Here is a 60,986-nt window from a genome sequence, read left to right as displayed (position 1 = left end):
GAGGACATGTGATTAGTGTATGGGCGTGGCACATAGAGGACATGTGATTAGCATGTGTGTGGCACATAAGAGGACATGTGATTAGTGTGTGGGCGTGGCACATAAGAGGACATGTGATTAGTGTGTGTGTGGCACATAAGAGGACATGTGATTAGTGTGTGTGTGGCACATAAGAGGACATGTGATTAGTGTGTGTGTGGCACATAAGAGGACATGTGATTAGTGTGTGTGTGTGGCACATAAGAGGACATGTGATTAGTGTGTGGGCGTGGCACATAAGAGGACATGTGATTAGTGTGTGTGTGGCACATAAGAGGACATGTGATTAGTGTATGGGCGTGGCACATAGAGGACATGTGATTAGCATGTGTGTGGCACATAAGAGGACATGTGATTAGTGTGTGGGCGTGGCACATAAGAGGACATGTGATTAGTGTATGGGCGTGGCACATAGAGGACATGTGATTAGCATGTGTGTGGCACATAAGAGGACATGTGATTAGTGTGTGGGCGTGGCACATAAGAGGACATGTGATTAGTGTGTGTGTGGCACATAAGAGGACATGTGATTAGTGTGTGTGTGGCACATAAGAGGACATGTGATTAGTGTGTGTGTGGCACATAAGAGGACATGTGATTAGTGTGTGTGTGTGGCACATAAGAGGACATGTGATTAGTGTGTGGGCGTGGCACATAAGAGGACATGTGATTAGTGTGTGTGTGGCACATAAGAGGACATGTGATTAGTGTGTGTGTGTGGCACATAAGAGGACATGTGATTAGTGTATGGGCGTGGCACATAGAGGACATGTGATTAGCATGTGTGTGGCACATAAGAGGTCATGTGATTAGTGTGTGTGTGTGGCACATAAGAGGACATGTGATTAGTGTATGGGCGTGGCACATAGAGGACATGTGATTAGCATGTGTGTGGCACATAAGAGGTCATGTGATTAGTGTGTGTGTGTGGCACATAAGAGGACATGTGATTAGTGTATGGGCGTGGCACATAAGAGAACATGTGATTAGCATGTGTGTGGCACATAAGAGGACATGTGATTAGTGTGTGGGCGTGGCACATAAGAGGACATGTCATTAGTGTGTGTGTGGCACATAAGAGGACATGTGATTAGTGTGTGGGTGTGGCACATAAGAGGACATGTCATTAGTGTGTGTGTGGCACATAAGAGGACATGTGATTAGAATGTGTGTGGCACATAAGAGGACATGTGATTAGAATGTGTGGCACATAAGAGGACAGCAACGATGTCACCAATACCCTAGAACAAAGAACAGACTGAAAGCCGCACTGATTCCCAGAGAAGTCTGCTGGGAGATCACAGCTTCTGGGACGCTGGAGGAAGCCGAAGGTAGTCAGTACCTGAAGAAGCTGGTCCACTCCCTTCTGGGAAAACAGGCTTCGTCAGAAACTCCGCTCTTATGCCCTTATGCTTATTCAACGTAGCTATGTTCTTCTGAACCCCAAACTCAATCAAGTATCTGTATTTTTATTTACCAAATCTGGCAACCTCAACTTCAAAGACAAACACACTGTGTGGACAACTGACTTCAGGCAGGCACTGCAGCACTCAACTCCAGGCCAGAAGCACGCAGAAGCTGCTGTGACCACACACACACTGTCCCTAAAGATGAAGCCTGCTTCCTTGGAGCTCTGGGAAAGAAATCTGATCTTCGGAGCAGAGCATTCCTAGGGTGGTTGCACAAGGTGGCAGCCTGGAGGGCAGGGATGGAGGGAGGAAACAGGGCAACTTGAGGAAAGTGAGGTTAAGTACTGACAATGGCCACCATTATGTCAAGCTTGGTTCCCACACTCATAACTGCTATGACCCTGAGAATCTGTCTAACCCTGAGCCTCTGACATGCTCAAGGTTGGCAGGCAGCATCAATGAGGGGAGGCACCTACAATGGGACTGTGACAAAGGATCACATAACAAATTGGAAAGATCAGGCACAATGGGCGTGGTGGCCCATGTCTGGAGGCAGAGGCAGGTGGATTGCTGTGAGTTTGAGGCCAGCCTGGTCTACAGAGGGAGTTCCAGGATAGCCAAGGCTACACAGAGAAACCCTGACTCGAAAAACAAAACAAAACAAGAAAAGGTTGGGTACACTAGCTATCAACAAGGCAAAGTTTAGGAATTCCCCACAGAATGTGTACAAGGTTTCATGTGAGTTAACGCTGTGTGAATGAAGAAAATGTAACGATCCAAGTCGGACTTACTCAATGAAAATATTTTCACAGCTGGACAAAGATGTCTCTCTAAGCTATATGAAAAACCTCAAAGACAATAAAAAGAAACTGGACAGCTCTGACCACGAACTCTCACAATAAAAGACTTCATAAATAACATTTAAACATAGAGAAACTAGAAGGAAGTGCCTGAAACACATGAGATAAATGTTCAGACCTCCAATACTTGAGGCGAGAAGCCAGGGTGAGGACACGGCTCAGTGGCGGAGCACTTTGCCTACCAGGCAGGGGACTCTAAGTTCAGGTCCCAGCAGAGCACACACAGAAAAGGGTGCGGTCTCCAAGTTCACGGACAAGGAACAAAGGCCAGGAAACATTAAAGCATACTCACAAAAGTCAGAAAATGAAAATCAAAAACAATTTAATATACCACTTCTCTCTTTGCAGACAGGCAACTTGAAAATATTAACCAACTCTGAATTCTTGGGAGTATGAGAAAATATACACATCCATGTTGATGCATATGGTGGCATCTATGATGGTATATATGGTGATATGTGCGGTCAGGTATATGGGGATATATATGGTAATACATGAGGTGATGCATATGGTGGCATCTATGATGGTATATATGGTGATATGTGCGGTCAGGTATATGGGGATATATATGGTAATACATGAGGTGATGCATATGGTGGCATCTATGATGGTATATATGGTGATATGTGCGGTCAGGGATATGGGGATATATATGGTAATACATGAGGTGATGCATATGGTGGCATCTATGATGGTATATATGGTGATATGTGTGGTCAGGTATATGAGGATATATATGGTAATACATGAGGTGATGCATATGGTGGCATCTATGATGGTATATATGGTGATATGTGCGGTCAGGTATATGGGGATATATATGGTAATACATGAGGTGATGCATATGGTGGCATCTATGATGGTATATATGGTGATATGTGCGGTCAGGTATATGGGGATATATATGGTAATACATGAGGTGATGCATATGGTGGCATCTATGATGGTATATATGGTGATATGTGCGGTCAGGTATATGGGGATATATATGGTAATACATGAGGTGATGTATATGGTGGCATCTATGATGGTATATATGGTGATATGTGCGGTCAGGTATATGGGGATATATATGGTAATACATGAGGTGATGCATATGGTGGCATCTATGATGGTATATATGGTGATATGTGCGGTCAGGTATATGGGGATATATATGGTAATACATGAGGTGATGCATATGGTGGAGGTGATGGTTAGTGTTGACATCAGCTTGAGATTTTCCACAATCACCTAGCAAACAAGCTTCTATGCATACCTGGGCAGGGTTATGTAGGGCTGGATAAAGTCTGGGCATGCGTAGGAGGGATTATCCTAATTAGTTTAACTGAGAATGCGAAGACCTACCCAGAAAGCAGGCAGAACCATCCCCTGGGCTGAGCACCCTTTGAAAACCTGGGCTTGGGCCCCCGACTGCACAGGAAGGAGCTGTCAAGCAGGCTGAGCACCAGCGCTCACTGCTCTCTTCCCCAGCTGTGGACATTGAGCTGCTTTAAGCGCCGGGCCTTGACTGGCCAGCCATAACAGGCTCTGCCTCAAACTATGAACCAAAATAAACGCTTCCTTCCTCCAACTGCTTTGTTTGGGGTGTTGTGGACATGACACAAGAAGCCAGGATGGTGAACATGAGAAGTATTAAGTTCAAGTGGCGCAAACCCCACGACCCAGAAACTGTACTAAAAAGCTTCAACCAACGGAAGACACCTGAGTGTTCTCATGAGCTGCATTTGCAGCACACTGACCACAGAACAGCACCTAGGCAAGTACATAAACCTGTGTCGTGTAGTACTCCCGCGCGTGTCCCTGTGTGTGTGTGTGTGTGTGTGTGTGTGTGTGTGTGTTGTGGTAGTTGCTATGTGCATCTGAGTGTTTGTATGATGCAGAAGTCCTAAGCTGATGCCTGGTGTCCTCCCGTAACCTCTCGCACTTGGTTTTCTGCGGCAGACTCCCTTGTTGAGCCCAGAGCTCCAGGATTTGGCTACTCTAGCTTTCCAGCTTGCCCCAGGGATCCTGGCTCTGCTTCGTTTTTGTTGTTGTTTGTTTGAAACAAACTCAGTTACATGGGCCTGGCTTCAAACGCACAAAATATGCCAGCCTCTGCATCCCCAGTACTGGGATAAAGGTGTACACTGCCAAGCTCGGCGCATCTTTGCCTCTTGAAGGCTGGGGCAACAGGTGGCTTTTACCGGAACTCTTAGACCTACCAGTGCAATAAGCACTTCCTCCCCACACTATCACCTCCAGGCCCTCTCATTACACCTTGCGGCAGTTTGGAAGTGTGGCAGGGGCCGAGCTGCCCACACAGAAGATTCCCTAAGGCACACTGAGACACTGCAAACAGGCTCAGAGGCAAGACAAACAGACCAGTCTCCTGGAGTATCAAAGCCTACACACAGAGCGTATGTGAGCACATCCTTACATGAACGCATTTGAAGACGTGAGGAGCCTCAACAAAGCCAGCGGAGGGAGACTGCCTCCTGCCAGGGAACGTGAACACAATGTGGAGTGTTTAGGAATGGCGCACATTCACTAACAACTTGTTAAACTAGAGTGACTGAGTAGAATTCTAAAAGCAGCTGTAGTGCCAGAAGTGGGTCCAGGCCAGAGTATCTTCCCATCTTTCCCAACACACCCAAAGCCACCTGGACAAGAGGCAGTGTCACAGGTGAGCAGGGGCTAGGCTCTCCCTTGTCCTCCGTCTTCATCGCTGGGACGCTCAGGGACATGTGTGCAAGGTGAGGAGTGCAGAGTCTTCACTCAGAAACATGGGCTTGCAGACCCTAATCTCGTTAGAAGACCCTCTCCCACCACAGAGCAACAAAACATCAAGCTGGGAAGCCAGTCAGGACAGAACCCAGGCAGAAGGCCTCAAAGGGTCCGGGAGCAGGTGCGGATGAGTGCACAGTGACAGCAGATGCACAGGGATAGCAGAAAATGATACGGGATGAAGATGCTGCTGCTAGACCATGGCTTTGGCCACTGTGCGAGTGCAGGCCGTGGGTACCAGAAAGGACCAAGCTCTGGCATGTCTAGGGGCTCCTGGCTCAAACCTCCCTAAACACCAGCAGCACTATCCAATATTATTTGACCTTCACCTTCAAACAAAACAATTTCCACAAACCAGGACATCGGCCAGGACAACAGGGTGCCAAAAGGAAGGTATCCAGGGTCAGCCAGAGCTGCTCAGACCCAGGCATCACCCATCCCTGCGCTCCTGGTACACAGAACTTCACACCGACAGAGGGAGCCGGTATCGGTGGCATACTGACTGTTGCCACAGAAACCACTGCTGCTACCTCCAGCTTCCCTTCTCAGTCCAGCCAGAACATCCAAACTACTTCCCTCATGCTTGAAATGTGAGACTCCCTGCCCTGTTCACTGGTCAACTTGCTGACTCTCTTCGGCAGTACAGGCCCGTAATGCTAGCGCTCAATGTGACATGGGAGCCGACCCCTGTACTTCTATGTCGACATTTTGGAGAAGGGGATGGCCCTGATGTTTCCTCACATGAGAAGGTCCCACCATGCTCCTACCATTTCCCAGTTCAATGCCATGGTGATTCATGTCGCCGGCTCTCAGGAGCTAACAGCACCTAGATTCCTCTCTCTTTAACCCTCGTCTTTTCAATGTGTGTGGGCGCAAACATGCTGCCACAGCAAGGGTGCCAAAGCTGTCAGAGGGACAGCTTGTAGGCATCGGGTCTGGCCTTCCACCGTGTGGGTTACAAGGACCCCGCTCAGGCTTGGTGTCGCGGGCCTTTACGCACTAACCCATCCCACTGGTCCTAACCCCTTTGTAAGTGAGAGGAAGTTAAAAACTTGGCTGTGGCATCAACGGTAAAGATACTCTCCAACTATCAGTCCTTTTGTGAACTGTTGCTATCGATTTACACTGGACTTAACCACGGAAAACTAGGTTGTATTATGAAGCAAGGTATCTGCCATTCTCATCTGGTCTCTGGTGTCCGATTCCTGTGTATATGCAATTTTCTATAGGAGACATGCTCGCAGACCACAGCCCTGAGTTGCCAATTCACACACCACATTTCAATAACCAATTAGGTTATTAAGAGAAACCAGTATTCACGTTAAGCTTGGAACCCAGCTTATTCATGACTACTGAAAGTAATTATTCTAGAGTTAAAGCAAGCACATGAGTAACACCCAGACTTGGCACGTCTTTACAGGAACATATTTGGCAGCTAACAGCCAGCCCAAATGTCTTCCTAATCTGTGAAAATAGTTCTTTCAAGTCAATGGCTTCCCTCTGTAACTAACACAGGATCCTGGGCCGCCTCTCACACTGTATTACTACATTAGCCACACACACAGGACCAAGTAGAGTCCAGAAAGAAGTACTACTTTCTGGTCATATTATTAGTTCCCTTTCAATCTCTCTGGGTTTCTTGTTAGTATTTTGTTTTGTTTTGTTGGAAACAGGGTCTCCCTATGTAGCCCTGGCTGGCCTAGAGCTCACTCTGTAGACCAGGCTGCTCTCAAAAATCACAGAGATCCGCCTGTGTCTGTCTCTCAAACGCTGGGACTAGAGATCTGTGCCACCACTGGCCTGTTAATCTTTTTAATGTGCAGAAATGTATGCAAATTGTATAAGCAAAGCTCTCATGGAAAACCAGCCTCAAATCAAATCCAGCTCATCCTAAGAAATTATTTTAGAAACACTCCCACCCCAAAACCCTAAACTTGCAAATAAAAAGTTAAGAACTTGGAGCAGAGATGAGCACATAACAAAATACTGACCAGCATTCAGAATCCAAACCTAATAAATAATTCAAGTTCCCACACAAACACACATCACCAATTCCTGCAAAAGCTGAGGGACACGGCCTGAGCCATGGCCTTGAGGAGGAAGTGAGGCCAGTCAGGGAAGGAAAGCCTTGCCCTGTCCTAAGCGCTGTGGGGCTTGGGAGAGCTCACCCAGGGTTCTGATGCAGACATAGGGGCTTCTCTGAACACATGGCACCAAGGGACAAAGTGCACATCCAAGCTTTACAGATGTCCCTGCAGCCAAGAGGTGAAGCTGCCTGCTGGGAACAGGCTTTAGGCTCCGCCCAAAGGCTCTAAGCCAATCACAGTGAGTTCCCACCTTTATGTGGTGTGTGTGTGTGTGTATGGTGTGTGTGTGGTGTGTGTGTGTGTGTGTGTGGTGTGTGGTGTGTGTGTGTGGTGTGTGTGTGTGTGTGGTGTGTGTGTGTGTGTGTGGTGTGTGTGTGTGGTGTGTGTGTGGTGTGTGTGTGTGTGGTGTGTGTGTGTGTGTGTGTGTGTGTGTGTGTGTGTGTGTAAGAAACTTAGCTTGGTGATGAAGTTGTTCGTCTAGCATGCACAAACCTCTGAGGTCTGACACGCAGTAAGGCACGCACCTGGCGTGCTGGCGCAAGCCTATAACCCCAGCACTGAGGAGATGAGGCAGGAGAACTAGCTGCTTTACCCACACTTCCTGCTAAGTTCACGGCCAGGGTGACGCTGTCTGAAAACAAGACAAAAAGGATACTTCTTGTTTTGTTTTGTTGTTGCTGTTGTTATTGTTTCTGGGTTTTTTGTTTGTTTGTTTGTCTGTTTATTTGTTCGAGACAGGGTTTTTCTCTGTAGCCCTGGCTGTCCTGGACTCACTCTGTAGACCAGGCTGGCCTCGAACTCACAGCGATCCGCCTGCCTCTGCCTCCCGAGTACTGGGATTACAGGCATGTGCCACCATGCCCAGATCAAAAAGAATACCTTCAGAAAGAAAATTCACACAGTTTTGTATAAAGGAAACAGTGTCTCTGGTACTTAAGAAACCCAAAGAACAACGTTTTTCAGTTGAGCTGCAGAGACAGTTCAGTGTCCAAGAGCGCATGCTGGAGCTCAGAGCCACTCAGCCCAAGAGTCAGGGGATGTCACAGTTTCTGGACTCTATGCGCATCTATGGACAAGCAGGCACACACACTCGTAATTCTTTTAAAGTGTTTTTTTTTTTAAACCTCTTTAAAGAAAAACTCACCTTGGCGCAGCAGTTGCCTGCCTTTGGAGGGCCTCTGGATTAGCTCACTAGGAATCACCTGACTTCCTCACAATGGATGGGGGCAAAATTCAGCTGCTTTGTGTCCTGCTGGGCTGGCGGTGAAGCCAGTCAGTCTCGGCTACTCAGGAGGCTGAGGCAGGAGGATTAAAAGTCTAAGGCCAGCTTGCTCTACAGACTGAGTCCAAGTGGCACTGCGGCTCACTGGGAGAGTGCTGATGTTACAACTGCCAAGGCCACAGGATAGGCCTCCAACACTACAAAAGCAAAGCATTCTTCTTCAGTGGGAAAAAAAGATACAAGGCTTCCCTAAGATCTGACCAAACATCCACATTACAAAATAGTCACTGTTATTAGAACACTGTCAGTAAAACACATAGGTGTACAAACAAAAAAGGGGCTTAAAAGTCCTGAAAGGTCACCGAGGGCAGCCACTGGCTCACCAGGCTTTGAACCATAAGCAGCCAGAAGAATGCAGAAGCACTTTGGCAAAGAGCCTCCCCTCACCACGCACCTGTTGCCCACCCTACCCGAGGTGAGTGACAGGAGCAAAGACATTGGCTGGCAGCACAAGGTCCTGGTACTACAGTCCCTGCAGGGGCTAAGACTCCACATCGCAAGGGGCTCAAGAAACGTCTTCTGTGTCCAGTTTTGGCGCCTCTGTGGGCCTAGGCACAGCAGAGAACCAGGCAGCACACTGCGTAAGCCTAATAATTAGACTCAGTCGGGCCCCTAGGAAGGAAGATGACAGCTGTTTCCGCCTGGCCTCTTCCTCACTGCAGACACAGCACTGGGCTCCTCTGCCCACAAGCACCCAACCTCAAGTGAAAGAACGGTGGCCAACGGCTGCAAGAGCAGAGAGCCCCCTGGTGGTGTGCAGTCACAGTTCACACCTCAAGCTCTGCCTTGTCCTCAGGGCCAAATGCCCACGGCAGCACAACAAAGGCAACACCAAACGCTTAACATTTATTTTAAAACTGGGAAAATTGTGAAAGGTCAAGCCAGGGATCCAGAAACGTTTTCGTGGCTGCCATTTGGAAAGAAACTTGTTCCAATTAACAGTCTCTAAGCTCGCAGGATTACCTGAATCTAAAGAGATTAATTATAACTACACAGACACTCTAAGCTGGTCTTCTACCCAGATGTCTGGCAGTAAGAGTGAAGGAGGAAAGTGTGTGCATATGAGTGTGTATAGTGTGTGTGTGTGTGTGTGTGTGTGTGTGTGTGAGAGAGAGAGAGAGAGTGTGTGTGCGCGCTCACGGATGGGCATGTGTGTGTGTTTGTGTGCAAGAACAAGCACGTGGCATGTGTTTGGTGCATGCTAAATATGTGAGTGTGTCTGCCTGTACAACTATGGCTGTACTCTGCGTTTATGATCTTTACATGTCTGTATTCATGCATGCATTACAATGCATGCATGTTTATGTATTCATATGCATGTGTGCTTGTCTGTACATTAGCTAGTATACACGAGTATTTTGGTGTCTATATGTGCTCTCTTGCATGTATGTGCACATGCATATTTTTGTATATGCATGTGTTTTCCATCTGTCTGGGGTCTCCATGTATAGTGTTCCCATGTCTGTATGACTTATGCATGTTCATGTTTGTGTATATGCACATGTGCAGTGTTCCCATGTCTGTATGACATATGCATGTTCGTGTCTGTGTATATGTACATGTGTTTATTTGTACAGAGTAAGTGTGTATTTGTAGATATATGGTATGCCTGAATATGTGATGTGTACATATGTGCATGCTCATGTTTTTTATATGCATATGTGCCTGTGTATGTGTGTTTTCAGTGTCTATCTGTCTTAGTCACTGTCCTATTGCTGTGAACAGATGCCATGACTACAGCAACACTTGTAAAAGAAAGCATTCAACTGGGCACTTTCTTACAGTCTCAGAGCTTTAGTCCAGTACCATGTGACATGCAGGCACTGTAGCTGAGAGCTACACACCCTGAGCACGAGGAGAGAGAGAGAGAGAGAGAGAGAGAGAGAGAGAGAGAGAGAGAGAGAGAGAGAGGAGGAGGAGGAGAAGGAGGAGGAGGAGGAGGAAGAGGAAGCAGCAGCAGCAGCAGCAGCCTAGAACCCCAGTGACAAGGCCACATGCACTCCATGACCACACCTTCTAATCCTTCTAATCTTTTCAAAAAGTGCCACACTCGCTGATAATGAAGCATTCAAATATATGAGCCTATGGGGGAATTCTTTCAAACCACCACACTATGTACGGCATGTTTCCAGGAATGTGTGTCCCATGTATATATCTGATACACACATGTGTACATGTGCGTTTGTGTATCTGCTTGTACATGAACAAGTATGTATATGTCTCTAGTATTTATATGTAGTGTCTTCTGTGTGCTGCAAAAAGGAGAGACAAGAACAACCCAAAGCATCGGCTACAGCAGTGCCACCTCCAGGACCCACTAGGTGCAGGATGCCCAGCGCAGGCCACTTGGTAATGTACTCAGCCAGAGCCGGAACCAGGCACAAGGGCACAGGAACACCTGAGGATGCATCCTCCGGCAGCACTGCCTGGGTCCACAGCCAGCTGGGCAAAGGGCTACATGGGCTACCTGACCCTGATCCCCCCAGCACACCGACTCACCTGAAGTGGGCTCAGGCACAGCCTCTTCACTGCTCTCATCCACCACCTCTTCAGCCAGGCCAGAGCCCGGCGAGTCAGCGATGGCGCAGGCTGAGCCAGGGCTGCTTGGCTGGGAAGCCGAATCCCCCTCGCTGAGTGAACCACAGCGGACACGCACTGCCCTGTCCCCTTCAGGATCCCTGTCACGGCGCGCACGGCGGTGCACTCGGGAGTGGAGCACCATCTGGTGATAGGTGCGGAAGATCTTGCCGCATTCAAAGCACTCAGAAGACTTGCCCTGGCCGGTGGTGGCCGCGGCCCTGCGGTTGGGGCGTGAGGCTGGCCGGGGGTCTAGGTGGCCAGGAAGCATGGGGTCCCCAGGTACACTGGCCCTCTTCCTGGGGGGGGCCTGGGCAGAAGGGGCATCCTGGTCACGCTTGCGTTTCTCCTGGCTCACCAGTATATATTCACGCTTGTCCTTGTCAAAGGCCACATCCCCCGCCAGCGCCTCATCCCAGGTCCCATACTTGAGGTACTCGGCCGGCTCAGCCACCTTGCCCCTGGTGGCCAGCTGCCAGGCCTGATAGCTGTTGACGGGGTCCAACTCAGCCACCCGCCGTCCAGCCTGCCCACTGGGGGAAACATCACCAGCCACGTACGGTGTCAGGTTCAGGCACTGTAAGAAGAACTGCTTGGTGTCCAGGGGGCCCTCTGCGTCCCCCTCCTCAGCCGGGGCTCGTGTCCGGCTGGCTTCAACCTCGCGGTGTATGGCGTTATGGGCGTTCAAGCTGTCCAGGTTTGTAAACAGGTTCCCACACTTTGTGCAGACCTCATAGAGGGACAGGCCGGCGACGATGACCTCCTCCTGCACCACGTTATTGATGGTGGCGATGGGGTCCAGCTCACTCTTGGGCCTGTTCTTGCTTCCTGACCTGGGTCCATGTGCCTTCATGTGGTTCTTGAGGAACCAAGGCTCTTTGAACCTCCGGCCACAGATGTGGCAGCCATGGTCAAAGGAACCCCGGTGCTTCTTCATGTGAGCCTTCAGGAACCAGGTCTGGCTGAAGGCCTGGCCACACACCTCGCACGGGAACTCCCCGGGGTTTATGTCTGGTTTGCCGTTCTCCACACAGGCCTCACTGCCATTGGGCACCTGTGCAGTGATGTGGTCCCTCTCGATGTGGCTCAGCAGAGACTCCTCCCGCAAGGTGACATAGCTGCACAGCCTGCACTTAAACGGCTTGTGGGTCTGGTGCACGTGCAGCTCCAGGTCCTTCTTGCGTGGAAACCGGCTATTGCAGAAGGAGCACTGCACGGCGGCCTCGGCATCGTCCTGGGCCCCGGCCACCCCCTCCACCTCCTTGCGGCTGCTCCTCAGCAGGATCTTGCTGCCGTCCATCGGCACAGCCCCATTCAGCATGCGGTTGCAGGCCGAAGTGCTCTTGGTAGGGCTGGCACACCCATCCAGGCCCTCAGAGACGCGCATCTCTCCCAGCTGAGCCTCGCCCGCCTCTGGCTCGTGACCCTGAATCAAAGTCCCCGTGCGGTGGCTGCGGATGTGAATCTTCAGGTTGCCCTTCTGGGAAGCCCTGTGATCACAATAGGGGCACTTGTAGGGCTTCTCCCCCGTGTGCTTGCGCATGTGCTGTGACAGGGAGCTCTGGAAGGGAAAGCTCTTGCCGCAGATGCAGCAGCTGTGGCACGCAGCCTTGTCCCCGTCAGCCTCGTGGCTCCTGCCGGCCCTCGGTGGGCTGGGTCCTCTCCTCAGCTCCATCTCGGCCTCTTTGCTGCGGTCCATTAGGACGGCGCGGTGTCACGGCACAGCCTTGTGTCGTGAGGGTCTGAAGCTGAGTCTTATCTCTCCATTTTCAGAGGAGCTCCTGCTGCCCAGAGGGGTGAGGGGTACCGGTGATGGACAGGTGCATATTCTGTGACGTAGCAGATGGCAGCAAACACCTGGAACAGAGATGGAAATGCTGTAAATAAAGCATCCTGTGTATTTGCGTGCACGGTATTGCCTGTGGTCAGTTTCTGCGTAGTCCACCATGAAAATCAACCAGCCTGAACTAAAGGGAAAGATGCTCACGGCAATGCAGGCAGCAGAGTGCAGAGGCATCTGCCCCTTTAAAGGCCTGTAATTAGCAATTTGTGCTAAGACAAGTAACTTCTACCACGCCTCCACCAAAAGAGTAAATCTTTAAGAAAACCTACAGAACCATGTTTCCTCATAGAAGTGTGGAGGAGTGGGCTTCCACACAGGAGGACGTAAGGCAGAAAGCGACAGAGAAGAGTGGAAGAGGATGGGAGGCTGAGTCTGGTTGAATCCAAACCCACAGTCCCTGAGTCTCGGAGGCTAACAGCTGACAGTAGCTAAAAGGTGAGCTGCTGGTTTCAACGCTGGGGAGGCAAACATACAGGGACATAGAGCAGAAACACCCACACCCCTGAGGGCATAGAGCCAGAGTCTAGGCTACGTGTACAGTGCTGTCACAGTGCAAGCACAAACCATGCTACCGCATGGAGCTGGCCCGGCCTACAGTTTCCTTCCCATAAGGACTCCTGGCTCACATGTATTCAGAGGGATCCCAAGCTCCAGCCACAAGCCTGACTCCAGGAAGGACGCCTTCAACCAAAAGCTTGCGTGGTTTCCTTCCTGATCCACTGCGTCCCCGTGGGTCAGATTCAAAGCCCAGCCCTAACAAGGACCAAAAGATGGCATCCAAGCCCTGTTTGGTCCACATATCATCACACAATGTGCTCACTCCACTCCGCACCTAACCATCCCCGAGAGAATGAGAGGGCCCTACCCACTACATGACAGCCACCCAACCCTGATAGCCTATATGCTTACGTCCAGTGCAGAGCAGGGTATGACGTTCAGACAGACAGACACACACACAGAGGGGGGAGAGACAGACAGACAGACACACACACAGAGGGGGGGAGAGAGAGAGACAGACAGACAGAGAGAGAAAGAGAGAGAGAGACACATAAACACACACAGAAGGGGAGGCGACTCACATGTGCAGAATTTTACAAAACACAAAAAGCCACATGCCTAGTTTTTGTTTTATCCAGCAGTGTGGTCACACCTGTCTTAATCAAGAACATCAGGATCTCTTCCCAAACAACCTTAGGTACCAGTTCCTTGCGAGCTCTGAGTATCCCCTGAACCTAGCTGCTGAGCTAAGCCTTAGAGGACCAACCAGCAGAGGAAGCACATGCTGCAAACCACTGGCTATGGCAGGCATTGTCCCAGCATCCTCTCAGGGACTGCGTACTTTGACAGCAGCAGGACCACAAACACTCCACAAGGTAGAACTCTGAGACTGACCCGGATGGAGCTGAGGAGAGAGCTCAGACCACCTAAGGCTTGCAGGAGCCATGAGGTGGACTGGAACAAGGCTGCTTGCCACAGCACAGCTGCTGCATCTGTTGGAAGGGCTTTTCCCTCCAGAGTCAGCTGTTGCAGAACATGTGCAAGCATGCAGGGAGAGCGCCCCTACAGATCTCCAAGGAACCTAAATGAACACAGGCTGGCTAGACTGGACAGCGCCCCCTACAGGTCTCCATGGAACCTAAGTGGACATTGGCAGGCCAGGCTAGGCAGTGCCCCCTACAGATCCCTAGGACAACGAAATGATCAATATGGAGACCAAGATGGGCAGCCTGCCTTCCAGGCTCCTCCAACGACTGCCCAACAGAGCCAAACAGCAGATACAGAGCCCAAAGCTCACTGGCTCCAAAAGTAAAGCAAAATTATAAGCTTCTTGAGGTGGATAAAGGGTGAGATGTTGACCACGTCTCAAGGACAAGCCGGTTTAAGTAACTTTATCAAGGAATCTTATATGGCTGTATAGTTATTTACAATGATGTAATATAAAAGGCAAATGATTCCTAGGACATTACTTTTCTCAGACATTACTTTGCTACCCCTGAAAATGCTGAATAAGAAACATATAAAAATATGAATGAAAATTATGTACACTGAACTTAAAGACAAAATAGGGTATAAAAGTCTTGCACATTTAAAGAATTATATAGCGATAAATTATGGAGAAGAAAAACAGAGTCTTGGAGGTGAGTGGACCTGAAGTGACGTCAGACCCCAGTGTACTAATGCATGTCCATCTGTGGCATCCAGTACCACTCGGCTACCCCAGAGAAGCAAGCAGTCACATGCCAGAACCTTAGACAAGACTCGGAAACACAGCTACAGGCAAGCAGAGACCACAGCGGCAGCCAACAGGGCACCCAGAGTAAAAGTGAACATCTGCAGCATATAGCCCAACACCTGGCCTGTGGGTGCCTGCTCAGCCTCAGCTACGGGTGAGGTGTGGAATCCTACCTCTGTGACCGCACCACCCAGCTAACCTTGTCCTCTGGCCCCTCACCTTCCCCCATACTTCACACCCTTGGTACATCTCCTAGCTGTGGGAGATGTACGGAAAAGACAGGACAGAGCCATGTGGGGCTCTGTGGGGCTCTGCTCGCCCAGTGACACATGCTTGTCCCTCCTTTCCCTATCGCCTCAATGCTTAGTCTGATTCCAACCATCCCAGGCACAGATGGACACCCGCCCTCACCAACCCAGAGATGGTGTGTCCATGCGAGTGCATGTATGCGCAAGTGTGTGTGCGAGTATGTGTGTGTGTGTGTGTGTGTGTGTGTGTGTCAGCTTCAGCTTCCATTTTCTATCCAGCCATCCCCCAAACTAGCTTACAGCCCCCTCCGCCCAAGCTATCAGCTCCTGTACTGAACAGGAAGGCACTCACTCACTCAGAGCCACAGCAGCACAGCCTTCCTCTTCAGTAAGAAGCCCTGAAATAAAGCTCCAGAGAACCACCAAGGCTGAAGTTCAGAGCTCTAATGGCACTGAGGAAAAGACAGCAGCCTTGCAAAAGAGCCCACAGTCAAGCCCGGTTTCCACTAGCTAAGGAACCCTGCGTGGGGACCAAGGCTGGTCCATTGCTCCTCCTAATGCAGGCTGGGACCAAGGCCTTGTTCCACCTCAGATTGCCATGGGGTCACTCAGGGGCCACAAACCAACTATTAATCAATGGTGTCACTTGCAAAGCTGACCACAAATACTGATCGCAGAAGGCTGATGGGTGAAGCAATCACTGTGATGTCCAACCACTCATACAAACCTACTGTCCTTATGTCCTTAAAGGCCAAGGCCACAGCGGCTAGGACCGTCTCCAATGATTCACCCACCACATTCACACCTGATGGGCAACAACTCACACGCGTGTGCTATGCCATGACGAAGTAGGATGTAACCAAACAGTCAACAGCATCTGGCTGACCATAGCTTCCAGAAAGCCCCTCAGCCTGAAAGGAGTCAGCCTCGTACAGCCAACACACGCTAGCCTGCTACCTGAGCCTGGATGGCCACCAGGCCAGAGCCACACAGGGATGCGGAGCTGGCCCGAGAGAGGCGTGTTCTGCTGCTATAAGGACAGCAGGGCTTACGTGAGATACTCTGTGGGTTTTGTATACTGTGTACCAATTGGTTTCCAAGGCTGAAACTCAGAATTACATGGGAGAGGCTCCCATACCTCCCTCTCTCTCTTCCTCTCCCTCTCTCCCCTCTCTCCGTTTCTCCATCCTCAAAATGCAGTGACAGTAATGCTATGAGCCCCGTAATGTTTCCGTGGGTCAAATTTAAAGGCACATGAGCTGCAATGTTCAGTACAGAGGCTTGGCATCGCAGAGACTTTTAGTGACTGACTCCCAAATGACTGAACAAAATGTCAGTGAAGTAGCCGGAGACACCCTGTCACTGACATGGTGTGTTTGACTCAGTAAATTCAAAGGGACAAAATAAATGGCAGCTTTGGACAGTCCTGAGGTGCCCTAGTGACTGGCGCACTTCCAGGGCCCTTGATCCTACTCTTCACCAGGTTAGTCCACACAGTTAGAAGCGCTCACCCAGGGCCATGAACACCATGGTACTCAGCCGACACACTCAACAGCAGGACATTTTACGGAACCCATCTTTTTTTGTTTGTTTGTTTGTTTGTTTCTCGAGACAGGGTTTCTCTGTGTAGCCTTGGCCATCCTGGACTCACTTTGTAGACCAGGCTGGCCTTGAACTCACAGCGATCCGCCTGCCTCTGCCTCCCAAGTGCTGGGATTAAAGGCATGCGCCACCACGCCCGGCTTCCCATCTTTAATACAGGTTCCATTCAAATGCACTCGAGGAACACTGCTGGGTCAGTCACACTTCTAAGTCAAATGTGGTGACCGAGGCACCTAGGCCCCGGACCTCATGGTAGCTGTGTGGAACTGGGAATTTACCTGCAAAGACATTACGCAGGTTTCAAATACCACTCCAGTAAGAAACACAAAGGAAAACAGAGAGGCTCTGGAGCCTGCCTCACTCTCACCCCTTTTCTGGGCCCTTCTCCACCTCACCTTGCTGGCCATCACCCGCTCCATACCAGCTCCAAGAAGCTGGGTGCTCAGGAATACAGTACGGGAAACTACCTTTCCCTAACTCAATTTGAGAAACGCCTCAATACTTAAGAGGGATGTTGTAAGATCGATGAAGACCTTCCTCCTCCACCCACAGGCACAAAGCCCTCCCCCATGGAAGGAGCAACAGCCAACCCGCAGGCAGTACAAGGAAGCAAGTGGGGTTAACCCAGGAAGGCCCTGAGGCTTTCCCCAACATCTTAGACAAACCTTTTCTGAGAGCTGAGCAGGACACATTATAAATCCCAGCCAGCCTTGTCATGGTTGTAGGGACATTTTTATGTGAAGCCATATCAGCCCAACTGAGCTCTCTGCCTGTGACTGGAATCAACACACAGCAAAGGCTACACAGTTTCCCTATCCCCCACTCACACCCCGAAACTAGCTACTTATCAGAATGGCACCCTGAGAAAGTAGATTTTCAAATATGTTCCAATATCCACTAATTTCCAGAGTGAGACGTACAGTACCAACCTGAAACCAAAGCTGTATTAGAGGGAGGACCAAGGCCTGGAGGGAGGAAACCCAAGCCAGGAACCTCAACATATCTGCTGGCTAGAAAGACTGGGGCTCCTGCTGACATGCTGGGGGAGGGCACCTGCCGTGGGTGGGGGACTAGGGCTCCCTCTGACTTGCTTGAGGGGAGGGGGGGCTAGGGCTCCCTCTGTCCTGCTGGGGGTAGAGGACTAGGGCTCCCTCTGTCCTGCTGGGGGTAGGAGACTAGGGCTCCCTCTGTCCTGCTGGGGGTGGGGGACTAGGGCTCCCTCTGTCCTGCTGGGGATGGGGGACTAGGGTTCCCTCTGTCCTGCTGGGGGTGGGGGGACTAGGGCTCCCTCTGTCCTGCTGGGGGTGGGAGACTAGGGATCCCTCTGTCCTGCTGGGGGTGGGGGACTAGGGCTTCCTCTGTCCTGCTGGGGGTGGGGGACTAGGGCTCCCTCTGTCCTGCTGGGGGGGGGGGGACTAGGGCTCCCTCTGTCCTGCTGGGGGTAGGAGACTAGGGATCCCTCTGTCCTGCTGGGGGTGGGGGACTAGGGCTTCTTCTGTCCTGCTGGGGGTGGGGGACTAGGGCTCCCTCTGTCCTGCTGGGGGGGGGGGGACTAGGGCTCCCTCTGATCTGCTGGAGGTGGGGGGATTAGGGCTCCCTCTGTCCGGCTGGGGAAGTGAGTGTGGAACTCTGTTGGGTGTACTGACTTGGAGGTAAGTCCAGAGTGCTGCTGCCTTCAAAGCTCTGTCTAGCCTAAGACTTGCTCAGTTCTGACTCGCTCATTAACTCTGTTGCACTCCACACTGCTCTGGCTTCCCCAAGGCCAGGTGACTTCTCTGTGTCTGTGTCCTTTTGAAGCCTATTCCAGTGAGAAACTGGGTTTGAAGGGAGCCTGGTGCCTGCCAGGATTAGAGACCTGCAGTGGGGACACAGCTATGCGCTCCCTGCTCTGGGAACAGAGGGAAAGGCCTAGGAACATGGGCCCCGGGGGTCAGGAGGCCCAGAGGCCAGGGTCAACGTATCAGTTTGTAGAATTAGCCTGTCTGCAGAGGCAGAAGGGCAGAGGCCCTGGGAAGCAAGTCACAGAAGATGCGGGGAGCTCCACTGGCCATGTCTTTGGGCAGCTCCAGGAACTCCAGGGCCCAGCACACCCCACACGCCATGTGGGAGCTGCCGGTCTGTCCTGCAGTACACTGTGAGCCTGTTCTTCTGCAGACAATGAAAGGGCCTCGCAAGTCACACTGCAGAATTATGAGCCATGAATTAAAATACATCATTAACATCTTGGGCAAGCTTATCTGACTTCTGTAGACAAAACACGTATTATCTGAACAAACGGGGAATGCCCTAACCACAATGCAGAGGCCCTCTCCTCACAAGCCATTCGGCACAGGATGAACAATTGTGGTTCAGTGTCCCCAGACTAGGGTCCCTCGGAGGTCCATGAAGGGACGCATTCACTGCTGTGGAGTGTGCAGGCCACAGGGCTGGGCCTGCGGGCTTCTGTGGCCTCAGACCATCAAGAATCCATTATGAACAGGAGTCCTCTGCACTCTAACAGTAAGACCTGAATGCATACACTGCTTCCCTGGAGGCCCTCCCCCCACCTCCTCCACACAGGACAAACAGCAGAGAGGGCAGTAGTGCCCTGGGCAAGCCTGGCTGAGAGGCCCCAGAGAACAAGGAGCCAGGGTGTCTCTGTTAAAAACAGTCTGCAAGCCTGCAAGCGGGCTGTAGCTACACTTCACTCGGAAAGGGAGGTGAGGGAGTGCAGATGGCAGAATTCACTGTCTTAGATAAAATCTTCCTTTAAATTTTAGCAAACTCCAAATAAGTTAAAGCAAGTGCCATTGCACCAGCCCCCAGACACAGAAAAGCGTCCACATGACTTTCTATGAATCCTCGGTTTTTCCAGCAAGACCTTTAGTTCTGCACCTCAGACTGGGGCAGTGGACATCATGTGCAATCACAGAAAACAAAACAAAAAAATGGGGTTCCTCTGCAAGGAAGTTACCTTTTAACAAAAAGCCAAATAGAAGAAACACTCCATCTTCCAAAGTAATTACAATCTTTAAAATAAAAAAGGGGGTGGGAGGGGTAAGAAACCTCTGTGAAGGACCAAAGGTCACGCTCAGAGTGAATAAGGACAGTGCTCTCCTAGTTAGTAGCACTACCTACAGGGCAGTAAGCAGAGACTTTAATCGAATACAAGGCTGGAGTTTTAAATCAAAGTGCAAGAGCACCCAGTATGTATACCTACCTGTCAGGCCCTACTCTCAAATTAACACATTCTGTGACTTGTTCACGATTTGCTGTTTTCTGAGTCTTGTATCAGTGGCTTGTCACTAGGAAAGTAAACATCACAAAGCTAACATGGGGCTAGGACGGCAGGCGCCAGGCTGCTCCGAGACGCTCTCCTGATACGTGCATGTGCATCTGTCCCCTCCCAGGCCACACAGAGCAGCGCTACGGTCTCACAGTCGACCTATACTCCTAAAGAAGCTCCCCAGCAACATGATCCTCTGGATATTTCCATGAAGACCCCCTCTTCCAGGCTCTGAGAAACCCCCGAATCTGGGCAGCCTGGATGGAGTGCGCTGTTACAAAGGGCTGTTCCACAGGGCCCCACAGGCGCTTGGGCTCCCCTGCTACTGTGGCACCAGCCAGCAGCTCAGACTTTAGCATCACCATTAAGACCATGGCTGCAAATAACTCAGGGATGCTGAAAACTGAAGGGGCAGGAAGGGGGGGAAATGGAAACACATAAATCTCTTATTTTCAAAACCATTGGCAAAAGTCAGGGAGCCTTCAGAACTTCTAAACAGTCCAGGTTTAAAGTGGCCAGGAGACTTCTCACAGAACCTACCTCAGCAGACAGTCCTCACCACCCTGGTGTCTAACACAAACCTTTTTTCAAATCGTTTTAAAAATGAACAGTAGCAAAAACAAACAACTCCACAGAAAGGCACCTTTTCTCTCAGCTGAGTGTTAAACACACGTTAGCTACAACCTGTTTCCACAAAGAACTCTGTCACTTATGCCCAAGCAATAGAAACCTGCTCCACTCCAAACGCTGCCCTGCTTCCCGCCTCTCACCTAACACCTACCCCGTCCCATGAAAAAGCACAGAGCTGCTGCTGCTGCTGCGATCAAGCTGACGTTATCTCGGTCCTCTGCTTTTTTGTGAAATAGCACCCAAGTCACCAGCACATTAATGAAAGGGCTGGCAGGAACAAAGCAGATGACTGCCCACAGCAAGCTGCTGGACTTCCTGCTAACTAGTACCTAAGAGGCAGGCCAGTGAGTAAAGACACCCCTCAAAAATCATTCTGTTACCTCACGGCAGAAATAAACACTCCAGTCACCAATGTTACTGAAATCTAAGGAAGACCTTAGACACCTGGTGCCAACAATGCTCTGAACTGAGTATGTTTGGTAGAAGAGCTGAAAAGGACATTTGACTTAAGACTCTGTGTGCCATTATGCAGACATCAATCAATACACACTGAAATTACAAAAGGATTGATTGCCAAAAATGCTGTGCATATGTGTGTATGTGTGTGTGTATGCGTGTGTATATACATCCACTTAAAGTTTCCAGATTGGCGGCTGCCAGGAGTGGCAGTAACATGACCCAGTTTATCGCTAACACACATAGCCCTTCCGCTAGGCAGCTGGAGCCGCAAGAGGAGGGGGGTCCATCAGAGAATGTTTACAAAGACTGACTCCTAGGGAGAACATGAAGTCACACTTCGTGGGATTTACTCTGCTTTCCCATCAGGCATGTTCGCTGACACATTGCAGTAGGTTCTAGCTTTGAGGGTGCTGGGCCCCCTAGACTTCCCTTGCTACAACCAAAAGGCTCAGCAAGCTAAAAGCTCCCTTAACTCGCCGCACGGGTTTGTTGTGCTCTCCAGCCACAAAAATGCATGTGAGGCTGTACACACAGTGGCCATGACTGGGCTGTACACACAGTGGCCATGACTGATCCTGCAGACATAAGACAGTGCTCCTGGAAGGCATACCCAGTGGCAGTTTCTTGGTAAAGGCAAACATAAAACGAAGAAATGTTTTTTAGTCTCCAGGTGTTGAGCTCCGCCCTGTGAGCCCCTAGGGAAGTGCTTTCTTTAGACTCCAAAGGCCCTGACATATGGAAGGTTAGACCTTATGGCTCAGAAAAACACTGGCTCATGTCAATCACAGAGTTGCTTATGAACATTTTTCCAAGAACCCAAAGACCATGTTGCGCTAAGCGTGTGGCTGTATAAGGTCAGCTCCTTTGCTGTGACAAGGTCAGGACTGCTGTGAGTGTATGTCACTTAATCACGCACACATTGACTGACCCCATCATTCCTCCCACTCCTGTCCCCTTACCTGCCCCACCCCACCCCACCCCACCCCTGTAACCAAGAGCACATACAGCCCTGGATACCTCCTCTCTAATGTGTCCAATGCAAATAAGCAGATGTGCAAGGTGCTGCTAGGAGACAGGCAGAGATTAAACAGATGCATCTTGCATCCTGCATCCTGCATCCAGCAAGGTGGGACCTGGAGGGTGGGGCTACTGGGCCTCTGTCATTTAGCAAGCAGCTAATAGGGAAAGGGCAATGGGACCTGAGAGCCCGGGAGGCCATGCCTATCCATAGACATGGTGCTGTGTGGTTCATAGAGCCCAGGAGGCCATGCCTATCCATAGACATGGTGTTGTGTGGTTGGTTCATGGAGCCTGGGAGGCCATGCCTATCCATAGACATGGTGCTATGTGGTTCATGGAACCTGGGAGGCCATGCCTATCCACAGACATGGTGCTGTGTGGCTCATGGAGCCCGGGAGGCCATGCCTATCCATAGACATGGTGCTGTGTGGACCTGGTTATTACTTACACATGAGTGTTTTACGAAAACACAAACACACATACAGACATACAAACACACACACACACACACACACACACATGGCTGGTAACAGAGGAAGGGATTCAGGCTCACCACTAATACGGCCACTTGTCCATTGCAGAGATGGTGTGTGGCTGCAAACGTTAGAGGCTCATCTTTGCGGACAACAGGCAGTTCACGTGACGAACCTGGCACTGGTAACTAAAAGGACCCAGCCGCCAGTGTCCGCCAAAGCAACTGTGTGAGATCCCACACAATTCTCTAATATACATGAAGCAACAAGAGGAGAAAGCGCCTCTGCCTGAACACTTTCAACCTGCCTGGGCTCCCAGAGGGATGCGCAGGGGCTGTCTCAAGGAGGATGAGCCAGTCCCTTCTGTAATAAGATGGCGTACACACAAAGCATATTTCGGTGGCTCTACAGCAAGTCTTCCCACCCAGATGCCCCAACACTGCATTGTCAGTACTCTCAGCACCAAGGATGGAGCTTAAACTGCACCACCACACACTCGTACGTGAATGCAGCCACAAGACACGCGATTCACTATGTCAATCCGGGAACTGTGACTTCAGTGCCTGACACAGGTGCTGTGGGCTTTTCAGCTCTGCAACCAAAACTCCAATGTATCAAGGCCCTGGTTTCTGTTCCCTCTTTTATTTCCTGGTGAGTTTATTTTGTTTTGCAAAATTCACTTTGCTGCATTGAATCTGTGTCCATTAGAGAGTGCTGTGGGGCTCAGTCCTGCCCGCGCCATCTGCAACAGGGAAAGCCACAGAGCAGGTCTCAGGCTTTTTGCTGATGGATTACGCTGCAGAGCACCAGTGGAGTGTACAGCCTGTCAGTGTAACTACACACAGCAGAAAAAAAGATCTTCAAGTATTTACAGGTGAGCCAGTATGACACTGTGTATATGCATAACCTGCTGACCACAGAACCTGGGCAAATTGGTCTGCTCCTGCATGGGGGGTGGGGGAGGGTGGGGAACCAGATTCACTGCAACCTGCCCCTTACTGGGTCTTGTACTTGGAAAAGTGCTGAACACCCAACTTCTTTCACCCTAAGGATATACTTTCCAAAACACATTAACCCAGACTTGAAATATAGAGAGAAGTTGTCTCTACCCTTCAAGTTGGCTTCCCAGGGACACAGTGGGAAGCCACCGGACCCCTCCCCGCCTGGCCTGTCCTCACAGCATCCCAGCAAAAGTGCCACAGACACACTCTCAAGCAGCAGTGCATAGGCTAAACCAGTAAAGATCAGCTCCCTCACAACACAGGCGCCACGAGCAGCTGCTCTTCCTGAGGTACCAAGTCCTCAGAGAAAAGCCACCCGAAAGGAAACCTTTCTAAAAGCAGGCATGACGGCCACAGACGCTCACGCTGTCTTTCTCTGGTGGTGCTAATGCATGAGACGCTGCTGGTGTGTGGTCCTTACCAAGAGGGGCCCATGGGGAATCTGCATCGCCCGGAAGAGACAGGAGGGAAGCAAGGCCTAGAGTCACAGAGAATGGAGACTTGGGGACCCACCAACTGCGCATCGGAGAAGTAACTATCCATTTGTGAAGAACGGCTGTGAACATGTGAGTCCACGTGGTCCTGCCAGTGGGCACCTGCAGTGTGTGCCTGCATTTTGAGTGTGTGCACGTGTCACGTGTTGGTGTAAGTGTGAGTACATTGTAAGCATGTCACTTCTGCTAGTGAGTCTGCTCAGCAGCTACTGTGGGCTCTGGGACGATGCTGATGCATCCCAACACCTCGCAGCTGCTGCCTCTGCCCCCTTCTGTGTCTGAGAGAGACACTCAGTAAACAAATGTGCTCTGGCCTCACCACTGTGACAGTGCATATGTTGTCATCCCGAGCATCCCCATGCCCTTCCCCATGGTCCAAATGTCCGCGAGAGCAGTGCTTCCCTTCCCAGCAAGAGTCAGGCCTCCACCACAGCCAGGGCAGTCCTGTGTGTGGATTCTCAGCACACATGGCCAATGCATACACACTTGAGGCCCTAAGGGTAAAACTTTCTGGCAAAAACCTGTTCAGAACAGGAAACATTCCTGTCCTGGGGGGCGCCTTCTGATGGAAATGTAGCAGCAGCCAGGCTTTTCGGCACCCCCTGCAAAGGCTGCAGCCCCCTCTATGGCATTTGCACGTGAGAGATGGAGCCAGGGGATCAGAGTGGCATGCATAGCAGTGACTCCCGTGACTACTTTCAGTTCCATGAGACAGACATGAGAAGAACAGTCAACCTCTCACAACACACGCCAGCAACAGGTGACATGCTCAGCCACTGGAAGGAGAAAGGAGCCATTGGCATCCATTAGGTGGGGCCTCTTCTGCAGAGGACCTTACTAAAATCCTGCAGGTGGCTCTCATGTCCACACTCCATACCCGTGTCCAAATCACCAACTTCAGCATCCCACCACAGTTGACATAACAGTGTAAACCAAGGAATACACTCACTCACAAATGAGCACCATGCCTAGAAAACCCTGTGCTGAGCTTTCGGCTTGAGTCGCACCAACCACTCATGTGCCTATCAGAACCCAGCAAGAGGCTAAACTCCCCCATGTTGGCAGAAGTAAACTCCACATCACTGCTGTCACCAACTGTGCCCAGCACTCAACGTGCAATGCAAGGCTCATGTCTGATGGGATTTGAGTCTAGTTTAGACAACGACGCTCGGAGTGGACAGTCTGGACATGTCTCTTGGGGCTGTGTCCCTTCCACTCCAATACTCCACGTCACCCTTCCAGAGTCTCCAAAATTCCATGTCTACATAAAGCTAACTCAGGTGCCCCAAGAGCATGCCTGGGCCCCACAAGTGGATGTGATCTGAAGATACAACATGAACAGCACTCCATTACGCCTCTGGTCATCAACCACGCACACCACAGCCACGCAGCTTGTGGATGTCACACTCACACAGCACAAGCAGGAGCCACCAATGAAAGGGGTTCCTGTTTCACAGGACGGGACCCATGCTGTATTGCTGCCAAATCTTTCCTGAACCACAGTGATTACGCCTCTACTTTAAAAGAAGTAATGGGCTGTTCCCAGGCACATTGAATAAGACTCTTCAACCGGTCACTGGTAACTGCTCCAGGGGCCATTTGACCAAGGCAGCCAGCAGGTCATCACCATTAATGGCAGGGACCATCTTTTCATACAACAGGGGATCGTGACAGTTTCCCCTGGCCAAACAGGGCCAAAGAGACCACCAGGGCCAGAATCTCATGTATCTGGGACCCAGGTGGTCTGCAAAGAACCACTCAGATGCCCAGCTTAACAAGGCCGATGTCGGGAAGGAGAGGGTTGTATGAAGTCATGGTCACCCACAATTTCTTGTCTTGTCATGAACTTATTTGTAGGACAATGAACTTTTGCATGAGCAAAAACACAATAGCAACATGAGGCAGTCACCTCAGAGCGTACAGCCCTGGTATATGCAGGCTCGCAGCCAATGCCAGCACTCCCTTCCCACCCAGCATGCAGCAGTGGCATGAGTAGCAAGTCCACTGCAGAGGACAGATGCCAGCCACTCACCTGCAGGCCACAGTGAGCCTCACGTGGAGCTCTTCTCACAGGGCCACTGCTCCTGTGCACCTCACCTCCACCTCAGCACCCTCACTTGCTCCTCCTATCATTATAGTTAGGTTCTTTTACCCAAATCTTTCTGTCTCGTCCCAGCCAAATGTCATTTGGATTAACATTTATTCAACATCTCCCTTACAACATCTGTATTTCTAAGTATTTCCCTCACCAAAGTATCCTGGGTCACACCTACAGAGTTAGGACAAAACACTGAACCCTCTGAATGGCCTAGAGCACACCACAGCCACTCAGGGCAGACATGTCCTCCTCTTCTGGAGGCTGCACAGCCCCATGGAGCAGCATCCACTTTTACGAAGAAACCACTGGGTACAGGGCCAATCTGTGGCCAACACACAGACCTGTCCATCGGGTAAACAGAGCACTATCAGCTGGATGTCTCCAAGACCATCAGTACAGGTGTGCCACTGTTCCCACCAAACACGGACTAACACACACGCACCTGGTGGTGAGCCTGGACAGTGACACGAGTGTAATCTTCCCCAGGTACATAATAAAATATTTCTAATTTCTTGGTGCTAAAATTATACACTGTTTGTTTGTTTGTTTGTTTGCCTATGGGACCATGCAGACACCCTTCCTTTGAAGGACCATGAGACGCTTGTCAGTGGGCTCAAGAGCGGAAACCCCTGCACTGAGTGGAAGGACACACTGCTGAGTCAAGGCAGCAGTGCTAGGAGGCCCCAGTCACAGAGAAGGAAGCACACCACCCGCCCTGCCTCCCCCAGAGGCCACAGAACATGGCAGGGTAACCCTGCAGAAAGGTATGAGGAGCTTGAAAGACCTCTGCAGAGTCCTATACCTGGTCATTTCACATATACGCTTAAAAATACTTTTTTTCCCCCTGCGTTTTCTTAGGTGATGCCTGCTTTTCAGTCACTTCCCCCTGATGGCACTGCCTTGCCAGGCCACAGGGGAAGAGGACAAACTCAGTCCTGATGTTGACTTGATGACCTGGGGTGAGTGTATTGGGGGTGTGCTCCCCTTTTCTGAGGAATAGGGGAGGGGACAAAGGGAGGGGAAGGTGAGACTGGGAGGAAAGGATGGGGGGCTATGATTGAAATATAAAGTGAATTAATTAATTAACGAATTAAATTTTAAAAGATCTTTTTTGAAGTCTATGATTTTGTGAGATTATTCAACATTGGGGAGCTGGGCAGGCCCAAGTGGAACAAGATAATCAAAACTGAGAATACTCAAGTGACACACAACCTGTGCTACAGGCAACACACAATTACAAGTATGTGTCATGTCGCAAATGACAACCACGGCCTCCTCACATCAGATCACCTCCAAGGAGTCATCAGCCACAAGGACCAGACACTGGGCCATAGTCAGCTCCCCTCATCTTCAGCGTCTGGTCTTTAAAGAGTCTGTCTCCTGCACACTAACAGGCCCTAGCACCTAAACCCAACAGTTGTATGTCAAGAGCTGACTTCCAGCCCAGGTTTCACGGCCACAGCTGAAGAAGGAACACACAGGGTTTTACTCTCTGCCATCGAGCAGTGAGCCTTTTGTCTAGGGAACTCAGGGGAAGGGCCTTTCTAAAACTGCTTCCTGGAGCCATGGGCCTGACACCCATCAGACATGGAGGAATCAGGGAAGTCCCAGATCAGCACCCTTGCAGAGCGAGGGGACTAGCACCTCTGCCAAGTGCACCCCCTTCTAAACCACTCCATGATGGACGACCCAGGGGACTAAGCTAAAGTACACTGGAGTGGGTGGAGCACGTCCCCTTCCATCCTCCCTTCCAACAGCCAAGAGGCGCGAGAAGCCCAAGACAGAGCAGGTTCTCCTTGTACTGGAGATAGAGTGAAGAGCAGTCACAAGCCAGAGGCGGCAGAGAAATGAGCTGCTGCAGGGTGGGAGAAGGGATTGGGGGGGGGGAAGGCTGCTATCCGACAGAGGGAGCCCCGAGAGTCACCTGTATTGTGCAGCCATGGTGCTGGCATGGACCTTTCACATCTTGACAATCGCTCCGTGTAAGGTCAGAGGTCCTCGTGCGGAGGCTGGGTAAGTGGGGAAAGAAAAGTGCAGGCTCAGCAGGGATCTATCTCTCCAATATCTGAAGATCCAATGAAAACAAAACTGAAGCATGTTCTATAAGGTACAGAAAACCACAAAAGTGGCCTCAGTCAGAAGACATTTTGGGGGAATGTATGCTTTCCTACAACTGTCCCCTTAACTTAAATTGCATGTCAGTGGGGGGCGGGGAGGCACTAAAATAAAAATACAAAGATGAGGAAAGACGAGGCTAGACTGTCTGACGAGGGCTTCCAAAAGAGGCAAGGCACAAACCTGGAATGAGATCCAGGCCTAGGAGCCCCCTGTCCTCCCTCAAGACCCTCCATGCACCAACTGAACCCTCACCCCAGAAGCTGAATCTAAATTACGCAAGAGCCAACAGCCAGCACCATGTGTCTCGAGCTGTTTTAAATACACAGCTGAGATGGGCTTTGGTAGCAGAATGCTTGGTGACACCCTGGTTCCCAACAAAGACCGGTCAAAATAAACACACTATGGGATGGACGGACGGATGGACAGACGGATGTAGCCCTGTCAGCCCACGCATCACACTTAATCACTACCATTCTGCCACTGTGTGATAACAGGAACTGGGCCCAGAGAGGGTGCGCATACTGCTCTGTGTCACCTAGCTCTAAGTGGCTGAGGGACGGACTCTGACAGATCTGGGGAGCTGAGAGTGGAGCTCCACCTTCAGATGTGTGAGCCTCCCCATGAAAAAGAAGCTGTGGAAAAAAGGGGATGAGGTGCAAAGGGGAGGAGGAAACTCCAGAATTTGGCAGTGATACAAGGGCACACCCATATGCAAACCCATCTCTGTGCAACGCGCCCCCCAACCCAAACATAGGAAATACAGTCTTAGACCTCAGGGAACCCCTCTCCTGCTTCTAACACACCCAAGTCCAGCCTCAGTGGAACTGTTAATCCAAGCTCTATGAGATGCTCTTCTTAAGCCGCTAATGGCATCTCCTCCTCCAGGGGACACTCAAAAGGGAGACCAGCTTGCAGGGGTGGCTCCACTCCTGCCCTCCAGATCCTGGCCCATTTAGGAGAGTGTAAAGCAGGGAGAAAATGCATCGTCCAGAGTAGTGAGGGCGGCATTCCCTCTGGAGTCCTGCAGTCCCAGGATCGCTGCCCCTCTACACACAGCTCTCCCCACAGGCCTCCCTAGCACAGGATCAACGTGTGCCCAGCTAGCTACCTCTGGTCAGGGGCACCGGCCAGTGGGGGGACGGGGGGCACAGGCAGGCCGGGCTCCTAACAGATTCAGTCAGCAAGCACCGTGCTATGCCCAAAACAATCAGCCCAGAAGATGGCATTACCCAAAAGCAACACAGCTATCCAACCTGCCTGGCCAGAGGGATGGTGTGGTCAAGGAGACCCACGGACAGGAAGAGGGGCCTGGCAGAGCCAGGACTCCACACCTGGAACAGCAGTATGAGAGATGCCATGCCAGTATGAGGCAGCAGAGTACTAACACAGGAACCAGGTCAGGCAGGGAGGAGCCAAGGCCACTGGTGTGAGACGGCTGAACCCGGAACTAGAAGGTAGATGGGAAACTAGAAATGCACTTGAACAGGTAAGCATGGCCGACCAGGCTGTGCGCAAACACTGGACAGGACGTAATGGGGAGATGGGGATCCCAAAGCTCGGACCTTTGAGATACAAAACAAGGTGGCAGTGACCCTAAGCACCCATGGGGGGGGGGGCAGCCTTGCAGGACTTCTCCACATAGGCTCAATGATAGGACAAAACCCAGCGCCCTTGTCTAGCTGGATTCCCAAGCACCTCTGGGGAACAAAGGACATCCCCACTTCCCATGGGGTTACCCTGGTCATTACTAAAAGCTACATGCAGCTGCTCACCAGAAAAGGGAGCTGGGGTCACGGGCCCTGAACACCCTGCTTTCTTCCGGTGTGATCAGAGGGACAGCATAGATGGAGACAGGACAGATAAAGCTCTCAAAGCCACAGCCTGGTAGTACTGCCGCATCGCCTGGGCAGCTTCATTTTCTCAGCATTAGCGTAGCCATTTCTTACAGACTTAAGCACACTGGTTTCCTGTTTCCTTGTACATTCATTTCCAGGTGCAAAGCAAGAGCAGGCATCTGACCCTGTAGGCAGCCAGTACATTGCATGGAGGGAAGAAGGGCGCATGGCAGCTTGGTCATATGGGCAGCCTCACAAAGTGATACTATCCACCCAAGCAGAGGCTCCTTGTGAGACTGCGCCAGAGCTACATGCCAGTCAGAGCGGCCTGGCTGCACACCCCACTTCTCTGCAGAGGTACCCCAGGAGATCATCCAATGGACCATAGAGATCAAGAAACTGGCAATGCCTACTTTCTGTGCAACAAAAATGTGTGTGTTGTATTTGTCTGAAATCGCAGCTATCAGGATGGGCGACACTCATCATCTTCTGTGGCCTGGACGTGTCCGTGATCACTAAGTGAGGTAAACCACTCAACTGAGGTGGAGAAAAGAACTCAGTCTGTGAAGCACTTACCACATAAGCTGAGACCCCAGCCTCATCCCAAGAACCCACAAGATGGTGCAGTGCCAGGAAGGCAGAAATAAGGATCCTTGAGGCCGGACAGCCCCACCTAATCAGTAAGCCCCAGCCCAGTGCAAGACCCTTCCTAAAAAGCAATGTACACATGTATGTATAGACAGACAGACAGACAGACAGACACACACACACACACACACACACACACTATAACTCCAGGGGCACAGATAAAGGCACATACACCCATGTAACCATTCACTCCCCCAGCTTGGGCCTCAAGGAGCCTTTCTGTCAGGACTGCACCCATCACCCTCACCCCTGCATATCCGTACTCTAGAGAGGAGAGATGCTGAGTCTCCCAGTGTCAACAGCACATGCACACCAGGAAGGGCTGAGGGGCCATCACTCTGGAGAGACCTAGCACCCTCTCCTCATGAGCTTCAAGCTCACTCCTGAGTGTTTTCGTTTGTCCTAAGGAAGTCATGAGGTCTGCCTCCCAGATTTAAGTCTGGACGCCTGAACACAAACACCCAGTGACGTGGAAGCAGGGCCTGCTAACCTCGGCTGCCTGGCACAAACTTTCCTCCTGCTCCCAGCAAAATGTAAAATTAGTAAACTGACAGCAGGGTGAGATCACCAGACAAAATTACACCCGAACTACTACTTCTTAAGACTCTGCTGTGCCGCTCCTCGCAGGGCTGGGAGACCCACACAGCTCTACCTTTATACTTACAGGGCTTCTTAACACAGGGTTTGGTGGAGACGTCTGGGTGTGCAGGCTGTACAACACAGTGCCCACACTGGGAACTCTCAACTACAATCGTGTCCTTCTACTCTGAAATAACTGGAAATCTGGTAACAGTTTCCATTATGCCTGGGGGGGAATGCGCTCTCTCAATGGAAAAAAAAAAAAATAGGAAAACTACTGGGTGGGTCTGAGGGAAGGAACTCACTTTCAGAGGAGCTGGGCTAAGTTTGGTCTGCTTACTAAAATCCTCAACACTTCTGAAAATACAACATGTTGGGATTAAACCGAAACCTCATTTTCTAATTTGGTCTTCACCCCTTAGAAACCTTAGAACCTAAAAGTTAAGCCACTGTCCTAGAAACCAGGCACAGCCACCTCACCTAGGTGCTTTCCCACAATATTCGTAAGTGTCCTAAAGGTAGGCACTGAGTTGTACATTTATCACAGTAAAGATACAAAACAAAGATTCTAAATGCTTTATCTCATGTAAAATCCTAAGGTATGTACTTCCCCAGGAATCTACACCACGAAACAAGACCAAGTAAACAATGTGTTTTCAGGTGTGGGTGCAGCTTACTAGTTCCCTGCTTCTTCACTTTATTGTTTTAATTATGGTGGGGGGTGCACATGAGTACAGGCACACACAGAGGCCTTGAACTGTCAGACCCCTCAAAGCTGGAGCTACAAACGGTTGTGAGCCACCTGGTATGGATTCTGGGATCCAAACCTGGGTCCTCTAGAAGAGCCAGAAGTGCTGCTAACCACTGAGCCATCTCTCCGGCCCTAATCCATTGGATTTTTGTTAACATTCAACAACCACCTTTGGCTGAAAGCACTCAGGTTCTTACTAACTGGGAGTCCTAACACAGGACCTGAGATTCTGTGTCTGTATGAGACTGATTTCATAAGGTAAATAAAACTGATTAATTTACTCCGTGTCCTTTCCCCTTCACATGCCTTCCCCGAGGGTTTCTCTGGTAGCAAACTGATCAGAAAGCACCTTCCAGACTTACTTCACAAGAAATAAGGATACGTAAAAATGCTCTGAAAGGACTGCAGTGCAGCTGCGGTAGTGTACGCAGACACTGCAGTGCAGCTGTGATACTGTACACAGACACTGCGGGGCAGCTGCAGTAGTGTACACAGACACTGCGGGGCAGCTGCAGTAGTGTACACAGACACTGCAGGGCAGCTGCAGTAGTGTACACAGACACTGCGGGGCAGCTGCAGTAGTGTACACAGACACTGCAGGGCAGCTGCAGTAGTGTACACAGACACTGCGGGGCAGCTGCAGTAGTGTACACAGACACTGCGGGGCAGCTGCAGTAGTGTACACAGACACTGCGGGGCAGCTGCAGTAGTGTACACAGGCACTGCGGGACAGCTGCAGTAGTGTACACAGACACTGCGGGGCAGCTGCAGTAGTGTACACAGACACTGCGGGGCAGCTGCAGTAGTGTACACAGACACTGCGGGGCAGCTGCAGTAGTGTACACAGACACTGCGGGGCAGCTGCAGTAGTGTACACAGACACTGCGGGGCAGCTGCAGTAGTGTACACAGGCACTGCGGGACAGCTGCAGTAGTGTACACAGACACTGCGGGGCAGCTACAGTAGTGTACACAGGCACTGCGGGGCAGCTGTAGTAGTGTACACAGGCACTGCGGGGCAGCTGCAGTAGTGTACACAGGCACTGCGGGGGCAGCTGCAGTAGTGTACACAGACACTGCAGGGAGCTGCAGTAGTGTACACAGACACTGCAGGGTAGCTGCCATAGTGTACACAGTACAGACACTGCAGAGTACCTGCGGTAGTGTACACAGACATTGCAGGGTAGCTGTGGTAGTATACACAACGCAGACACTGCGGGGCAGCTGTGGTAGTGTACACACACACTGCAGGGCAGCTGTGGTACTATACACAACGCATACACTGTGGGGCAGCTGTGGTAGTGTACACAGACGCTGCAGGGCAGCTGTGGTAGTGTACACAACGCATACACTGTGAAGCAGCTGTGGTAGTGTACACAGACACTGCAGGGTAGCTGTGGTAGTGTACACAACGCAGACACTGCGGGGCAGCTGTGGTAGTGTACACAGACACTGCAGGGTAGCTGTGGTAGTGTACACAACGCAGACACTGCGGGGCAGCTGTGGTAGTGTACACACACACTGCAGGGCAGCTGTGGTACTATACACAACGCATACACTGTGGGGCAGCTGTGGTAGTGTACACAGACGCTGCAGGGCAGCTGTGGTACTATACACAATGCATACACTGTGAAGCAGCTGTGGTAGTGTACACAGACACTGCAGGGTAGCTGTGGTAGTGTACACAACGCAGACACTGCGGGGCAGCTGTGGTAGTGTACACAGACACTGCAGGGTAGCTGTGGTAGTGTACACAACGCAGACACTGCGGGGCAGCTGTGGTAGTGTACACAGACACTGCAGGGTAGCTGTGGTAGTGTACACAACGCAGACACTGCGGGGCAGCTGTGGTAGTGTACACAGACACTGCAGGGTAGCTGTGGTAGTGTACACAACGCAGACACTGCGGGGCAGCTGTGGTAGTGTACACACACACTGCAGGGCAGCTGTGGTAGTGTACACAATGCAGAAAACTGCAAACTGGTCTCCATGCATCCAACAAGGAAGCATGGTCACCCAGCTGGGACAATGCCCACATAACCTTCCAGGAAATGAGCACTCTCTCTTAGAGGAGGCCTCACAGGCCTGCCCCGCCTCCCTAGCCAGATGTGCAGTTCAATCTCTCATTGAACTTAACTGGCCCTTAACTTTCCCATTTGTGATGCGAGCAATTTATTATGGGGGGAAAAACAATTTCCAATTCAACTGTCTAGATTCTGGGATGTGAGGTGGGTGTAAAGGGCACAATTAGTGCCTCTGCACCTTCTATCTATAGGCCAGCCCAAGTTGTGTTTGCTTTAGTTTGGTTGCTTTGCTTTTGACAATCTGACACAAGGTAGAGTTCTCTGGGAAGAGGAACCTCTACCACCAAATGCCTCCATCATGGTATCTGTAGGCAAGACTGATCAGTGTGGTAGGCCCAGTCCATCGTGGGGGGCAGACGGAGTGAGGGGGAAATCCACCCCTGGGCAGATGAACGTGAGCTGTAAATGAAAACAGGCTGAGGAAGCTACGAGAATCAAGATCCCTCTGAGACCTCTGCTCCAATTCCTGCCCCCTGGTTCCTGTCTCAAGTTTCTGCCTTGGCTTCCTTCATGGGACTGTGACACAGACTGTGGGAGCCGAATACACCCTCGCCGCTGCAAGCTGCTTTTGGCTGTACTGTTTCATCACAGCAATAGAAACCCCAACTAAGACAAGGCCACGGAGGTTGAAATGCTGTGAAGTGAGCTAGCCCACCCCCACAAGACGAGATTCTGCAATAAAAGCTGATGAGAGATCCCTGGGGTTCCCACCCAAGCCCTAGTGATCAGACACCAAGTCTCTACCTTAGACCGCACTTCTGTGACCAAAGCCAGGCGACAGGCTTACTCGGAGTCTTCCAGCCTCCTACAGGCATGCCTCTCCCCCCCCTCAGCCCCCACCCCCTGGCACCTTCATCCCCGCTTCACTCCCCTCTAGCACTTTGTGTCCTGAGCATCACTGTCCCTGCAGTTCCCACCCTGTCTTATGGGCACTGCCCTTCTATCTGCTCACACACCGGCCCAAGTGCTACCCTCTTTCCTGGGCCATCTTCTCCAAAGGCTTTTCTCTGTCTGGTCCTCCAATTCTACACCTGCAGCCTTGATGTTCCCTGTCACTGCTGACTGACTACAGCTACAGAACCGGCTTCCCACTCCCCAACAGTCTTCAAGACTGGTGCATGATTGGCCCTTGTGACTTCTCCAGTATCTGCTCTTGGTAAAGGACAGCTCCCTGTGCAAGCCTGAAACCTGAGTTTAATCCCTGACTCCTGCCAAATTATTCTCTGATCTCCACGCATAATGGGGTGAACACCTGCAGTGTACATACACATAAATAGGATTTTAAAAATTAAAACTATACTAAGGGAAATGTTAAGTTTTTAATTAGAACACACGCTAGCTCTGAACCACTGACCAAGCACTCAACAGCCCTTAGCATTCATACATGTTTACATACATGTACACATGTGTACCATGGTGGGTGGGTATTTCAAGGCAAGACTGTGTTCACACATACATGTGTGCATGCTTACACTGAATTAAACACATCCATACTTGTGAGGAGATGTACAGCACACCTGCATGTGTGTGCATACTGTGTCCGTACAGCATGAAAGTACATGTGTGTACACTTATACACACTGTTCGCTGCTACACAGTTGTGTGCTTCTGTACCTTTGGGCTTATATACATTCTTACACACACAACAGTGTAAGCATTCATGTGCACACCCATGGCCGCATGCATCTGCGGACACACATGAACATGCACAGGTGTTTGTGTCACACACCTCTAAGCTCCAGCGGGCCCACATTTCCTTTCCTCTCCAGGGCTCTGGCCAACTTCCTGTCACTTGGAACCCCACCTAGAACTATTACCTACTCTCCACAGAAGCTGCAAGCCTCCTGGCCAAGTAACCTAGCCAAACAAAAGGATGAGTCATAAAAAGCTCAAGCTGAAAAAGAAAAGAAGGGGGGGAAAGCCTGCCCCCCCTTGCAATCACTTACTCCTATAAACAAAGAAGGAAGCAAAACCCAGTCCAAACATCTGTAATCCATCCAGGAAACAGACATTCAATCACCACCCTCCTCACATAAAACCTACACAATGCACAGAAAAACAAGCCCACAGGACAACAACGGAACAACTACCCCCAGGAGGTGACCGACCATGACCTGGTGAGCAGAGGACACCTGACAGCAGCAGGACTCACTGACTGAGGACTGAGGGGGCAGCACAGGCAACAGTTAAGTTACAAGTGTAAGGTGGCGGGTGGTGGGGACAAGAGGACACAAGGAGCTTTCTAAAGGACTCTGACCAAGAAGTAAGTGGAATTAATTGATATGTTGATAAAAATTAAAGGGACACTCATTCAAAGAAGCATGGTTAAGAAGACCAGAGCCTGGACTAGAGTGAAGCCACAGCAACAGGAAAGAAAATGAAAGAGGAAGAGAGAAAAGAAGAAAGAGTCAAGTAAGTCTGTTTCCGAAACAAATAGAATGCACTCCAAAGAACAATCCACAATAGGATTAAAAGCTAAATCCAACTATTTGTTCCCTACAAAGCCTTCCTAAAATTAAAGACCTCTGAACAGTTGAACAAAAACAGTAGATAAAAATATACCCAAGAAAGAAAAACAAAACCAACAGTGAAAATTAAAATGTCATTTGAGTTTAATTCAGGGCCGGAGAGCAGCCCTGGCTTGCAGAGCCCTTGCCTAGCAGGCCCTGGCTTCACCCCCAGCACTGAAGGGGGGCGGAGGGTGAAGGCAGTGCCTAGTTTCCAAAACAGCACTAGAACTAAGTTATACAATTATAAAGTGTGAAGACGTCACTGTTCTAAACTTTTAAGACAATAACAGAGTAAATGGCATAGCAGAAGTCAATGAATGCACAGAAACATCGAGAAGAAATGAGGTGAACGGCTTGTAAACCTGGATGACTAAGACAGCAGAAATAAATACAAGATGTGGAAGGACATTCATGTTCCTTCTAACTGATATACAGCAATAAACTCTGGTCTGTATACGGGTGCCCCACGCAGAGGCCCGCACGGGCTCCACACACCGGGACAAAAAGTCAACCACTTCTCCCAAAACAGTCTTACCAAAGCATTAGCCACATGAGAGGTTCTCAACTCTCCATAGTAACATAGAAGGGCCAAAACTAGGCTGTCCCACGATTCCTAAGTCAAATTCAGACAGAAGCAATATAAATACCCAAGGCTAGCCCACAAAGAAACAGAAACAATGGAGGAGACCACAAAATGGACAGATAAAAATCAGCTACTGACCTCTAAATGACCCCAGTGGACCACACAGGCACAAAGAGGGGGGTGGAGTCTAATGGCCTCCCAGGAGTAACACAGTGGGTAATGGTTACAGATGCATGTGCACTTGGGAGGCTGAGGCAGGAGGATGGTGAACTGGCGAGCTCAACACATGATGAGCTCCTGTCTCAAAAGATAAGACAAAGCTGGACAGATGGTTCAGCAGTTAAGAACACATCCTGCTTTTGGAGAGAATCCAAGTTTGGTTCCCAGCACCCATGCTGGTAGATTCACACCGCCTGTAATTCCAGCTGCAGAGGGTTTGACTTCCTTCTTCTGACCTCTGCAGGCAGCTGTGTATATGCGCGCGCGCGCGCGCGCGCGCGCGCACACACACACACACACATATATTATACATACTCACACACATATACACATACAAAAATATATTGAAATATGTTCAAGATATTTGGGACACATAGGAAAATGTTTACTACCCGAATGCTCAGGAGATTTACAAGAGAAACAAAACAATCTGCAAATGTTAAAAAAAAAAAAAAATTGCTTTCCATCTTAAAATGCAACAGTATTTCAGGCTGACCGAGATTTAAAAGACTGATAACATCAGATACAGACTTAGCACACAGATCTCTCTTACAGGGAGTGAACCATGCCATAGGGTAAACTTGATTTGAAGTCCGATGATACTAACGGATTAAAACAGCCCTCTGTTCCTACCACCACACCTTAGGGAACTTACCCTAAAGAAGTATTCCCACAAGCACACACAACTGTACATCCAGAAAGTCCCCTGCACACTCGTTGGAGGCAACCCAAATGCCCCTTCCCAGACGTGACAAACTCTGGGCACGGAGCTGGTGGGCACAGCACTCCCCAGTGGGATGTCTGTATTCAAAGCCACCCAAACAGTCTGTGCTCTTCACACACTGAGCATGGAGCATATTCAAGTAGATGTACATACACGGGACTGTGACCTATGCATGCCTTTAAACTTTTATATTAAAAAATACAAAGAGAGAATGAAGAGACCTCGGTGGCTAACAGGGCTTGCTATGAAATGGAGAGGACCTGAGTTCAAATCCCCAGCAGTCATACAAAAGCTAGGCATGACTAATGACCTTAGTATGCAGAGAGCAGAGACAGGCAGATCCCCCAGAGCTCACTAGCCAGCCAGCCTAACTGACCATATCAGTGAGACTGTGTCTCAAGAAATAAGATGGAAAGCTGTGTAGAAGAAGAGACACCTAATGTTCTCTTCTGGCTGTGCATGCATGTGTACCAGCACACATATGTGCGCACGTGCACATACATACATACATACATACACACACACACACCACAATGTGTGCATGTGTATACTAATGTGTATGTATTTTTTTTATTTTAAATTTTTAGTTGTAGAAAAACTCTTAACATATCTACCATTTTAACTTGTGATATTGAAAGCATGTACATGAAAAAATCTTCACACACAGCTAAGCTAATGTAGTGAAATGTCCATCAGAATAGCATAAAGAAGCCAATACATAGCAGTGCACATAGCACAACCACAGCCATGCTGTACAACGTCTAATTTGTCCAGTTTATAAACATCCAACATTAAAAACAGTAACACTTTTTTGTCATCAATAGCACACATTTTATATAAGCCTTGAAAATAAATCACGTACTCTGGACGTAGAGCATACCACCCCAAACATCTGACTGTAATTAAACTACTAAAACAGGTGCTGGAGGGTAGAGAGATGGCTTGGCGGTTAAGAACACTGACTGTTCTTGGAGAAGACCTAAGCACCCACCCGGTGGCTCACAACTTTCCGTAGTTCCAGTTCCAGGGGATCCAACGCCCTCTTCTGGTCTTCCCGGGTCATGCACACATATGGTGCACAGACATACATGGAGTCAAAACATCCATACAAACACATGAAACGATCACAACCTTAAATTTAAAAGTAATAAAGTAGGGGCTGACGTCTCGCCAGTTGAAAGCATGTGCTGTTTTTGGAGGATTCGGGTTCAGCTCCCCACACCCACACAGGGGCTCACAATCGTCTATAACTCCAGGTCGTAGGGACCCATGCCCTCTGAAGGCAGCAGCCATGCACAGGTACACATAGATACATGCAGGCAAACACTCATACATATAAATTTTTAATTACAGAAATAAGCCTGTGACTGGAAGCCAAGGCTGCAGTGACTGGTATAACCAGTGCTGCTTATATAAGAAGGGAAATGGGATCTCCTTGCCATCTTGCAAACTTCGTGAACCTTAACTTTTGAAAATGTCTTCAAAGCAAAGTCTATCTTTGCCCCACCCCCCCACCCCCCGGTCCTGGGTATTGCTGCCAATCAGTCACGCTAGTTCAATAACTCAAACACATATGCAGTTTCAAGTAAAGCGCTCCCCCTCCACAGCAGCATTCCAATCACCTCGCTGCCAGGCAGGGAAATTACGTGGAAGAGACAAAGTCCACAGCACAGCCTTGTGAGGACACGGCTCCCCTCCCTCTCAGATGCCACAATTCCTTTCACTCAAAAATAGGACACAGCCCATTGTCTAAGCTCCAACGCAGACATCTTAAGTGCATTAAACAGAGTGCCTTTCAGATGAGTAGAAGCGAATTTTGCTCCGAGTGATTAACTGCAAGCCTACTTCCCACCAACCCCCCAAAACCAGGCCGGGTTTGCCTAAGGAAGGGACGCCCTCATCAGAACACTTTAATTTATTATGATGTCGACGTCCCGTCTGACCAGCACATCCTAAGGCAATTGAATAACTGTAAATTTCACATGACTGGTTGGTTAGAAACAGCCTGAGCTCTTGAGCCCCCAGATGTGCAGCCAACAGGGGGTAACTAGCTCTGGAGACTTAAATCATTTTCAAGACTAGAACCCAGGGATAAAGCCAGCCTAAAGTCACAGAGACCCAGGGAGGGAATAATTCAACAAGGCCCATCCACTCTCCAGAGAGGACCCTCTGGAAACCCTTTGCATTTAAACAATGTTCACCCCACCAGCGTATGTGCTGACAGGCGCGTTCTGTCCTTGGTGAGCAGTGCACACTTGGCCTTGGTGACCCCACCTGAGCACAAGCCCATCTCACATTTAAGAGCCTAGGGAGTTTTCTCAACATTGATACTGTGCTTCCAGGAGATAATAAACAGAGTTCCGGGCCGTTTCCTCGGGCATTTGACTTATCAAAACAAGCCCTACAGTGATTGATACAGCCAGGAACGCAACTTGACCCTCAGTCCAAACACTGAACCTGCTGACCAGAACATCTGCATTTACAAGTGTGAAGAACTGGGAACTGAAGGAGTCCCGTCCAATGACAGAGCACAGTCCCAGAATCAGGAAGTAATTCACACTCTCCCTGGGAAACTGGAGAGCCTAAAAACCACCCCAGGAGCCCAGCAGGAGTGAGCACCCGCCCAGTCAGCTCATTGTCCTAAATCCCTTGCCTTGGCCTGGTGTGTCTCTCACGTGACCTGTTGTGAGGTGTCCCTCTATTTCATTCTTGTTCCCAGTGGCTGAGGAGTAATGACACAATACTCAGAAGCCACATGGGAAGGAAGAGGGCCCTGCAAGGCTGGTCCTCCCCTCAGGCATCCAGACAACCTCAGTTCACTCAGATGCACTTGCCTCAACCCTCTCCAGAGCAGCAGCTCTCCTAACACCACTGTCACCTGTTACGTGATGGTGCTGTGCACAAGACTGATAAAATGCTGCCGCTCATCCTCCTGAGGTGGTCAGCTTGCCTCCCACGGTGCCTGCCGCTCATCCTCCTGAGGTGGTCAGCTTGCCTCCCACGGTGCCTGGCCTAAGCTAAGCCCCAAATGTAACCATTTTCATAACCTCTACCCCAAAGGCAGGACCTGGGTGGGGGAAGCCTGCTGAGCTCTTCTGACCCTGGCTGGGGAGAGAGTCTGCTCATCTTCGACCAGGACTGTGCTTCCTAGAGAAGTAGACTAACCCTCCTTAGGCTTTCTGGTCTGCCTCCAGCCCACACAGTGTTTCTGTTCTGAGAGTCTCAAAATCACACCAAATTATGAGGAAAAAAAAGTTTAATGTATAAATAACATCTACTTTAATGAGTGAGGTCACATTTCTCTACTTTTTAAACAAGCACCATTGTTATCAGCACCACACTCTACTCAACTGAGCTAACTACCCAGCTAACTACCCATTTTAAGCCTATGAGCATAATAACTGAGTCACCATACACATCTCTGATCCACACCTTCTTCAGCAAAAACTAAATCATGTTAAACTGCAAAGTAGCCCTTAGCACTCCTCAATCTAGCAGCTAAGTACATAGTGACCATTTGAAGATCCAGGGCACTTTTTTTTTGGGGGGGGTAGGGGGCGGCGGGTCTCTGAACACAGAAGACAACACTCCAGTCATGCAAGCTAGGTGCCCCTGGGCAGCACAAAGGCACTCTGTTGAACATGCAACACCTCTCAGCAAACAGGGCACCCTAGTGTACACACTATTCCTTACGGTTTGAGAGCAACCAATGAAAACTGCCGACTCTCTCCTTCCACTAAATGGCTTGCAAGGCTCCAACCCAGGCTTACTGAAGCCTTTTTACCCACTGAGCCTTCGCCTAGGCCCTCATTTTGACATTTAAGAAACATTTTGAATGTATAAAATTTGTTAAAACATTGTTAATTTTACCCAATTCTCTTTGGATGTTATTATTAGTCATCTATCTTAATACATGGCAAGCAGTCCACAGACAGCAACGAAGCAGACCAAAGTCTAGCTGAGACCTATTTCTAAATAGCCTCTAGGCTAAGAACAGCTTTGACATGTGTGGTGGTTGGGGGCACATCAAATTATATGAAATCCAACTTTCAAGTGTCCATAGCAAAGGGCTTGTCTGTGGTGACACATGGTCTCTAAGGCTTTGGTGCCTCAAGGCCAAGACAACAGAGACATCTTCACCTGGCCCAAAAGGCCTTCTCTTTGGAAATGTGTGCTGGGCTGGGGAGATGGCTCAGTGGCTAAGTAAGTGTGCTTACTCTGCAAGCATAAAGATCCAAGAAAGGAAGAAAAGAAAATCAAGCATCCCTGCAGCCCCAGTGCCCTGTGTGTGGGAGCCAAGACAAGCCTAGCTCCAGTGAAAGACACACACACACACACAACACATACACAACCACAACACACACACACACACACAGCACACACACACAACACACAGGCACAAAGGAGGAACAGGATAGAGGGAGTAGAGGATAAGCACTCCTTCCCCAAAATGTTGCACCTACAGACTGGAGGGCAGGGGGAGGGGGATGGAATCCCAGCAGGGAAGCAGAGTTTCAAAGCTTCCTATCAGCCCCTGGGGCATGAGGCCACTAGGACAGAAGGACACAGGTGTTACCAAAGGCCCTAGATGGCTACAAACCCAAGCTCCCCTGTACGGTGTTTCCCTTAGACCATTCCTGGGAGCTACTCAAGGTTCACACCTATTTTTAGACCAGGCTGTATAAGGACCCAGACAAGGCAGCGGCCAACTAGACTCAGGTGACCTGCTGGAAGCGTCCTCCAGACTCCCATGCAGAATTCACCTGCGGGGCTGAAGACATGGCTCAGAGGTTATGAACGTGCCTTTTATAGCAAAGAACCCAACAGTGTTCCTATGGCTAATAACAAGGATCTCAAAGCCCAGAGTCAGTGCATGCAATCCCTCAGAAATCCAGGGGTGGGGGGAAAAAAAAGCCAATGGACAGAAATGGAATTCACCTGTGGGGATGGGCGGTGGGACATGACTCCCAAAATGCTCCTCTTTTAAATGGCTCAGACCAAGATGGAATCAATTCTACAATAATTTCAACAGGTGAGGGGGGTGGCAGTCACAAACCAAGGGCAGCTGCCAAGGAGGTCACCTGGCTAGAAAAGCCAACTGTGAGCTGCATTCAGGGTTCTAGCTTGCACATCCCTGCGGGCAAAGAAACCACTGCCCACTTCCTAGGGCTGTTCTGAATATTAAATGATACGTAAGGCTCTCACAACAGCGCCTTGTCCAGAGCAAGCACCTGGCGAAAGGTCACAGACTCATCTGGGGGACAGGCTAGCCAGGCTTTCACAAATGGAAGTCCCTAATAAATAATTAGTAAGAGGGCCGACAGGGTAACTCAGCCAGCAAAGATGCTTGCCACCAAGCCCAGCCACCGAATTCAATGCAGGACCCACCATTTAATCTCTGACCTCCACACATGTGCTATGGCCCTTTCTGGCCTCGGCACATACACAGTATGTGATTGATCAGCAGCTGTAAGGCACTGCATTCTGTTCTTATGACCTCGGCTTGTGCGTATCTAAGGAGCCAGCAGGCACCACCTTTGAAAACCTCTACTGCATCTGCCTTGACACAGCCACTGAGAGGCACAGTCTGTGAAAATAAACAGGAGAGCACCCTGTGCCGTGCACTGAAAGAGAATGCTCTCTCCAGGAAGAACCCGTGCGCTCTTCCAGAACAGTGAATGCAACATATAAATGGCCACATTGTGCTTTCTATTTTGGCTGCCAGAAAGCTCTGATCCTAGACTCTGGCTTGTGTGTCCCCCTGGAGGGAGTCTTGAGGTCTGCATGTGTGATCCTAGTTTCCCACCATCGTGGCCCATTAATTATTCTATGCCCTGCGTCTTATTTGCATTTTATGACATTGAATGTACGACCTTAAGCGCGCTCAGCTTTTAATGGCAATAGACATAAATACAAACTGTTAACACCAATGTAAAAATAATGTGATTTCAATCACCAGCAACCCTCTCACTCGGCACCTATGAGAAGCAGCACGCTGTTGTGCCACTAATGCAGTAGACCCGTGCAGCTCTCTGTTTACACTGGCCATAACATACTTTCAGACATTTTTAGAAAGTTAGCGAAATTATCCAGCAAATAAGGCCAGCAAAGCGGCTCAGAAGGTAAAGGCATTTGCCGAAGTTGGTCCCCAGAACCCATGGACGAATTCCAGCAGCTTGTCCTCTGACCTCCACACACGCCTCATGGTAAGCACATGCACCTTACACATAAAAAGTAACCAAACAAACAAACAAATGGGACTGGAAAGGCGGCTCAGTGCTTAAGACCTGAGTTCAATGCCCAGGTTTTTTGGTGGTGGTGGTGGGTTCTGTGTGTGTGTGTGTGTGTGTGTGTGTCAAGTGGCTCTGAGTTCAGATCCCCAGCACTACATAAAAACTGGGCACAATAGTTTGTGTTTATAATCCGGGTGCTGGGCATGTTGGAGCTTAGTGGACAGCCAAGCTAACAATGAGCACAGTGTTCACAAACACCCACATGCACAAGTGCACACACTCACATGCCACACACAGTGCTACTGGTATTGGTAGCTATCACTGCATTTCCTTAAAAAATCTACACCTTTAGGCCAAGTGTGGTAGCATACACCTTTAATCCCAGCACTTGGGAGGCAGAAGCAGGTGGATCAATGTAAGTTCGAGGCCAGTCTGGTCTACAAAGTGAGTCCAGGACAGCCAAGGTTACACAGAGAATCCCTGTCTCAAAAAACCACAAAAAAAGAAAAAGAAAAAAGAAAGAAGGAAGAAGGAAGAAGGAAAGAAAGAAAGAAAAGAAAAGAAAGAAAGAAAGAAAGAAAAGAAAAGAAAAATCTACACCTCTGTCCACATGGCCTGCCTGGAAACTATGCTGACAGCTGGCTAGCTGGGAGGCGGGGCTTTCTGCTTCCCCCTGAACTGCGCTCTGCAGTGGCCTCAGATGGTAACAACTGGCCCAGATCTTACACAAACACTTCTCGATGGAGATGCAAACACTGAGTCAACACTTTTTCTAAGGTCTGCAGCAAGCTCTAAGCACCACAGGTGAGCTGAGGGGCGCTCTTTCAGCCTTGCTTAGTAACTGACTGATCATTTGCCAGCTTGGTGCTGACTCAGCATACCGCTTAGCTGCCGGTCCTCAAGACCTCTAGGCGGACTTTGAGCTCTCCTAGCTTAGTGTGTTTAGTGCCAATATCCTGGAAAGAAAACCAACCTGGTGCTAAGAAACCAAGCCAAGCCCCACCCCATGTGTGGCCTTGGCCGAGTAACCACATTTTCCTGCATTTCAGTACCCGAAGAACCCGACATTCACCCAAAAAAAAATCACCTCTAAGCTACCTAAATATAGTAAAGTCCAAATAGAAATAACAGAAATATACAAAGAAATGCAAATGATCATAAAAGCACTATCCTGGTATATAGTGAGGTCTGGTCTCAAAAAAAACAGAAATGAGGAGGAGAGAGTAAGGGAGGGAGAGAGGGAGGGAGAAGGAGAGAGGGAGGGAGGGGTAGAGAGGAAGGGAGAGAAAGAGAAAAAGAGAAAAGCAAGGACACACTGAAGTCACATTACCCTGCTCAGACCAAGAAGGCATAGCTGATAACTTACCCCCTGGGGTTGTAGCACACAACTCAGTGGCAAGACACTTACCTTCCATCGTCAGAGCTTCAGAAACACTAATTACAGCCCACCCCCAAGTAAGCACCCAAGGAAGCCTCCCTGAGCCAAAAGACCTAATGCACTCTCTAAAATGGGTGACTGTTCTCACAGATAGCAGGACTGAATGACTACACCACTATTGCAGCTGCCCCAGCACTTTTGCAATGCAACAGAAACACACACACTGCACGATGAGATCCCAAATTCCACCTGAGACAGAGACTCTAGAAACACTTGCTAAAGTTAACATTCAGGGCAGCCTATAATCTGCCACCAACCTAGAAAACAAGTGATAAGCCCGTCTACCAGTAAGCCATTAACATACTCCGCTTTTCTGTCACCAGGGTAGTTTACAAGGCTAATTTTAATCCTACCACTAATCCCATGATTCTGCCAAACCGTCCCCAAGTCTGTGTTGCTATGGCGAGTGCTCGCGCACACCGGGAAACCACTCACTCACTGTCAGTTTCAGGAACAAGATCATCTTTCTCACCTCTTAATTTTTTTTTTTTTAAGTAAAAAGTTATTTCTAGGAAAAGGAAGATAATCGGGTGCCTGAGTTATGTGCTGTTCTCATCACAATGACCATTGCGGCCTCACACCAGGTACTTCTCCAGGAAAGAACACTGGCATCCTGCTAATGAGTCATGCTAAAGACATGGTAAGCACTAGCATGATTGGAAAGACCCATCTGGATATAATTACCAATGGATGGCGACTTTCTCATACTGGCACAGAGATTCTATGTCACCGACACAGTCGGGTGCAAGGCAAGGTACAATCCCACTGTTCAAACTCTGGGCAGTGCACATCACATGGCCGGTGAACACACGTGCGCACATCACCAAGCCTGTTTGTCTACTCCTTTCCTCAGATGAAGCCTGATGAGGCCTCCATGTGAGAAGGCGGAGGCAGTGTCCAGAGCACTGGGGCCTTGCTCCTGTCAGGGACTGAGGTGGGGAGTGGTGACGTGGTGAGTTGATCCCTCCTGAACCTCAGCGCTAGAGTGTGCAAACCAAACTGTCACAGGCAAAAACTTCCAACAGCACGTGCAGATAATTCCACAACAGCTCAGAACTTTAACAAAACTAGGAAACTCTGTATCTATGAAATCATCCTGAAACCAGGAAGCCATGGATATAACAGACTAACTCATCCTCCAGGGCCTTAAGATTGGGGGGGGGGGGGGAGCAGGTCCACAGGAATAATAAAGGACTAAAGTGTAAACATTCTCTTTCATTTGTTTGGGGGTTTTTTGTTGTTGTTTGTTTTGTTTTTTGTCTTTTTTTTTTTTTTTTTTTTTTGAGATTGGGTTTCTTTCTCCTGTCCTGGACTCGATTTGTAACCAGGCTGGCCTCGAACTCACAGAAATCCGCCTGCCTTTGCCTCCTAAGTGCCGGGATTAAAGGCCTATGCCACCATTCTATTTCTGACCAGCAGGACCTTTAGCCTTACTCCCAAGGGAAAGTCTTTACCATTCCCTATCTAACTCTGGGTTTTCCTGGATGTGTATAACAGCGCAACACGTAAATGGCAAACTATTTCCCCTGAGCACAAGCCTTGCTGGCCACTCATAAATACCAGCTGGAGAAGCTGCTAAGGCCACAGCCACCTCCAGGCACAACTTCCAATGCATCAATGACCGGTACTCAATTTCAAAGAACATTCTCGGATGCCAAAATAAATCAACGTCCAGTGCAGCTCTAGTCAGCTCATGCAATATAGGTTAAATAGAACCATATGGCAAAGACAGACACATGTTGCCCTCTGCTGAAACAAAGGACAAAAATTCCTAAACAAATTGTACCTAACCCTTTCACATGGGAGGAGGTGGGGACTATAGATGGACTTCTGAAGGGTGGAGAATTCTAGGAGGGGGGAACCTTACTGCCTTCTGTTAACAACAACAACAAAAACAAAAACAAAAAATGTAGGCTCAACAGAGCACCTCCATTTTTGACTCTCACTCTCGGTCTCAGACGCTAACACCACATTGTAATCTCTAAGCGTCATCGAACTGAGGTGGAGGAGGGCAGGCCAGCTGTGTGCAGGAGGCAGTGGCATCAGCTGGTCCCCAGGGTATGAGAGGCGGCAGGAATAAAACACCTGCTCAACTAAATTCAGAAATAAAACAGTAAGACTGCACCTACCTCCTCCCATGGCCACGGAAGGCAGTCGGAACGCCGCCATTATAGATTGCGTATGGAAAGAGAGTTCACATGGCAGCAATGCCACTAAGTTCCTGACTCAAAACACTCAGAGAAAAACAATCTCCCAGAATGAACACATCTTGGAAGACAGAGAGACACGTCTGATAAAATTGCCTTTCAGATTAGTTTCCTCCCTGCTCCTCCGTCTTGTGTCTTACTCACTACCTAACATATATTTACATGTTTGCTTTCTAAAAATAGCTTCAGTTCTAATACTCTGCTTAGTAATTTCCAGGACCATTCGGGCTGAGGATTAAATGCCAGATCTTCCTTGAAAAACTACTTTTAAGGCATGTTGAGAAGCACAAAATTATACTTCTTGACAACTGCGACGTGTGCATGAGAAAGGCGTTCCTTCCACACAAACAGCACAAGTCTCAGTCTGGCAGGGAAGACCACAGCTGCCAGCGTCACATGCAGGCAGATGCAGGGGATAAAAAAGGCAGAAGCCATAGCTGCAACTGCCAATTTCCACCAATCCTTCGGAAATATACCTCATTTACCTTGGGAGACAGGTCAGGACATTTACAGCCCCAGGAATGTAGTCATATGCCCAAGGTATGCCTCCTTGGGCTAAAACTAACTTTAAAGTAGAGTTTTGTTTTGTTTTTAAGATCCTGATAAACATTGCAAATTCACAGTCAATGCCTCCCTTCACTCTTCTTTCCGTAAGGTTAATTTTATTAATAAATTCACCATAAACAGAAACACTAGATAGGATTCCTTTCTTAAAATGAGTTTCTGGTGATTTTCAGAAATTCTTGAAAATTCTGAAATAATTATAGCTGGCTTCCAGTGACAAGAGGACTCCTTCCTGCCCACCCTCCTAGGGAGGAGAAGGGTGCCCCCACCCCAACAGAGAAGAAAAAGGCCCTGCCTCCCCCAGCTGCAAAACTTCCTGCTGGTGGAAGAAGAGAGGGTGGGGGCCAGGGCCTGAGTGCGCAGAGTGCTGCCCCTCAGCCGCCCCCTGACACTCTAAACCCTGAACAGCTGGCTGCCACTACACTCCAGGCAGTCTGGTGCAGAGGCTGGGATCAGGCCCCACAGTCAAGGCGGCAGCACCAGTGAGCGCAAAAGCACACGGGAGTAAAACCCTGCCTACTGCCCCTGAGCATCTCCAGGGTCCACATTCACACCTGCCTCCCCGCACCTCCAAGTTCCTCTCAGCCAGGGACACAGCCTCAGTTTCCAAAAGCCCCTTCTTCCTTCCTTCCTGGGCCTTCACAACAGCCCTACATCCTGAAGCTGGGCTTGCTGGGAAAACGCAGCTCCCGAGGAGATGCAATTCCCAGCAGCACCAGAGGGGTCGCTCGCCTGCCCTCCCAGCTACGGAGTAATGAAATTAGTCCCTCAGGCTTCCACGTGAGTAATTCTGGAAGATAAGGTCAAAGGTGCTGAATTTTAAGCAGACCGGAGAAGCCTAGCGAAGCACCAAGTAAAACTCAGGGGGTGGACTCACACCACAGCTCTGGGGTGCGTGCCCAGGAAGATGGGAGGCAGGGGATTTCCTTGCTTTTTCCAGAACTTTGCGGGGCGTTTGGTGGTAGTGGAGGGGGGTGTCTAACAAAGAGATGCATTTTTAAAAAGGATGGCGTCAGAACAGCTTTCTCCAAGCACTGAAACATAACAACACGTACTTGGTAAGCTGCTTTTGAGGAAGCAATGATACCCCCAAGTTCAAAAGTGTATAAAGCAAATACCTAACTACATTTAAGTTTCTCCTTTCTTCCATTAATTATGATCAAAAGAGAAAGAAAAAACTGGGCTATTCGGGATAAATATGGCCAGTCAAAAGACCAAACTGAAAGCCGATATGCCCCCTGCACAGTAACAGCCATGTTTGCTTTGGTTGTGAGCCTGGACATAGTACAAGCAAACTATTTCTTGTAGTGCCATAATTAACACCTGTCCCTTTCCCCTAAATTGAAAGTCGAGTAAGAAACAAAACAGTGAGCCGACCAGGCGACCCTCTAAAGGAGCAACATTATAATAGGAAAGCACTCAGGCTGGGGCACGGTCCCTCCCCTACTGCCCAGCTATAATCAGCTTACATTTCGGCTCCTGGCTCCTATTTCCGTGGCCTTAAGGTATAATGCCGCTGAAATTCTACACACAGCCTCCAGTCCCACTCAAGGCCACTCCCACAAAAATTCTTTTTCAAAGATTCCTTCTGGTAAATTGTGAATAAGGCCACTACATATTCTGCAATATGAACACACAAAACTCCACAGCAGCCCCTTAACCCCAGGACAGGAGCCCTGACTAAACAATCAAAGTTCCCAAGGTACAGTACAGTGGAGGAGTGGGGGCCATCTGCTAGTGCATGCCCCACTTCAAAGTATTCATAAAGAATCTCTTTTTCTCTTTCACATAATTGTGGCTAAACTTAATCACCTCAAATGCTCCACTTATAAAACTCAAATATCTCTTGGTAGGAACCAGTAAGGCGAACAGAGTTAAAAGTTTCATTTATCAAAGTGGAGACACAGTGTGACCCCGGCTAGGGGGAGCTTCTCTCAATCCACTTTAATAGTTGTCTCTGAGAGGACATCCTGGGGAGTTAAGAAATAAGGTTTTAACATCCCAGGGGAAATGTTTTTAAAGGTATCTTAGTTGCCCCTATAAGGTGTTTACAAATAACAGTGCTGGAAAACTGCCTTGGTAAGCTACCATGAGGACACATCAGCAGTTAGTACCAGCGACACATACCAAAGTTAAAGTTTGAGGCCCCAAGATGATTTCATACATTACATTTTTAAAAGTTCAGAACCACAGATAATCAAAATTCCCTTCTGTTCACTGTTGGGAGCAGTTGAGTGGCCAGGGCAAGCTTCGGTGGTGTTTTATTTCCTTTTGGAAAGGCTTGCCCACTCAGCTTGCTCCCTTTCTCACAGACTCACTGGGCTGGCTTCTTTTTTGGAATGCTAATATACTCTGAAGGCTTCAGTATTAGCAAGTGTAAGAAAACAAAGTTCTCCTACTGAACTAAGAAAATACCAGACATGTATTTATCTTAACACATCAGGATTATCAATTCGATTATCAAAACAGTTGTGAGCCTTTCCCTGAGTTCAGTTTATCCCAGAGCCCACTTGAGATGGCTACGGGGTCACTCTCCTGGAACTAAAGCTGTCCCCTCCAGTGACCCAACCCGCACCCCTGACAGCGGGGCAGCTCAACTCCATCTCCAATTTTGCTGGGGGGAGGGGGAAGGCAGGGGAGGGGACCCTTAGAGTCGTGCACAACAGCACTGTGGTATATTTTTTTTTTCTGTGGTATATTTAATTCTCGCTGGTCTATGTAAATAAAAATAACACAGCTATTTTGACTCAACAATTGAAGAATGCAAGAGAAAAATCAAGGAGTGATAAAAATGGGCTCTTGTGTAAAGGGCAGTAGCGAATATCATATCAAATAGCAGGCATGCCGAGTTCCTTAAAGTAACACATTCCTAAACCGAAATACTCCAATCATATTAATAGGGAGGTTTAAAACGTAATCTGGAAAGATCCTGTTGGGGAGCTATCCTCTGCTTCTACGCCGGTCAACGCACATCAATTTTTAAATTATATTTAATCAACATTCAAGACTTAATGGTAGGTTCTCTGGGACGTGACTTTCTGCTGTACCTTTAATTAAGACGCCGTCTAAAGTTCCTTCCGAGACTTGCTGGTTAAGTGGGCACAGAGAGTGGACTAGAGGTCCAACCAAGCCCTCGGTCCTTTGTTACTCAATGGACACCCTGTAAGGCCCGCCCCAGCCCAAGGGCACATCTGGGATTCTAGAAACAACCCAACGTCCTCTCCGGCCTCCTCACCACCCCAGACATCGATCAGGTCTCACGCGTAGACCACAGGAGCCCCCACCCCCACCCCCTACGAAGCAGCCGCCAGCACTACTTACCCACCGGCCACTCCCGCCCCAAATCCGCCCCTGGGAGAAGCCGGGCCCAACTCAGGTGTGGAGACTTACATAACCGCCCCCCAGAGGGGGGGACGCCTCCCCTCCCAACCCACCTCCAACAGAACAAAGTGAAGTTTAAAATAGAAACCAATTACCTGGCCTGCCCGCGGTACTGGGCCGCGAAGCCCCGCCGCGCCTCCGTAAAGCCCCCGCCCGGCTGGGCCACCCCCTCCCGCCCACGCACGCCCACGCCTCTGTCCCACGAGTTCGCCGCCCCTCCCCACTTTCCCTGTGCCCACGCCCCTCCCCCACGGCCCGCGCCCCACGGCCCACACGGACCCCAGCCTTTGTTACGGTGCGAAGTTGGGCTGCGGGTCCCCGTCTCTTTCACTTCTTGGGTTACAGTGCTGGCGTGTGACGTCCGCTCCACATGACGGGGGCGGGGGGCGGGCGCCCGAGAAGAGGGGGCGGCAGACCCGGGCCTCCCCTCAAGAGCCCCGCCCACGGCCCGCCCCCCGCAGCCCGCAGCCCAGCAACAAGCGGCCGCCGCCCCCGCCCCCGGGACAGGCAGGTGGGTGTCCCGCCCCCAGCCGCACGCCACGCCTCTAGGGCGGGCAGGTGGTGCCCCGCCCCCGAGCACCATCTCCATCCCTCCCCTTCGCCCCCCCCACTCCTTCTACCCTCACTAGCCACCCAGGCCCACGGCCCCCCAGCGGCGCCGGGCGGCCGGGATACACAGAAATAGGAATGATTTAATGCAACGACATACCCATTCCTCAAGCCGCCGTCTCGCTGAGATTGGAGAGAGGGCCGAAAGGGGTGGCAATCTGGTTGGGTGGAAACGGCCCGCGTAGGAGAGGATACCCCGGGCTGACAACACCTAGTAACCGAGTTGGAAATCTCGGGGCGAGGGCACCCTCGAGGTGACCTCGGTGCATCCATATACTGCACACGGGGTGTGGACACTGTGCTTTCCAAGGTTTGTGGCCCCACGGGGGTCTCTACAAAGGGGAGGCGCACGCGTGTGTTTAACCCAACATTGCATCATCACCACTATTCCCTAGTGAATCGCGAGGCAGACCACCGAGCTCCCCAAAGGCCCAGCATTTAAACAGACACTAGGCGGTCCAGGCCCAGGGCGTTCAAGTCCCGAAGTGAGTGCTGCACTCGACACCCATCACTACGGGTGTTCCTAAGAAGAGTAGAACAGATTCAGACAGTTATGCAGCATGGCGTGGCCCGTGACACTCTGCCAGTGAATGTACCCATTGTGGGAAGCAGACGCGGCCAGGGCACAGCACTGGTAAGACCGATGAACACCAGAACTTTCATTAACCGTGAGCAGTTCGCATTCTAGAATTTACCATGGACTAAGTATCACTCCCTGTGAGAGAATGAAATTGGAAGTTGGAAGACGAACGGTGCCCTTCACTTTTATATGGAGTTAACGTCCTTTTCAACAACCCACGAACTCTCTGTATGTTTGCTATCGGTAAGTAGCTGCAACACGACCCCATCGGCGCCAGGATCAGGCGGTTGGAGCTGCTCCGGAATCCCCAATGGCTCAGAAATGTTATCAATCGCTCCTCTTTCCTTCCTAAGTGGCAGGTTTCGTCTTGAACCCTAAAGTGTCTCTACTGCCCAGTCTTCGCAGGAAGACGTTGGGAGGGGGCAGGGTCTCCACTTGGACTGCTGCGTGCGCATCTAGCTGGACAGACTTGGATAAAAGCGTGTCCACGTCTACAGCACACATCTGTGCGAATGCGGGAGCCTGCGGATGCGCGCGGCTGGCCGAACTGTGCCGATACACGGGCGCGTGCTCGAGCGGGCGAGCGCGCGCTCGCTCACACACACCCCAAATTACCTCCGGGATAGAGAAAGCTGCCGCGGATTGGCCGACCGAGCCGTCACTCACACCCAGGAGGCAGGGAGACTTTGAGAGGCAGTTTCTTTTTTCTCTCTCTCTCTCCCCTCCCTGTCGTTCCATTTAATGGTAAAACAACAGCAGAGCTCTGAAAGTTAGCCATCTATGCAGAGTTTGTCTCCCTAACGAGGCAGAGTCAGAGGATACCATTTAAATATATCCCGTACTTCTACAATGGACGAAAAGGAAAATAATACGCAGCCGGAGCAGGGAGCCCTGAGTAAGGAGGGGGAGTCATGGGGCGGGTAGAGTTGTTCTAAGCACCCTAAAAAGGACTTTAACCATTGAGTGATCTAATAATTAAAAATATTTTCAGGAGTCAGATTATAACAAGTGTTCGTCCCTAATTTTTAGAGTCGTTATTTTATTATTTAAGCGTGCTGAAGCAAGCATGTTTCCTTAAGAAAGAACTGACCTATTTTTGGCTGGAGATAAACGATCATGTTAACAGATGTTAATCTTGTAATCTGTTTTTCCTGTAAAGCACTTCACATACCCGGGCTTCAAGACCTTAAAAATAACATCTTTTCCAAAAAGATCTGACGTCACAACCCACTGAGGGGGGGAGGAAATCACACTTCCATCCAGTTTCTTTTCCCTCCTTCAATGATTTCAAAGACATTAAATCTTTTTCATTTATAAGTGCCGATTTGTTCTGCCTCAACTCCCACAGGCTTTTATTTGCATTTCAAATTCCACAGGTTACACCAGTCGCCTTTTCAAAAAAAAAAAATGTAAACCAACAATGAAGCAGTAAATGGCTTTTTGTGCATCTGGATTAAATAAGACACCGAATGAATATATTTAAAAAGAGGGCCAAGCAAGTTGATCTGTGCTCACCCGGAGACCAAGTGACTCTTCATCAACAAGCCAAGCAATGAGTTAGCTACACACACAGCCCGGAGCGGGGGGTTGGGAGAACTGGGCTGATCGGCAGCGGAGAGCTTGTTAACGCTGGTGATGGATGCGGCTGACTTACAGACCCACATTTTTCGGGTAAAAGGCTGGTTCTCTGGAGTCCTAATCGCAGGGATCCACTGATTTCCCGATTCACAAAGCCCGGTAGTCACTGCACACCAGCCTTCCTCCATGAACCGCTTCGCTTAAAGACTCCACTGGCCTAGCTTTTTGACAAACTTATTCAGACAAAGTTTCTTTAAAACTTGACGAGGCAGCTTAATCTAAATACTGATCTTAACTATTCGGTGCGTTCTTCCTGGAAATGGCAGAGGAGGCGCCGTTTGAATCCCTACACCACCCCCGCAGCATACACCCCACTGCGCTCTCTTTCACACACCCTGGTGTAATTCGTGTGTGTGTGTCTGTGTGTACATATATGTGGCTATCAATAAGACCCCACCCCCACTCTGCTATAGCCCAGCAAGAGAAATCGCAATTCCTTCCCACCCCACTCCGAGTCACTTCCAGAACCTCGCCCCCGCCCCCACCCCTACGAGAACTTCCCTTTCTAGAGATTTCACTTCTTTAGTGTTCGGGTCACTCAAATCTCCCTGCTGACGGGCAGGAGTCCGGGGAGGGGACGGTGAGAACACCCACCACCAAACACAAATACGCAAACACGTCCCCTAGGCAGCGGCGCTCTGTGCCCACAGGCATCGATCCCCTCCGCCAAACCCTTAATAATTGAAACGGCTCCTCCGGCCCCGCCGCCCATCACCCACCTTCATTAGCCAGAGCGTTTTACTTTAAAGTAAGGCAATTTGCTCTTTGTCTCCTAATGGATGAGAGCGCATCCGAGCTCCCCTCCTCCCGCGTCGCCTTTGACGAAGTGTACAAAGCCAGAGCCTCTTCCGCGCTCCCACCCCGGCCCCCACCCCGCCCCTTCACTGCGGTAAAAGCCACCTCCCGGGCACTCGCCCCACCGCCCGAAGTTTCATCTTCTCCTCTCCTGGAATTGCAGAGCCAAGTAACTACCAACACAGAAAGGCAAGTCGCCCTCCAGGCGCCAAGAGACCTTCTACATGGCGTGTCCCCTGCCCAGCGCGCCCCCACCCCACGGGGCACAGGCAGGGTCTTGAGCACGTTGTGGGTCGGGTCCCGACCCTCCCGGCCCTGCCTACAGATCCTCCCTCCTACCGGCCAGGAAACGCCCCCGCCCCACTGCCCCTACCTTGGCGTGGAGGCGGCGGGCCCCAGGAGGAGGACGCGCACGCCCCGCGCATCTGAAGGTGAAGCAGAGCGCCCGCGGCGCGGAGCCGAGCGCTGCTCTAGACCGACCGCGCCAGCTGCGCCGGGCGCGGGGGACGCGCGAGGGCGCGCAGGACCCGCCACGCGCCCGGCCCCCCTCCCCGCGCCGCGCGCGCGCGCGCCCGGGACGCACCGGCCCCGCTGGGGCCCAGGCGCCGGCAGGGCTCAGAGGGACTGCACGGCGCAGAGAAGGGGACCCAGGTTCCACGGCTGGACCAAGCCCTAGGCTTCCCCCAACCTGGGAATGGTCTGCCCTGTAGGAAACAGCACACGCTTCACTATTGTCTCATCAGCACAAAGTTCTGCCACACTGCGGAGAAAGTCTGGAGGCTCGCGATGACTCAGACCCAGATAATTCGTCCCCTAATAGCACTGAATCACGACATTGGCGGCTAGTGGTCGCCCCTCAGCTTCAGGTCTCAGGTTGCCACAGCTCCAGTTCCTGGAGGCTGTTTACTCGCGCACATCGATACGCGCGCGCGCGCGCGCGTACACACACACACACATGCATCCATACGAGCAAACGGGTCTGGGATGCATGTCCAGCTGGCTCAAGCACCTGGACGCTGAGCCTCGAGCCCAGACTAAATGGTATCCACCCTGCCCGCGGTCTCAGAAGCGCGCGTGTCCCCTGAACTTCACGGGAGCGAGTTTGGGAGTCCGCATGCCGCGGGAAGAACAGGGCAGCTCTAGGGCAGAGTGGAGCTTAGACTCGTTTGTAACCGTGGCTGTTTACTTGTATCTTCAAAGTTTAACTCATTTTACTTTGGTTCTCAAAACTTCATTTGCTCCACCCCCCCTTAACTACTCTCCGAGAGTCACAGTTAGTGACAATATATTGAGTCTGTGAGTCCAAACCTTGATTTGACTCCCCAAAGCTTTCTTGGTACTTGGCAGGGAGGGGCTGTAGGAGGGGGGAGGGGAGCGGGAGCAGAAGGAGGAGAGAGGAGGAGGGGCCGGGGAGCGCGCCCCGCGATCCGCGGTGACGTAGGCCAGGGGAGCTGTGGCCTGCGGAGGGGCACTATCTTCTCCCACCAGACTCTTGGCCATATTGTTCGGCTGCTGCGCGTGGTAACTCCGCAGTGGAGATGCATTCCGGCCAGACGCCCCGGGTTGACTGTGCTTAACAATCAGCGCTAAGATCCGGGCGGTTACCTTCAGCAGTGGCTTTTCCCGGTGCCTAACCCTTGCTGCTAGTGCAGCTCGGGGGCCCTCCCTGGCCACTGGTTTTGCAATAGAAACTCCTGTGCGGACGAGCTGCAAAGGGCGGCGCTTGCACCTTGGCAGAGCTGGCAACCGGGCGGGAGCCCGGCTGAGAGTGAGATGTTTCCGTGTGCACGCGTGTGTTTCCGCCGAGGAGGGGGCGCAGAGGGAGGAGGCCCGAGAGGAACGGTCAGCGAATCATAAAATGTAAGCTCCGTGTGATTAATGGTAGGCACTAATTTGGAAAGCAGGCATGTTAAAGGTCACGGCCAATTGTTGCTAGTTTCAGCCTGAATGCTTAAGTGGGATGTATTCCTGAACAATCACATTTAGGTCTGATTCACAGAAAACTATTGAAGTGCCCACAATTCATTACAATACCCAGTGAAAATTCACAAGAGAATCGTCACCCAACTCAGCCAATGGCATAGATATAAATAGCATGTGTAGATGTTACATGTGTGTACACAGTCTTCAACACAGATTCAGATATGCGTAGCACAAATTTTAACTGGGTTTTTTTTGGGGGGGGAGGGAGAGTAATTTTAAAGCGGTATTAATCCACAGTAAAGTCCAGGACATGCAGGAGACATCTATCTGCTCTAGTTGCCGACTACAGGTTGCATTAATAATTTTCATGTGTTGAAAAAAAATTGGCAAGTTGGATCAGAAAACAACAAGAAAGAAAGAAAAACAAAAACAAACAAACCAAAACACCCCCTCTACATAGAATGCAATAGTTTTCGCGGCTTGCCTCCTTTCTCCAGTCAGCCTAGCGCTCTTCCATCAGCTGCTCCCTTGTGACTTCTCTCACTCAGTGCTTCCTCTGTCTGCTATGATACTGTGCTTTCAGATGGTTTTCTTGCACATTTCTGGACAATACATTTGAAATCTGAGAGTGAAAGCTGATAGATGGGCAAGAGTCAGATTCGGGTGCCCATGTGACAAACCTAGAAAAGGCAGCCTGAAGGCCAGCCAGCTTGTTACTGAGTTGAACCGCGTTTTACAGCACTTGCTCCAAAGCCACTGCTCTTGTTTATTGTCAGCATACCAGTGCTAGATTGCTCTACACATAAAGAGCAATGATATAAAAATGAATCCGAGCGGGTTCTCATGCTACTGGTACAACCATACTGCAGCAGTTCTATATATTCAAATATATACATTATATATACATATACATATATATATATATGGCCATTCAAGATTCAGGACAACTATACAACAAAGCACAAACCTCTAGGAGCCCTTGAAGGTGCAGGAGTCCTGTTCTGAAAGGGTTAAATAAATTAGAATATGTATTTAAAACAGCAGCAGTGTTGATGGTTATCACTGGATATTTACAGTGTTAAACCTGACAAAACAGGGAGAGGAAGGGAGCAGGAACCACCCTCTGCTGCTGCCTGATGAGTGATCCCTTCAGCGTTTGAAACTTGGCTCCTTTCAGGCCACTGGATAGGGCAGCTGTGTTCCCTGACTGAGGATGTTTAAATAAGAAACGCTCTTGAGGGGTTCCAGTAAAGAGGAGCTAAGAGTAAGGAGGCACCTTCCCACTCCCCGAGAAAAGGCCTCTCCTGTCTGAAAGCCTGAAGTGAAACTCTCTGTATTAGAGCATGGGATCCAAGGCAAACTACCAGGGTGTACTGGGTATGCAGGCTCAGAAGATGAGCCCCGGGAGGGGAGGGACCACCAGCAGAAACATCAATCCCATCTCTCCCCATTAGGAAGACTGCGGATTATATAGCTCACGAAGGAGAGTGCCGGGGCAACCCTTTGCTCTGTGTGAAGTGTACAGAGGGAACAAATATGTAAAGGTAGGAACCCAGAGAGAATGAGGCCTAAATCTGATTTACATTGCCAGTGGGTATTCCTAGCTGTTCCCTGTGTTAAATTGTTGGGAAGGAAAACATTTTATGTAAGAAATAGACAATGGGTGTTTGGTGCTATTTCAAAAGCGGTGCCCCCAATCCTAACGTTAGGGAGCTTTCGGAGGACTGGCTTCCCTTCCCTTGGAGTTGAAAAAACTCAGAACTCTCTGTACTGAGAACCCAGAGGGGCTGGGCATGATGTGTCAATAGAAAGGCAGCCACGCGGTGACCCCCTGGGAGGGCTGGGCCTCTGTTTTGAAGGCAAGCCATCTGCAGTGCTTTAGGATAGATAGCTTGGGGTGCTTTTCATCTTGGTTTAGACTGTCTCGGTTCTCTTAAATTTTCATTCTATTTAAGGTATGACTGATAGAAAGAAGCCATGCACTTCTTGCACACATACACACACACAACCACCTCTGATGGGAATTGTGCAGGGGTTGCCCTGTGTCTACATTAAGAAGCTCCTTACTTAGGCCAGTTCCTCTCTCATGAAGTAATTTATATTGCAGGTAATTCAGGGTAAATGATGTAGTCAAAATTTAATTTAGTTCTTACTGATCCTTCAACCGCTTGTGAAAATGTGTCCATCGTTCTAGTGACCTGAAGCCTGGGGATCCTGCACAAACTGTACCCGTCTGTCCGATGACAAGAATGCTTTACTCATTCTTTTCCCCAATGCAGAAATCTTAAGAATTTTCTCATTTCAAGAATCTTCCATTGATTTTCACACCACCACCCCCACCCCCACAGGAGTAGAAAAACAAACTAAAAATCGGCACATTGGCCCGTACACTCTTCCTACTGCCACACAGAATATCTTTTACTCATTTTTGCTGCACTTACTGCCTTTTGGGTTAGGCCAACAGGTCGCATTAACAAAGTAACACTGTTGAATTGCCGAGCCAGCCCCACTCCCTGACTGTTTAAGCCAGGCAGCTTATATTTTCTCACTATGTGCAGTTTTTGGTGGCTTCACAGCAGGTAGACGACCCTCGAGTCTGTTCCTAATTTCATCCTAACGAAAAGGCCCAGCAACAGCTGGCTCCAGAAAAGCCTCTGTAGAGCTGCACAGATGTGGGTCATAACAGTCTGAAGAATAAAAGGCATGGGGCCACAGAGTAGGATGCATTTAAGGAGAGACAGATTCAATAAAGCATTCCCTTCTCAAAGAGCCCCCGTGTATGGGAAAGAGGGGCTGTTTTCCTTACTAAATTCTCTCATAATCCCACAGCATGTTAATTCCTCAGCAGGCAGGTTGTGGCCCTATTAACACCATACATCCTTACAGCAGCAAAACCCTCGACTGTCCTCAGCCCCAAATCTCATTAGATGTCGCCATGCATAACTGATTACATGTGCGCCTTGACGGGAACTTTCCCAACAGAACTGAAAAGAGGAGAGGGGAGGCGGCCATGCCTCCTTCACTGTGGCCGGCTAAGCACAGAGTTACTAAAAGGGGAAGGAACCCTAAAGGGCCTTCCCCCGGGATGTGACACCAGTTAGCTTAGAGGAGGGGTCAGTAGGAGGAAAGTCCGTTGTCACCAGGCACAGGAAACCTGCCCAAATTAGGAGCTCAGGGCACTG

At 50.0% G+C, this 60,986-nt stretch overlaps 1 protein-coding gene across 1 annotated transcript; it reads right to left on the bottom strand.

Annotated features, from left to right (window-relative positions):
* Positions 1–10,760: 10,760 nt before the first annotated feature.
* Znf516 (zinc finger protein 516) lies at positions 10,761–55,913 on the bottom strand. Its single transcript, XM_051163232.1, has 2 exons — positions 55,806–55,913; positions 10,761–12,877 (listed from the first exon to the last, which is right to left on the bottom strand). Exon 2 carries the CDS (start codon positions 12,717–12,719, stop codon positions 10,761–10,763), a length of 1,959 nt encoding a protein of 652 aa, XP_051019189.1. The 5' UTR covers positions 12,720–12,877; positions 55,806–55,913.
* Positions 55,914–60,986: the final 5,073 nt, after the last annotated feature.

This window comes from Acomys russatus, chromosome 20 (assembly GCF_903995435.1).
Source record: "Acomys russatus chromosome 20, mAcoRus1.1, whole genome shotgun sequence".
Lineage (NCBI taxonomy): Eukaryota > Metazoa > Chordata > Mammalia > Rodentia > Muridae > Acomys > Acomys russatus.
This window is presented reverse-complemented; position numbering and strand designations above follow the sequence as displayed.

Excerpts from the sequence above, each read along its gene's own strand:
- Znf516 (XM_051163232.1), bottom strand. The coding sequence starts at position 12,719 with ATGGACCGCAGCAAAGAGGCCGAGATGGAGCTGAGGAGAGGACCCAGC.